The 72,089-nt window shown below is 37.8% G+C and overlaps 1 protein-coding gene and 1 pseudogene across 1 annotated transcript; both read left to right on the forward strand.

The window, feature by feature from the left end:
- Nucleotides 1–19,172: 19,172 nt before the first annotated feature.
- LOC148191063 (putative calcium-transporting ATPase 13, plasma membrane-type pseudogene) lies at nucleotides 19,173–19,607 on the forward strand (annotated as a pseudogene).
- Nucleotides 19,608–21,163: 1,556 nt separating this feature from the next.
- Nucleotides 21,164–22,040, forward strand: LOC148191064 (pectinesterase inhibitor 9-like). Its single transcript, XM_088102627.1, has one exon. The coding sequence runs from the start codon at nucleotides 21,235–21,237 to the stop codon at nucleotides 21,892–21,894; it is 660 nt and encodes a 219-aa protein (XP_087958753.1). The 5' UTR covers nucleotides 21,164–21,234; the 3' UTR covers nucleotides 21,895–22,040.
- Nucleotides 22,041–72,089: the final 50,049 nt, after the last annotated feature.

Raw genomic sequence — 72,089 nt, forward strand, 5'->3', positions numbered from 1 at the left:
CTTTTTTACTTTTCCTTCATTGTACTAATTGTTTTATTCTTATTACGCTCCTAATTTTATTTTCTATTTTAAACTTTTATCTTTATATATAAAAATCACAAAAAATATAATTATAAAAGTAAAAAAAATATAATAAACTGAATATATTTCTCTTTTATTATTTATTTTATGTTTTATACGTTATTTTTCTTTATGTGAATATCATTATTATATTATTTTATTTTAAATACATAGATAAATATAATTTTTATTAAACCCAATGTAAATATAACTATTATTCTTACAATTTTATATAGCAAAAATTAGAAAAAAAACGAAGGGCAAAATAATGGTATGAGTGCTCGTGCGATCGTCCGAATCAGCCTAGCACTCGATACTCTCAAGTCTTTCTAAAAATTAAATAATGGAAAAATTAAATAATGGTATAAGTACTCGTGTGATCGTCCGCATCAGCCTAGTACTTAATACTCTTGATCTAAAAATTAAATAATGGTATAAGTACTCGTGCGATCGTCCGCATCAGCCTAGTACTTAATATCATTAATGTAAAAAATTAAAAAATGGTATGAGTGTTCGTGCGATCGTCCGCATCAGCCTAGCACTCAATACTCTCAAGTCTCCCTAAATAAGTAGATAACGGTATGAGTGCTCGTGTGATCGTTCGCATCGTCCTAGTGCTTAATATCGTTATTTCTCTTTTAAAAAAAAATAATTAAAAATATTTAAATATCATTCTAAAGGTATGAGTACTCGTGTGACCGTCCGCATCGGCCTAGTACTCATTACCTTCTTTTTTCTCAAAAATATAAAAAAATATATATAAAATATTCAAAAGCCAAAAACATCAACACTTTAAAGCAAACAAACAATCTTTTGGCCAGAACTACGTGATCCTTGATTCTCCATCAAAAGTGGAGATACGTAGGAGCAAGGCTAGTCCTTGTCAGGTTCACTTCCCCAACAATCCAAATTTATCCATAATCCATTTCTCAAACAAATTTCTCAAACAATTCCTCAAACAAAATTTTCAAGCAGTTTCTAAAAGAACTACGTAACCCTGATTTCTCATTTTGAATGAGAATACGTAGGAGCAAGGTCAATCCTTGTCGGACCCAAAAAAGCTAAAAAATATATTTTGTTTATTTAGAATTTTATTTTAGGGGATAGTGACTCATTTTGAAAACCACATCATATTCGTGCATTTAGTTAAAGGTATTGCCTTAGGGCAGGCGTTGTAGGGTGCTAACACTTTCCCTACGCGTAACCGACTCCCGAACCCAGAATCTGGTTTTCGCGGACCGTGTCTTATCATTTTATGGTTTTTCCGTAGTTTTCCAGAATAAACTATGGTGGCGACTCCAAAATCTCTTTTCAAAACCCGTTTCTTTTTTTGGATCGTCGTCCCGTCGCGATTCCGGTTGCGACACTTGTGTTAAAAGGAAAAAAAAGGGTTTATAAGCGTTTATTCAACTAGAACTAACAAAAAGAAAACAAAGAGGCAAATACAAGCCTATGAAATCTATTCTACTCTTTTTGTGCTTTTGTCACTTTGAAACTCTTCATTGTTGCCCCATTTATGATCATATCATCCCCCAGGTTGGAGAGGATTCGACCTCGAATTTTGAAAAGGCAAGATTCATGTGACATTGTGATAGTGGAGTGAATGTGTTGAACCATTGTATTGAATGGTGGAAGACTGAGTTACATCTTGTTTGCTTGAGGACAAGCAAAGTTCTAAGTTTAGGGTTGTGATAACGGTTGAAAAACTTTTATTTTTATACTTAATTTTGATATTAAAAACAACTTTTATGACTTAGAAACTAGCTTGGAATCATGCTTTTGATTAAGTTTTGGAAATAAGAGAGTTGGATGGGTTTTATGCTTGGTTTTCCTTGTTTTGGCATGAATTAAGATGAATTAGATGAAAGAAGTTGAAGTAGTAAGGTGCTGGACTCAAGAAAGGAAGTAAAAGTGCACAAAAGAAGAGCCGCAGTCACCACTGAGCGTAACTTACTGCTGAGCGGCATTCTGAAGCACCGTAGTCACCGCTGAGGGTTAAAACTGCCGTTGAGCGTCATTCTAAAGAACCGCACTTATTGTTGAGTGCCAAACTGTCGTTGAGCGCCATTTAATTGGGGTTGGGCCTATTTTATGTAATTTTTAATAAACTATATAAGGGTTTAGTCGACCTAGGGTTGGTATCTTTTGACAGAAAGAGGCAAAATCACACTTTCTTCACCCCTTGGAGGCGGACTTTGGATGCGGAAGCTCCTTTCTTCAAATTCTAGGGTTCTATCTTTCATTCTTTCATTGTTTTTCATCTAGTTTCACCGTGTCTATGGTGAACTAAACCTCCATTGTTGTTGGGGAACCGATATAATCCTTTGAAACTCTCATGTATTGAATTGGTTCTATATTTTATATGCTTTGCTTTATTAATTGTTAGGGTTTTTCTTCTACACTCTATGCATGCTTTGTTTAACTCATTCAATTGCATGATCATTGATGTTATTTATATGGACACATATAGGTAAATCTAGAACTGGGGAAATTCTCCCGGAAGCAATATTACCTAAACATAGGAATAGGAGGATCGGTTGCCTTTAAGCTTCTATGCGAATGTAATGCATGAATAATTGTTAGGGAAACAAGACATTGTAAACTAGTGATTAGGAGTAGGCTTTCTTCACTGAGACATCAGGTTTAAGGTAAATTAGAAAGTGGCATTAACATTAATGAAGAAAGATGAATTCATGAATATATGAGAGTGGATAGGATAAGTCGGAAACCCCAACAACATAATCCAAAACTGTATTTATAGAAAAAAAAGAATGACTGTTGGGAAAGGCCTGATATGGGTGACCCTTGACTTCAATAATAAAAGCCAGACTGCTTAAATGATATATGGAAAAATGCAGTTTGCTGCTAGAAATGAAGAGGTTAACGTCAATTTCTTCAAACTTCCAAAGTGTTTTTTTGGTTTAATTCTTTTTTTCTTTTAATCCAACAATAAACGTCAAATTCCTTTGGGCATCTGATGTATTATTCGTTATTCGAATGTCGCTCCTTTTTTTCTTTTTCTTTTTTAAATTCCCATAGAACGTCGAACTCTAGGGGACTTTGATGTGAAAGGTTTGTGAGCATTAATTTTGTGCTGTTACCAAAGGTTTTGAATTGACTCTATAAATATAATTCTTAACTCTATACAAATACACAATTTGATCATTTTTGAATGATTCATTTTGTAAGTTTTCCTAAAATTGTTTTATCAGATGGTTTAAATGAAAAAATTACAAACATAATTTCTGACAAATAAAACGTCGAACGCAAAGAAGAATCTGACGTTATGTGGGTTGTTTAAAAGAAAAAGAAAAAATAATAAAAAAGGAACTAAATAATAAAACGTCGAAGCCAGTATAAACTAACGTTTTATGGGTTCATTCAAAAGAAAAATGAAAACGTCGAAGATTTGATTTCAATAATAATAGAACCTTTCTTTTTCCCTTGTCTCTGTTCTATCCCACTCTTAGCAACATATGATCATGCTGTCGTTAAATAACTTTTAATCTAGCCATACACTTAAGCTTTATATGTAAATAATTATATATATATACACTACAAAAAACAAGGGCATTACCGAAGGCCAGAATCCCTCGGAAACAGCCAAAAACCGTCGGTAGAAGGTAATTACCGAAGGCTTATCGACGACCAAAGAGCCCTCGGTAAATCCCTTGTCGCTAACATTTACCGAGGGCTTTTGCCCTTCGGTAATTACCGAAGGGCAGCCTTCGGTAATTACCGAAGGGCAAAAGCCCTCGGTAATTTCCGAAGGGCAGCCTTCGGTAATTACCGAAGGGCAAAAGCCCTCGGTAATTTCCGAAGGGCGAACGCCTTCGGTAATTTCCGAAGGGCATAAGCCTTCGGTAATTTCCGAAGGGCGGAAGCCTTCGGTAATTTCCGAAGGGCGGAAGCCTTCGGTAATTTCCGAAGGGCAACGGCCTTCGGTAAGTGCCTAACGTGGGAATTTACCGAAGGGCAAAAGCCTTCGGTAATTTGGAGGGAAATGTAAGGGACAAATGTGTTCTGGCGAAACCAACTACATATAACATACCTGCATAACAGTTTTCAATCACAAACAGACCTGCTAAACAGTTTTCAAGCACATACAGACCTACATAATGTGCATCTGAAAGATGCAATTGGTGATCAATATCCATAGAACATACAGTAATCTATAGAATATCCATTAATCCATAGAACATGTATTTATAGTTAAAACATAAAACAATCAATCTTAATGATGTTCTAACATTCAAAGTCACCAAGTTCATCTAACATCGAAATTATCTAAACTCCAAATGTTCTAATATTCAAATGTTTCTATAACAAGTAATAAGAAGCAGGTGACTAATAATGTACATAGTTATCATCAGAATGATCTTTATCATCCTGGTCCTCTATTGATGGCTGGACTGGTGTGGGTTGGACTGGTGTGGGTTGGACTGATGAGGGTTGTTGGACTGATGTGGGCTGCTGAGGGATAGCAGGTGACGAGGAGGGTTGTGGCTGGGTCGGAGGGATAACTAAATCATCCTGTGAAGTAGCAGGCAACACTCTCATGACCAGGGCCTTAAAGTTTGTAAACTCTGCTCTCAAATCAGTGATTTCCTGGTCACGTTGCTGCAGTGCCTGCGTGAGGCGGAGAACGACCTCGTCAGGAGTAGTGGTGGAAGAAGAAGGTTGGTGCTTCAGAGTACCTCCTCTCGATGCTGTATAGTTTGCAGCAAGTTGTCCTGCACCGTACACTCGTCCCTTTTTCTTCCCATCAACGATGTCGATCCAGCACTGTGTCCTACGGATGTCATCTTCTGCATTACTGGCATCATCTGGTGTAGGAGCTGACTCATGTTCAGATCTAACTTGTGAAAGTCTCGTAGAAAATTCTTCCTGTTGAAAGATTAAAAAAGCAATGTTAGGGAATGATAGAATAACTTAACTGAAAAATTAGTAATAGTAATAATGTTATTTGCTTACATGAGTCTTCCGAGATCTTTCATCAACGAATTGATTAGTGCCCTTCCTTACATGAGTCTGTGCAAAGACCTCATCAACATGGACCGCCCGTCCCAGAGCTTGTGCTTGTAACATAATTTAGAATTATATCAAGTACGTATGAAATAAATACATAACTTATATATGAAAGAAAAAGTTATGTAATGAAATTATACCATACGAATGGCATGCTCATGAATGGTGATCGACCCACCAGTATGCAGGGTGCCACCCCTTTCAGACGCTCTGTTCCTCTGGGCTTTGACACATTTATTGCGAAACTCTACTGTATTCCAATGAGCGAGTAAATAGTTCCAAATTTGTTCACCCATCCAGTAAGGGCGTTGTCCTGCATTTCGGGCATCCCTAAACATCTCTGACAGTCGATGAGATGCTTTCATGTGGAAATTTCTGTGTATCTGACTTTCATGTTCAGGTTTCCACTGCACCTTCATTTGTAACATTAAAGAGAACAAACATTGATTACAGAACATACTCAAATAAGAGGGACAATTAGTTAAATAGATTGTTCACCTGAAAGCGCTCCCAGAATGCCTTTCTATCGTCATCAGGAATTGCTCCTCAAGTAGGCCATGGACTTAGAAACTGTTGCTTAATTGAACGTGTGATGGCTTGGGAAGCAACCCTAGATGGAATAAACCTATAGGATAAAAGTCATTTGAATTACAATAGGGTTTAAACATCAAATTATATCAAGAGATTAAAAACTTACCCTTTACCATACAGCTCAATCCATGGTCGATCATGGAGGGGGGGGTCAAGACCTTCACCATCACCACTTGAATCTTGATCAGTAGATGGTGTGACAGTGTCAAAAGGCGGTATAACAGATGAGGAAGGTATAGAAGTAGGGTCAGGGACAGGAGTGGGGGTTATAACCACAGGGGGAGGAGTGGGGGTTATAACTACAGGAGGAGGAAGAGGGTCTGCTGCAGGGGTAGTAGAAGGGTGTACTGCAGGGGTAGGAGTAGGGTCTACTGCAGGTGTAGGAGGCTGTACTATAGGGTAGGAGGAGGCCCCACAGATGATGTAGTGCCGGCAGCAGTGGTAGGTAGTCTAGCAGGCACCCTAAGTACATACTTTGGTGCCTGCCGTTGCCTCTTTCTAGGCCTTGCTACCCCCTTTCCTTTATCAGGACGTTCTGAACCTTGTCCTGTCGTTACTGCATTGAAATGGTTACAAATAAAGCGAAAAAATAGAAATGATTAACGAAGGATCAATTCTTTTTAAAGTAAGGCTTAATTACCTACGTAGTCCCCATGTTCGGAGGTAATTTGCTGTTTAGTACCCGGTTTTAAAAATGTAGGCATTTGATACCTATGTTTTGAAATTTGTATCAATTGAATCCTACCCACTTAACGCCGTTATAAATCTAACGTTTTTCTGACTGTGTATGTGATTTGTGGACGAGCGTTTGTGGACGAGCGACGAGGACGCTCGTCCAGCGAAGAGGACGCTCGTCCAGCGAGGCAGAAGAGGATGCTCGTCCAGCGAAGCGAACGCCCAGTCAGGCAGAAGAGGACGCTCGTCCAGCGAAGCGAACGCCCAGTCAGGCAGAAGAGGACGCTCGTCCAACGAAGCGAACGCTCGTCCATAACCGCTCGTCCACAAATCACATACACAGTCAGAAAAAACGTTAGATTTATAACGGCGTTAAGTGGGTAGGATTCAATTGATACAAATTTCAAAACATAGGTATCAAATGCCTACATTTTTAAAACCGGGTACTAAACAACAAATTACCTCTGAACATGGGGACTAAGTAGGTAATTAAGCCTTAAAGTAAATGTATAAATTATTGCATACAACTTTTAAGATGGTATTTTAGATAACTCTATTGAAATGACAGTTCAATTTGCTACAATGGATGTCCAACATTCAATCGTCGTCATCATGATCGTCATCTTCATCTTCTTCTTCATCATCGTCTTTATCATCATCATCTTCGTCTTCTTCTTCGTCGTCGTCATCATCATCATCATCTTCTTGTTCGTCTTCTTCTTCTTCTTCTTGTTCTTGTTCTTCATCACCTTGTATTGTTGCTTGTAATTCATCTCCATCACCATCAGGGTCGACCAATGCGGTTATACGTTCAACTTCAATAACTTCTTGTGGTTGTGACATTTGGTCAAGTTGGTAGGCAACATCTTCCTCAACCTTATTTGAGTCAATGCGACCTCTAGGCTTGGTTTGTATTGTTACGGCCCAACCACGCTTGTCAATATTGCGGAATGGTGGATATGGCACATAATAAACCTGTCTGACATTAGTTGGTAGAATGAAAGGATCAAATGGTCCATATCTTAATCTCTGGTTGAGTTCGACAATATTAAAGCGTGGATCGACTCTAGTACCAGCTCTAGAAGGATCAAACCATTCACAATAAAAAAGTACTACTCTGTTTGGAGAAGTAGTGCTGTTGTACTCTAACTCATATTTTATGAATGATGCCATAGAAATCATCATAACAACCCTCTGTTAGGCCCTTCACATACACACCACAATTTGATGTTTTCTTTCCTTTAGACCATTCATGTGTATGGAATTTGTAACCATTGGTGAAGTAAGTGTGCCATTCTTTGACACATCTCATTGGCCAATTCGATAGATGTCTTAACTCTTGAACCGTGGGAGTTAATGCCTGATTAAAAACCTACAAAGGTACTAACAAAATTATAAAAGCAAGAGTCAAATTAACCTTGCTCTAAATGTAGGTAAAAGTACGGACCTGATTTCTAAACCAATGGGGAAACTCTGAGTGTATTCTAGCAGAAGTATTTCCTTCTGCGACTTGCTCAGCCACAACAAATGAGCTGGTACAAATGAAATTCATTAGTGTATAATAATTGAACCGTTTGAAAGACAATGTAAATGGATGATGACATACTCAAGGTACGACTTTACTTCACTGCAATTGATTAAGATATGGACATGAGCAGAGTTGAATTCAGCATCAGTTAACCAATGAGTGAATTCTTTCCCTGCGTGACGGCCTGATTGTCGGAACACTGATAATGCACCTTCACGTGGTTCAACTTGCCATTGCATTTCATTTTTGACATGAGTGGGGGACAACATGAAGTTTTTGAAATAATGTGAACAAAAATACGTTGTCTCTCTGTGCAAGTAAGCTGCACAAATTGAGCCTTCTACTCTAGCTTTATTTTTAACTGAACGTTTGGATTCTCCCATAAACCATTCAAATGGATACATCCACCTGTACTGCACAGGTCCCCCAAGCCAAGCTTCATATGCAAGATGAATTGGAATATGCTCCATTGAATCAAAGAATGCAGGAGGGAATATTCTTTCTAATTTGCAGAGAATAATTGGGATATTTGCATCCATCTTTTTAAGGGAATTATCCTTTAGTGTCGTGCAACACAAATCTTTAAAGAAGTTACTGATCTCTATCAGTGGATTTAACACGTGCATTGGCAAACAACTGAACGCAAGAGGGATTAAAGTCTCCATGAATACATGACAATCATGACTCTTCAACCCTTGAATAGTACCGTTCTGAACATTGGCACATCTGGACAAGTTAGAAGCATATCCATCTGGTATTCTAAGCTCCTTGATCCATCCACACACTATTCTTGCCTCGTCTTTTGAAATGGTGTAATTTGCTTTTGGTTTAAATAATCGGCCGTTACCTTGCGCCTTCAACTCTAAGTCTTTTCGTCCACAATACAAAGGTAAATCTTTTCTTGCTTTCTCATTATCTTTTGTTTTACCTATAACATTCATAATTGTGTTGAAGACATTGTCAAAAAAATTCTTTTCTGTGTGCATGACATCGAGGTTGTGTCTTAGCAAGTTGTCTTTCCAATAGGGAAGTTCCCAGAATATGCTGCTTTTAGTCCAATTATGCCATTCTCCAAACCCTTCTATCCTATTCTGACCAGATTCAGTGACTTTTGGATAGTCTTTCACTCTTCTCCAAACGTGTGATCCAGTGAACTTGGGCGGGGGCATATCCGTTTCAACTTGCCCTTTGCGAAATACCTTTTTGTTTCTTCTAAAGGGGTGATCAATGGGCAAGAACCGTCGATGGCAGTCAAACCAACTACTTTTCCGACCATAACTCAATTGGAATAACTTTGTATGTTCCATGCAATGTGGACAAGCTAATCGACCATGCGTGCTCCAACCAGATAACATGCCATACGCTGGGAAGTCATTAATAGTCCACATCAAGGCTGCCCTCATAAGGAAATTTTGCTTCCTTGAAACGTCATACGTCCAAACACCATTCCATAACTTCTTCAAATCATCAATCAAAGGCTCCAAATAAACATCAATCAATGATTTGGGATTAGATGGACCTGGTATTATACACGATAGAAACATGTAAGGCTTTGTCATACACATCTCAGGTGGTAGATTGTATGGGGTAACTATCACGGGCCAGCATGAATATGGTGATGCAGACGCCTGAATGTACGGGGTAAACCCATCAGAGCATAGACCAAGTCTGACGTTACGTGGTTCGCTAGCAAAGGATGGATGTTTACGATTGAAGTGCTTCCAAGCTTCAACATCAGAAGGATGACTCAAAAATCCCGGAGTTTTGTTACCATCATGCCATGTCATGTGTTGTGATGTTTGCATTGAAGTAAACAATCTTTGTAATCTTGGAATTATAGGCAAGTAGAACATGGACTTTATTGGAATTGGTTTTTTTTGCCTCCGTCCAGCATGCATTGTATGATATCGAGGTGAGCCACAAAACTTGCATTCAACCAACAATGCATCATTTTTGCCACTGTCATTGTCATAGAATAACATACATTCATTAACACAACAATCAATCTTCTTGACATCCAATCCCAACTTTGAAACACATTTTTTGGCTTGGTAATAATTCTTCGGCATGAAATTGTTTGGTGGTGTCAAATCTAACATCAATTTTGTATAGAAGTCCACTGCTTGAATGGGAACGTTCCAATTAGATTTGCCAGCCATGAGTCTAATGCACACTGACAATTTTGACTCAGATGAACCTTCAAATACAGGTAGATTTGCCTTTGTAAGTAAATTGTAAAACCTCTGCGTCGTTTCATTTGGAGGCTCTTCATCGTGACTATCGTCTGCTTCTTCAGCATGGTGACGAAGAGCATTGTCGACCATCTCTTGCATATAGGCAAATTGATCTATCTCAAATGTATGTACAACAGTATTCGAACCTGATGCAAGCCGTTTTACAGCTGTAGTGGAGGTCGAAGGAATTTCTTCACCATGAAATGTATAGACCGTGTAATTAGGCATGAACCCTTTTTGGTAAAGGTGAACTTTGACGACTTCATCTTTCAAAATCCTTGTACATTCGCACTTGATGCATGGACATCGAATCCCTCCATCAAGGGCATAATATTGACATCGTCGGGCCGTCTCCACGAACTCTTCAACTCCGATGACAAAAGATTCCTTCAAACCTCTCCTTCCACTATAACAACGGTCGTACATCCATCCACGATGGTTGGGAAAATGGGCCATGTTCTGTGACAAGCCAAACAAATAAAAACTTAGCCAAAACAGCAACACTTCATGTGACATAAGTAATAAACCTATTACTACTCAAGTCGAACATGGAAGTGAAGAGAAGTCCTCAGTATTGAAATGTCTCAGACATACTAAGGGGTTGTGTATTAAAGTTGGAGGAGACAACTTATTACTACTAAAGTTCTCTTATCTAGAGTACTTCCAAATATTGTGTAGGTTCTAAGTGTTTAGTGTATTTTTACCCTTCTCATTGCTTTGAGAATGTGTGTAGTACCATAGGTTTTTAAATGACTACTTAACTTAATCAAGTTATAGCCTAACAAACGAAAGACAATGTAAATAAACATACCATATAGACATAAACATAATTTAGGCAATCAAATATCTATAAAAGCATGGATATATACTACGATTTGTGGTTTCATGTTTGAAGGAGAAAATGTTTCATACTCTTTCTATGATGATCAAGTTTGATGCTTTGTGCCAATCGTGCCATTAAGAAGCACGTTAAGGGTATTTCTGGAATATGCAGAATTTTTCCAATTAGATTAGATAGTTTTTATCATTTATTTATTATGTATTTCCTTCACAAAATGTTATAATATTGGGGTTAGGGTTAGTTTTCCATAACAGGTGAATTAATAATAAGGTGGCATCCACAGGTGTAGATTTATTGAATTGTATGCTTTATACTGTCATTACTTTTATTGTGGAGAAGTGGGGTTTGTTTGATAGGCAATTTGGTAGGCTTGATGCTCAAGACCCGGATCCAGAGGGTAGAGTTCCAATATGGGAAATAAAAGGCAAGTGTGCAGGAAATAAAAGGCAAGTGTGCAGGGTATAAATTTCCATTTTGCTTGGAGCAAAACATGTTTCAGTTTTTCTTGCTTTCTTCATCTATTGAAGAACCTTTCTTGGAATCCATTTCAGTGCCTACTTCTATTCTACACCTATTTCTATTAGTTTTAAGCTTGTTGGCATGTTAAAATTGACCAATTAAAGTCAGATTTTGGTGTTGTCCCTGTACATTTCTGGTCCAGTTTTTCATCTGCTTTGGTGCTAATTTATGTGTGAAATAGTGGTGTTGTAAAGACTTTGAGCTGCAGTCCATTTTTAGAAACATTTGAGTGATTGGAAGTAGATAGGCTATAAGGGAAGAAATAGTGTTGTGGTTGCTAATGATCAGTGATTGGATTTGGTTAGGTATCAACATTTGAGTGAATTATCAACAAAGGTGGAAGATTTGCACAAACAGATGTGCTTAATCTGATTGAGTTATTACTGAATCAATTGCTTAAACTAGATGGTATAATGGTTGCAGAGGTAAAAGGAATAAGGACACTAAACTTGATGATGTTAATTTTGCAGCAAGACTGCCAAGAATGGAAGGCATTACGCAGGGCCTTTGGGGCAATGTTTGACTATAGCAACCCTCCAAGTGGTGAAATCTACTTTCGATTCTAGGTCAGTGGCAGTGCAGGGATTTATTGGGTTTAGTCCAGGAATGCTATCTCTAGTGATTGGACGGCCAGAGCAACATATGACACCATGGTACAGCTTAATTAGGAACAAAAAACCACTTCAAGATTCCAGGAACAGATTCGAATTCGATAGGCTCTAGTATTCAATTTGTTTCTGTTTAGTTACTGTCATCAATAGGAATGTTTGTGTGTACTGCTGTATGTGTCTCTGTTGTTGGGGACTAAAATAATGGGAATTCATGTACTTTTCCATCTTAGATAACATGAATTTGGATAAAATAAATGTATCATCTCCTTTCTCCTTTATTGGTATCTCATATCTCATCTTTAATTTTCTCTGTTATCTCTTTTTTATTTTGCTCAATTACCAAGAGAAATGAAACAGGCGAGATTAGAATGGAAAAGTAGAAACTCTACTCTTCTTTTGTTGATAAAACTAATTTGTATTAGTAAACAAGGCATAGTAGGAGGCTTACGTTCCATAATGGCTGCTCATAGTGGAAGATTTCACTCACACTCATACACTATAATTTGTTCTTACATGGGATTTCCAACACTTTTTTCTAACCATTATGGGATCACTCAAAGTATGACAAAAAGGTAATGAATTTGGAAATGAAACTTACTTTAGCATGTCAAGAAGAAGATGGAATTTTCTAAGAGTAGCTACTTAAACACAACTTACAAAAACATTGATTCAGTTTAGCCATTACCTTGAGAACTCTTTTGGTTGTATGTAAACATAAAGAGAACTCTTTTTTCTTTACTGACTTCTTTAATCTATATAGTGTATAACTATATCATGATTTTATATATAAATTAGGTATGTCTTATGATTTGGATTATGTATAACTATATTGTCTTACTCAATTCAAAGGGGTTGTCCAGCAAACAATAGATGTCAAAATTGGCAACTCCTATAGTCAATTTTTGAGTTCCACGTTCTTTTTGTAGTTTAAGTTTCTAATTAGTTGGGTTCTAGGTTCTAAGTCTAAAAACTCTTACATATTTGACAATCAAATTCAAACAATTCAAAACAAAGTTTGATAAAACTCAATGTATACAGTATCATAAACTCCATTCAACATAACTTAACATTCAAAGTGGACATTCACAACATTTTATAACAACATCAAATTCATGAAACAAGAATGAAAATAACATATCACATATAATCATGCAATTTCAGTTTAGGTGACCATACCTTCGCCTTTGTTATCCTTTCCTGATCAAGTCTTCTTTGTAGACTCTCTTCCTCCCCTTCTGGCCACAATTGCTTTAAAAACTCACCTAAGACATCAAATAGAAGTGTATTTAAGGTTATTCATTAGATTTTGTTCCATTAATTTAATAACCATAGCAACAGTTTAAGCATTACCTAATAGTATCCAAAAAGGAATAACAATAACCAACTAAAACATCACCAAACAAATTTATCATACTGCACCAGAATTCAACAAACCAAATTCTTTCAATTTTGACAACTTTTGCCCAAAGAAATTAATCAAACAGTAGGTTCCAAAAAAATTATGCACTAGAGAAAGTCCCTAGTTGGGTGGTTCGATACTAAAACACGTATGGAAGAGATTTAAACACACAGCTCAATGTTCAACCAACTTTGTTTGATGATTTTATTTGTGTTTAAACTCTAAAATGAGTTATAAACAGCTTGCAGCTCAAAATCAATACTCCACTTCCATTTTAACTCAAAAAGTGATGGTTTAGAAAGAAAATCTTCATATAAACCAAACTATGACCCAATGAGGTGCATAAGACTTTACTTTTAATTCTTTCTTCCTTTTTTAAGCTTTTCTAAAGTGTGAACAATTAAAAATCAGAATCAATTATCAGTTAGCCAAAGAATGTGTTGAAAAAGATTTCTTTGGTGTAGAGAGAGTAACTGAAGCTCTTCTTCCTCTGCTCCAACTCTGCACTTCACTAAGGATTGTCACATTCTTTCTTTGAGAATGAAGAAAGCATCAATTAATCTCTGCCAAATCAATGAAACCAGAGAAGTTGTTATCACTTCTCTTCCTCTGGTTGCATACATTTTTACTTATGAATACATATGTCTAGTTTCACTAAATCCAAATAAGAAAACAAAGTCCTGTAGACTAGTTGCCTTTCAATATATATATATATATATATATATATATATATATATATATATATATATATATAATTGAAGCTTTCAATTCAGAGTATCATATTCAGCCTATAGAGTTGGCATATTCAGCCTTATAGAAGTGTATATATTTGTATTGTATTATTTGGCATATCCAGGCCTATAAAGTTGGCATATTCAGCCTTATAGAGTTGGCATATTCAGCCTATAGAGTTGGCATATTTAGCCTTATAGAAGCTAATTAGATGTTACAGTAACAAGGGAAATTACATGAATATCTGAGGTCAAAATTGCAGTGTCTTGGACAAAAAAAATTACGAAATTACACTTAAATGAATGGATTTTAATACCCCACCAGTATGTGTCCATCTATCACTCTGATAATCCTAAAAAATTACACTATCAATGTATTTCAATCAAATTTCTGCTATTCTAGTCCTAGAGGCAACAACAATATGCTTAATCGCCCATGTGAAGATGGGGCTGCTGCTTGACGCAAAGGTGATCAAAATTTTTTTATCATAAATAAGTGGGGCATCATCATAAGAGTGAATATTTCTCATGTACGGCGTTACTACACGATGATAAGTGCAACTGGCTGTAGCAAAATAGGAAAATATAAAAATTGCTGTCCCATTCTCAGACTCGTGTTCTTGTTTGATCAGGCCATCTTAAATCATTTTTCTTGTTCAACTATATTGATGAAATCTTGCTCAGGTCGTTTGATTTAAATAAACATATGCTTAGCCCATTTCCTATTCAATAAAGTTCTTTTCTTTAAGATATATACATATATACTATGTGAGAATAAAACGTGAAAAAGGTTAGTGTTCAAAAACTTTCTCAAACAAATTAAATTTGATTTTACTAATTCAGTCATCAAACATGGAGAGGGGAATATTCTCAAGGTAAGAAACTATGATAGAAAAGTGTGTCAACTATATGTCTACATCTAAGTCAGTTCCATCTTTAAGCAGTTAGCAACTATCGAAGCGAGAAGTGATATCTGAGAACACATATTCTCCACAAGGAATTGTGAGACCACCAGTTGGATGCTCATAACCAAATTCATCCTCAGCTTGACTCAACAGATGTTGAAATGAAGGTTGGTTCAAGTATGACTCAACAGACACTGATATACAGTTACCTAAAATGATAAGCAATTTTTGAATTGAGTTTGAATCAACTTGATTTATGTTTATTTGCTTTATTAATATGATCTAGAGCATTTCCTAGGTTACATTTCAGTGCCTACTTCGTTTCTAAACTTTACTTAATTGCCTATTCAATCTTTGGCCATCCAAGTTGTCAATTTGAAGTCTAAAATTTTCTGTTCTCCATAACCAATTATGGTGCAGTTTTTTCTCTGCTTTGGTGCTAATTTCCTGTGATTTTTTAATACTGTGAAGACTTTGTGGTTCAATCCAGTAGCTTCAATGTTACCAAAAGAGTGTTTCTCAATCTGTTTTGAAGTAGCATCAAAATAAGTTTAAATTTTGAATCATCTACGTATATTAGAGGTTGTTTGTACTTTACTGTTGTATATCACATAACCTTTTAATTGTAATCTTTCTTTCTTTGTTGTTTTGTGTACTTGTGTTTACATACATACAGGTTCTGGTCTAGTAAGAAGAAAACTAGGCTCTACATATCACTAATGTAGGACACTGATTGAAAGAGAAAGAAAGATTGACCAAGTGCTGAAAAATCCATTTTGCCTAATCCAGTGCACTAAACAGCAGATAGAACACTCATTTTTATGACCTTGTGTGGCTAACTTGGCCTCATATCTTTGGCAATAAGAGAGAGTGTTATGTGGACAGTTTCTAAACAGATAACAAACCTTTATGATTTGAAAAGCCAAAACTGTTTACATTCATTTTGAGTGTTGAATTCACTTTGATTAGGTGGTCCAAAACCATGCTGATATGATCACATGCATCTTGCTTTACACAAGGAATTTGGACCACAAACTACACCGTAGCAGTAGTGGCCAGTAACATAATTATTTTTTCTTTGAATTTGTTTTTGAGTAATCTTGTTAGCCAAAGCTACAAGCCAAGTGGTCATCTGAACCTAAACCTTCCTTTGTGTTCTATTCAAACAACCAATTTGGAAACACTGTAAACTTTTTTTAATGTTGGACAAACTTGGGAAGTGGAACAAAATTCACTTCAGTTGTTGAAGGCAAATTGCTCTGATTCTAGTCAAGTTGCTTTGATGTAGAAGACATTACTAAACTGAAATGGATAGTCTAAACCTACACATTCTATGATCTTACAAACATGGTAAGATGTCTCATGGCTAATTCTCACAGATTAGAACGAATGGAAGAGGCCATTGTACATGCTTTATTTTTTCAACTTCATCATGCACAAATTGAAGTACCAAAACATATCTCTTACAAATATGGCAATCAGTTTCAAACCATTCACAACAAAGTTTGACAAACCTCAATGTTTACAATATCATAAAACTTCAATCAATATAACTTAACATTCAAACTCATGCAATTTCAATCATGCAATTTCAGTTTAGGTCCCCATACCTTTGCCTTTGCTTTCCTTTCCTAGTTAAGTCTTCTCCGTAGACTCTCGTCCTCCCTTTCTGGCCACAATTCAAACTCCTTTAAAAGCTCACCCTAACACATCAAATGGAATTTCGTCTGAAAACTCCTTTAAATGTACATACATAATTGAATCCAATTTTAGGAAAGTACAGTCATTCCAAATAGCCTAACAATTTAACATATATGATATTTTCCTAATGAAATTCCTAACAAAAACCAGTAGTGTTGCTCTGTACCTTGGTTTTCCATAACACATTATGGAAAATTTACAATCAAATAAAATCACATGCAACCCATCCTCACATTGCCACAATGACACCTACTCTTTCCTTTTCAGAAACTCATCTGCTTCAAATAATCTAGTATATTTTAATATTGATTCAAGAATATTACTTTTTAATGATCATTAGACAAATTATTACAACTACAAAAAGCATATGGAAGTGATTTAAACAGAGAAAGTAGAGAAGTGTGTTAAGGATGAAAGAGTAATTTGAGAAAGATGGAGTTGTGCCACTAATTAGCTAACACTAAATTCTCAAACAGAGCCTGTGCCACTAAAACAACCCTGCTTTAGTATAATGACAATGCTTAACACCCCTCCATCCTTTTATTTTTTGACCTTTTCTGGAACCTTTTTAATCATTTCACATTTACTTTGTTGAAAAGTTAAAGCACTCTCTCAACCATATAAAAACAAAGCATGCAAATTAACACATGAGCTAAGGCAGCTGGATTTGGTTTTGGACATGTCACTGATATCATTTCTCATCATTACGGCAAGAACAATGATTACTGCCAACACTTCCCAAAACATTAAAATTACACAAACAAAACTCTAAATTATGGAGACCTCAAAATAGAACAACCAAAGCATAAATAAAACAAGAGTAATTCATGATAGGGGTGAGTGGGTAAGGAAGGATGCTGATGTTGGTTTTGGACCCAATCCAAACCATCATTAATTATCTTGGGACGACCTACTCCATAATCATTTTCCAGACCCTAAACTCAAAGCCCCCATTATTGTTCCTCTCCTCTTCTCTCCCATTACAACCACTTTTATTCCCACTCTACCCTCCCCATACACGTTTTTCCTTGTTTTCTTCTGTCTTAAACCAGATTACTTTCTTACCAAATTGCCATGTATTTGTTTTTGTTCAATTGGACATTATGTTCAAGAGTGATATCTAAACATACTTGTATGTAATCTAGAATAAATATATATGTACCAATCATGTCAAACTATAGTTGGTGGCAAATGTCAATCCTGACCAACATTTCAGTGTTCAAAGAAGAAATAACGTACCTTAAAAAAATAGAAAAGCAAAATGAAAGGTAGAGGGGCACGTCCCCCCCCCACACTCTCTCTCTTTTTCTTATTTATTTATGTATTTATTTTCATCCTTTATGTGTATGTGTGACTCTTTGTTCTTCCTCTCCGTTGTGTGTTTTTTCCTCTATAAATTAACACCCTTTGTTCCCTTTGTCCCTCACTTCCACACACTAAACTCACCCTTTTCACACTGCTACTCCTTCCACAATCCAGACTCTGCTTCCTCCACCACCGAAACCACCCTCCTTCAACAACACTTTTAAACCATTCAATCAATATCAAACTTCATTTGCAATAAACACTTTTAAATAATTAAAAATAACATAAGCTTTACAGCCATACAATTGAAATAATTAGGTTTAATAGGTTCGGAGGTCCCTATATTTGCGGGTTCGTTTCATTTGGGTCCTCCAATTTTAGAAGTGATCAATTAGGTCCCTAATTTAACAAAATTGAGTCAATAATACCCTTTCCGTTAAATGCAAGGGAATCTGAATGCAAATTAAAAATTGCAGAAATTGCCACGTATTAAGCTCAAACTCTGCCACCTGCAAATAAAATGATGCCTTAGCATGCCACCTGTTTAATTTGCATTCAGATTCCCTTGCATTTAACGGAAAGGGTATTATTGACTCAATTTTGTTAAATTAGAGACCTAATTGATCACTTCTAAAATTGAAGGACCCAAGTGAAACGAACCCGCAAATATAGGGACCTCCGAACCTATTAAACCAAATAATTATTGACAAATAAAAAGTACAGAATCAATTATCTTAGTTAGTAACCACTTTGCTTTTTTAAATACTTTTAAAAGAAAATAATTTTATTCATTTTATAACACTCTTGATTCTGAAATACTTTACAATCTTAGTACATGAGGAAAGAATGGATAAGATTAACAGAATCAGGGTCAATGTTTAAAGCAGAAGGGTAATGTGGTGTCAATCACAGGTGATGCCACAAATGACGCACCTGCTCTAAAACATGTAGATATTGGACTTTCCAAGGGAATAGAAGGCACTGAAGTGGAAAAGGAGAGCTTTGGCTTTAGCCACCGAGGAACCTACTGATGATCTCATGAAGATGCCAACTGTAGGTAGAGTTGAGCCACTGATAACTACACTTATGTGGAGGAACCTGATTTCACATGCATTGTACCAGGTTATGGTACAACTGGTTTTAGAATTGAGGGGAAGATCAATCATTCATGTTACTGACAAGGTGAAGAACACAATTATCTTAAATTCTTTTGTCCTTTGCCAAGTGTTCAATGAGTTAAATGCAAGGGAACTGGAGAACAATAACATATTTAAGGGAGTTGGTAAGAATAGGTTGTTCATTGTAATTGTGAGCCTAACTGTCGTTCTTCAGCTAGTGAAGGTTGAGTTTCTGAAAAAGATACCCAATACTGAGAGATTGACTTGGGAGCAATGGGGTGTTTGTGTTAGCATTCGAGCTTTGTCTTGGACAATTGGTGTGCTGGTGAAGTGTAACCCACTTGTTCACAAGAAAAATTAGTACAAACCACTAAGTTATAATCTTCACCTACTCAATCTTCATTGGTTGCTTTTATTTTCCCTAAACTACGGCTAAGGTTATTTGAACCTTGTCACTGGCAGGCCAATGCCTTGCCCCTCATTTCAATTACAAAATAAAAAACTTTCTCGAACAAACAACATCACACAGTGCTGCCACAAGAACATCAAACAGATTGAAGAACAATTAAACTCAGAATGAATTTTTAAACGCACAACTTACCTCAACCAAGATAGCCCTAGACGATGGCAACCTTTGTAGAGCACGACAGTGATAGAAGCCCACAGTGGCCCCTCCAAGTCCGTCGACCAAGTTCCTTTAACTTCAGAGCACACCGTGGTGAGGTCGCCAAAACACCGTCGTCAAGTAGCAACACCAACCACCACCCTCGACCAGCCCCCTTGGAACAACTAATTTCGTCAACCACCACCCTCCTTACCGTCACTATCCTAACGTCGACACACCAATTGCAGCAACAAACGGGTTAATATGCAGTTCTGAGGTGAGAGAGAAAAATTTGGGGGAGAGGTTCTGCGGAAACAAAAATTGGGAGAATAGAGGGAAATCCCAAATTTTCATTTCATTAGGTCGATCAATATACCGACGGCCTATGGAGCCTTCGGTAAACTTAAAAAGCCTTACCACTTACATGACCGTCGGTACATCCTTCGGTAAGTCAACTTTACCGAAGGCCACAGAGGCCGTCGGTATTATTCCTTCGGAAAATAACGCTTTTCCTGTAGTGATATATATATAAGAAATTAAAATTATAATTGGAGTATTCTTTTTATTACGTTTCTCACTGGCTGTTGCTGGAAGACATTGCAACCTCCCACTTGCATGCAAAGTCAAGAACCAATAATTAATCTCTGAATATTTATATTTATAACTTGTCTCTCATGTAGTGTTCCAAAAGCAACATTATGTGAGTTTTAGTTTTCACTTCAACTCGAGGGAACATAGAGCCACTAGAATCGCCTTAAAACATTCATGCTGTACCTTCATTCACCTGCATGCACAATCATCAAAGTCTCATCATATCACGTTATATACCATTTTTATTTTACTTCTCACCACTTCATCACAATCCTTACAATCCACGCTCTGAAAAGTCTAACCCTATTATATGTGTAACTAGGTTTTACTCCAACAACCTACTTTATTGGAAACAGGCATATGTGTGTCTATATATATATATATATATATATATATATATATATATATATATATATATATATATATATATATATATATATATATATATATATATATATCTTTGATATGAATCTTATCATAAGATATGTAGTATAAATGTTGTGTTCCAATGATATTTGTTCACAAATTTTTAAATCCCTATGATTTAAATTTGACCGACCAGCTTTATATATAATTCTATTATATATTTGTTCTTACTGCAACTCATTGCATTGTAAAGGACAAAATAACGTAAAGAAGGGAAAGAATGAATAGGTGTGCATGTGATGTGATGTGAAGAACTTTCTATATAAGCACCACACTCCATTGCCATTTTCATCAACCAAAAATCTCTTAGACCTTTGAAATCTCTCTTCCATTAACCAAAATCTTTACTTTGAGACCCAACTTTGACATGGCAGAACTCAACCACACATTGCTTGTCATTTTCCTCTCTCTCTTCTTCTCATTTCTTTCCACCCCAGTTGAGCCATCACCTTTGACAAGGCACAGAAACCCTAAGGCAATGACCTACATAGAGTCCTCTTGCAAAGGCACCCTCTACCCTAATCTCTGCATCCGTTGTCTTTCCCAATATGCCAAATCCCCCTTAAATGGCCCACAACACTTGGCACAATATGCCCTGTCAGTGAGCCTCTCTAGGGCACTGCACACAAAAGGGTACCTTTTGCAAGTGGCAAAGGAGCTTCAAGCCATCAAGAGCAACAAAAAAGAGTACCTAACAGTGCAAGACTGTGTGAACCAAATCACTGATAGTGTGGAACAAATTAGCCAAGCAATGAAAGAACTGCGTAGCTTCAACAAACAGGATTCAAGCATGAATAATAACATGTTGTGGCACATAAGCAATGTTGAAACATGGGTGAGCACAGCTTTGACAGATGCTAGTAGTTGTGTGTACTCATTTCCTGGGAATAGAATGAGTAAGAGAGTTGCTGCTATTAAGCTTAAGGCCAAGAATGTTGCAGAAGTTACAAGTAATGCTCTTTTCTTGTTTCATAGATATGCATCTACATACCAGAAAGCAGCAACTAAAATCAGCAAGAAGCCCTAGCTAATGATGAAAGGCTATTACCCTCCACTGTTTGTTCATGTACATGTTTTTTCTTTGGATGGGTTATCATCCTTTTTAAATTTTATGTAATTAATCTACACTTAACATATATTGTTTAAGTTGGAGAAATGATACAACTAGTTGAAGTGCTCTAAATATTTTCATATTTATAAATTTTTTGGCTGATAAAAAAAACATGATAATTCATTTTTGGAATAATATGTTCATTAAAAAAATAATTTTTTATATTTGTAAAGAAAAAGAATAGTATGAAAGATAAAATTTTGAATGTAAAAATTTGTTAGGTATATTAAATTTAACCTATACATATTTGGTAGTTGGTAAGATGAAGTGAAAAAACTGTACATATTCATGGAGGTTTGTAATTTGGTGGGTTAACTTCTCTTTTTATAATATATTAAAAGTAAAAGGTTTAAACACTTTAGTTGTCCTTATTTATGTGGATTTTATCTAATTTGATCCCCGACTTATTAGAATCCCCAATTGAGTCCTTAAAAGTGTTAATTTAAGTCAATTGAGCTCCTGCCGTTAAATTTAGTTAACATATTAAGTTTTTGCACAAATGGGAGGGTGATGTGTCAATTTTTAAGACTGAAACTAAAGTTTTTAGAGAGGCCAAAAACATATTTTTCTAAACTTGAAAAAAAAATCAATTCTAATCTAAATGGTCTCTTCGTACCCAATTCTTCATCTTCTCCAAAGAACCACGAGTGTTGCTCACAATAACTCTCGCTTATATCACAATGCCAAAAACTACAAATCTGCTGATTATAAGCCACTCGTGCTCGAAGTTGTGGTTGACACCGAGAAAACAAGACTAGGCTCTTTTTCAAGTTGAGAAAAAATATGGATTTTTGAAAAGGGATTTAGGGTTCAATAAAACTGAATTTGGGATTCAATTTGGGATTAAAAATCTGAGAGGAATTTGAGATTTAAAGTATTGGGATTCAATTTGGAAGATGAGCGAAGTCGCAATTTCGGGTTTCTGGTGCTAAGAGATTTGGGGCTTTCTGTGTTTCTGGTTCGACTTCTTCGACCTGGTTCGTCGCCGGCGAAGGACGAAGCTTTTGGTTTATTCCTTCAGCGGCGGTCTTTGGTCTTCGTCCTTCTTCCTCTTCCCTCGATCTGGTTCGACGACGGCAAGATGCGTAAAGCCGCGACTCTGTTTTGCGATTTAGTTGGGCTGACGGCTTGCTTGCGTTCGTCGCCTACGATGGAGCCGCGTCGCTTTCTTTGTTCTGTCATGGACAAGACTCTTTCATTCTCTGGTGCAGTGGCTGATGGTGGCAGACCTGGTCACGACAAGGGTTGTTCGCGAATGACGGCGACCCTAGCGCGGCTGACGACGAGGGTTTCTTCTATTTGCGTCAATGGCTTGAGGGTAGTGACCGAGGCCCAATCGGTGGCGTGAGGATTTGCGTTGGTGGTGGGGGGACGAGCATCGCTGGCACTACTAAGGAGGTGATGGAGTGTGATGAACTCTAGTGACTATATGAAAAATTGGAAAAAATAATTAGAGAGGTTCACAAGCACATTACTCTGACATCAGCATGCCACGTTTCAAAAAATTACACATCAACCTCCCACCTGTACAAAAACTTAACCCCGTTAACTAAATTTAACGGCAGAGGCTCAATTGACTCAAATTAACACTTTTAAAAACTCAATTGAGGATTCTAATAAGTCAGAAATCAAATTGGAAAAAACTCACATCAATAGAGACAACTAAAGGGTTTAAACCAAAGTAAAAAATGAATATATTTTGTAGCAGTAAATGGTAAATTTAAATTAAAAATAAACTCTGTAGTTAGAAGAAATAATTACTGTCAAATATAATAAGAATATCTACGAATGAATAAAACTAAATAAAAGTACAAGTTATGTGGGTTAATATATGGGTTAACTTCGTCAGACTGATGGGTTTTAATAACTAATTTTCCCACTCTCCATGCAAATTAATTTATGTATAACTCAATTTTAACTCATTGATTCTTAAAAATGGCTATGGAAAACCCAAACAATCCTAAATATTATTTTACTTTCAAAATTCTACATTAATCAAATTGTGTAATCATTCCCTTATAGTTTCTTCCCCCAATATAATATTAATTAATTTTTTGATTCTAATCATTAGTAAAGCTGAATGGAATTGCACTGAGGTACAAATGATCACTTGAATATTTAATCTAAAATGAAAACAATATATTTATCCCAAAACGAAAATTAGAAAAAGAAAATAACATACTGTCTAATAAAATGAAAAAGAGCATCATATACGCATAATGAAGATTGTAAAATGGAAAATAGAACATTTTCTAAACAATAAGAACGAGGTAAATGACCCTTCAAATTAGTTATCTCCAAATCAATGAGTATATATAAATTATGATTATTTAAAACCTAATTCTATTTTTTTTATGTAAATGTTGAAAATCAAAGTCATGTGTGGAAATAAATCTTAAATTGTAAATATTAAGTATCTTGGATACTAATTAGCTTATCATTTTTCTATTTAAATTTATTTCCAACGAAGATAAGTTATAAAAATTAAATTAACTTGTTACATAATTTGTGAGGACTACCAATAATTTCTCGTAGAATATTTCATCAAATTAAGCTTAACTGGCTTTTAACATAATAATCCTTAATATCTGTTTTGAAATATTTCTATAATATATATTTGTACTTCAATTTCCAGTGATCACTATCTGGCCTTCATTAGAGTTTCTAAAGTGAATAGTTAGTATTTAAGGAATAAAGTTATTCGCTACTAAACATGCATGAAAAGTTAAATTTATTATATTGCTAATCTTCCATGTAATAAAGTAACAGTAAATTATTTTCAACCTTAATTGATCCATAATGTTTTAATTGGACAAAAATAGGATCTTCAGTTGCAAATTCATGTTTAATTGAAAATCAAAGCCTAAACACTACAAAAATAATATATTACAGTAGGGGTTAAATTTTGGGGGTTTTGAAAACCTCAGGTACTTCCCAACGGTTTTATTCAAAACCGCAGTTAAGTTTTCAATTATTTTTTTTAATAAATCTTTACTTTTAACAAGATAGAGAGATGAAAGACATAGAGAGAACAACTTAAATCAATAATCAAAGTAAACAATTGCATTAACTGAACGTAACCTCAGAATCCGTCATGGAATTACAGCAGAATAGCCCTAGATGCTTAGCTCTCCATGAATGGAGTTGAATACAAGATGAAAGAAAAGTGAGAGGAGTATGAGAGAATGAATGAATTAAGTGAAGTCCTTGGGTCTCTTTATATAGGCTTGATCGGGCTTGGACTCTGAGTATTCAGTTGATAGAATCTTTTATCTCATATCTTCCAAATAACTAAAAGATTTAAATAATTATAACATTATTTGGAAGATATTTTCAGTTGATATTCCCAAATTAAATTAATTCAACAACTGAATTTTATCTTTTAGCTTTTCCAAATTTCCAAAATTGCACAAATGCCCTGAAATTTCCTCTATCTGCACTTTAGCCCCTTCTGAGTTTCTGAAATTGCAAGAAAGCCCCTCAGTTGATCAGACTTTGACCGGAGAAGGCTTATTGACCAGTTTTGACCAGAGGAGGACGCACCCAATGGGAGCTCGCCACGTGGCTGCCCTCTTCCTTCCCCAATTAGGGTTTCAGATTGGGGAAAGGGCTTTCCCCCTTTTCGTCGTTTGGCTGCGCCGCGTTTCTCTGTTTGGATTTTCTGAGTGCAGGTGGTGGCCGTCTTGGATGCTGGCTTGGAGGAGATGCTCGCGGACGATGGAAGCGTTGTGTTGGTGTTTGATGGTTGCGTCAATGGAGGAGATAGCAGCGGCTAGCTCACGCGATGGTGGGGTATGACGGTGGCGATGGTTTCCTGACTAGAGAGATCGCGTTTCCGTGGTGGTGATGGCGAGACCGAGGCGATGCTGTGGAGATGGTGAGAAGCGTGAATCGTGGTGTGTTGAGGATGATAGCCTCTCGCGGATGGCGGCTTCGCAATGAAGAAGGAGATGACGGTGATAACAGTTGAAAAACTGTTATTTTCATGATTAAAATTGACACTAAAAGCAACCTTCACACTTAGAAATTAGCTTGAAATCATGTTTTTTTGTATATTTTTAGAAATAAGAGAGTTGGACAGGTTTATGCTTGATTTCAGTGTTTTTGTGCAGGTTTGAAGGTGAATTTGGTAAAAGAAGTGAAGAAGGAGAGAGATGAAATCAGAAAAGACAATAAAAAGTGCAAAAGGAGAAGCCGAAGTCACCGCTCAACGGCAGTTTACCGCTGAGCGGCACTCAGGAGTTTGCGGGAGGTCCGCTGAGGGGCAAAATGGCCGCTGAGGGGAGAAAACAAGTCACGCACTCACCGCTGAGCGGTACTCTGGAAGTCACGGGAGATCCGCTGAGGGGCAAAATGGCCGCTGAGGGGAGAAAACAAGTCACGCAATCACCGCTGAGCGGTAGTTTACCGCTGAGCGGCACTTTAATGGGCTTGGACTTGACTTTTTGTAATTTACGAATGATACATAAGCTTTAGGGTTTCCTAGGGTTAGGTATCTCTGGCTGGAACGAGGCAAACACTGTCGCTACCACCCCTTTGAAGGAGGATCTTGGATGCTGAGGCTTCCGCTTCACCTTTTTAGGGTTTATTCTTTCATTCTTTCATTGTAATTCATCTAGGTTCACCATGAATATGGTGAACTAACCTCTTTATGTTTGTTGGGGAATCAATGTAGTCTTGTGAAACTCTCATATATGGAATCTGTTTTTACATCTTTTAATTAAGACTTATGCTTTCTTTCATCATTAGTTAGGGTTTTTCCTCTTTGTTTAATGCTTGCATGGTTTAACTCATTCGATGCATGATTATTGGTTTTGTCGATACGGGAACGTACGGGGAAGTCTAGATCCGGGGAATTTCTCCCAATTTTATATTGGTTGTCGTTAAGCTCCTGAACTTATGAACTAATCATTAGGAATGCTAGGAATTGTATGAACTCGTGATTAGGGAGAAGCCTTCTGGAAAGGTACATTAGAGAGTGGCATTAACAATGGTGATTTGATCGTTGAATTCCTAAAATATATGAGAGTGGATAAGATGAAATTGAACCCCAACAACATATCCATATATAAATTTCATTGAAAGTGTTTATCTTTTGCTTCTTGCCATTGATCACAATTCATGCATACATGTTTATTTTCTGTCTTGCATTTTAAACCCCAATTAATTCGTTTGTAAGTCTTAGTTAATTAAGAAATCACATAACTAAACTAGGCCGTGAGTCCTTTGGGAAGAACGATACTTGGTCTTACCAAGTTTTATTACTTGAACGATTCGGTCATACTTGCCGATTGAAAACAAGTTTGTGACATCATAATTTGGTGTTCATAAATTTGTCCATCAAGTTTTTGGCGCCGTTGCCGGGGACTCGTGGTTTAACTGGTTAATTTGTGTGATTATTAATTATCTTTGACTTATTTTTTTATTTTATTTTTAAATTTCGAATTTTTATTTTATTTTATTTTTTCTGTTTTCTGTCTTTATTTTCTGAATCTTGTATTTTCTTTTATATCTTTTTGTGCTAACCAAATCTTCTAGGGTTTTGTGTTCTTGTGTATGCAGGAGGCAATTCGAACTAGGAGCAAGAAAACAACAGAACCGTTGCTTGAAGGATTAGAAGACAGTAGACGGAGGAGAAGAATCAGAACATCTAGAGAACTTTTCCCTCCTCCGGAAACTCTGTTGCAACCATCACCACAAGGTTCTGACAATAGCACAGAAAATATGGAGAATAATCATATCAGAAGAACTCTTGCTGATTACACCAATGTAGCTGGACCTCAACATTTTAACAGCATAGCTAGACCTAGAGTCAATGCAGCCAATATGGAGGTCAAACCAGCATTGATCCAACTGGTGAAGAGTAATCAATTCAATGGGTTATCTCATGAAAGCCCATATGAGCACCTGACTACATTTAATGAAATTTGCAACACAGTGAAAATCAATGGGGTGCCAGATGAAGCAATCAAACTTAGTTTGTTTCCTTTCTCATTGGGAGGCAATGCTAAGCTTTGGTTGAACTCTTTTCCAGAAGGAAGTTTCACAGAGTGGGAAGCAGTGGTAACAAAGTTTTTGAACAAGTACTTTCCACAATCAAAGGTGACAAAAGGCAAGCAAGAGATATCTTCATTTAAGCAGGGCATGGAAGAATCACTGGGGCATGCATGGGATAGATACAAAAGTCTGCTAAGAAAAACACCCACGCATGGCTTTGAAGAACAAGAAGTAGTCTTAACTTTCCTTGGAGGGCTTGGTTCACAAACCAAGATGATGCTTGATGCCTCAGCAGGAGGCAATATTAAATGGAAAACTCCAGAGGAAGCTATAGAAATTATTGACAACATGGCTACTAGTGATAATGAGCTCAACAGCGAAAGAGGAGTTCCTATGCAACAAAAAGGGGTTCTCCAATTACAGACACATGATGCCTTGCTAGCTCAAAATAAAATTCTAACTCAACAGCTTGAGACTCTGACTAAAACTCTTGCACAATTACCTAAAGAGTTGAAAACTGCTGCACAGGTGCAAACTCAGTTGTGCGAATTATGTGGGGGTGATCATATCAATGGTCAATGTGCTTTTCCAGTGGAGGCCTTGGAGGATGTTAATTTCATGGCTAATCAATTTCCATACCGTCAAGGGAATTACAATCAAGGGTGGAAACCACATCCAAGCATTGGTCAAGGACAAACTGGGCAAGCAAATCAATATAATAAGCAGCAGCAACCAACCTTTTGGCAACAGTTATCTATGCTTAATGAAAAATCAACAAGGTTGGAAGAAACTCTTCAGCAATTCATACAGAAAACCGAATCTTCTCAAAAGAGCACTGAAGCTGCTATAAAGAATTTGGAGATTCAAATGGGTCAGATTACCAAGCAATTGGAAGAAAGGCCAAATAGAAATTTTGGGGCTAATACTGAGGTTAACCCTAGAGAAGAGTGTAAAGTGGTAAAGAGTGTGAATGAAGAGATAATTGAGTTAGAAGAAGGAGAAACAGAAGAAAGAAGAGAAATAGAGAGCAAAAACAATTTTCCTTTTCCAATAAATCAAGAGAAACAAATGGATTTCACAGAATTATTCAGAATGGTGGATAATAAAGCACCTTGGGAACAGATTTTACAGAAAATTGCAGTTTACACAAAATATGATGAAGAAATTTCTACAAAGAAGAGACGTAGAGATGATGAGGCAAAAGAGTGTATAACTGTTAAGAAAGAGTCATTCCCTCCTAAAGCGTCAGATCCAGGTAGTTTTTCTATCCCTTGTACTATAGGGAAGAAAAAGGTAAAGAAAGCTCTCCTTGATTTAGGTTCAAGTGTTAACTTGATACCTTATTCTTTACTGGAGCAAATCGGCAAAGTTAAAATGAAACATGCAAAGATTAAAATAGTAATGGCCGATGGATCTTCAAAGGAGCCATGTGGGATTGTAGAGGACATTATAGTTTGTGTTGGCAAACTTCAGTTCTTGGCAGATTTTGTGGTGATGAAGATGGAGACTGAGAAGATACCTATCATACTTGGAAGACCGTTTATGAAAACGGCCAGGGCTATCATAGATGTAAATGAAGGTATAGTGGTGCTCCAGGATAGAGAGGAGAGAGTGGTGGTAGATGTTTTCAAAGATGAGATGCAAGCAAAGGAGGAAGAAGCTAGTTATAAAGCTGCATTTCAAGATGCACCCATGACTAGCCGTAAAGATGAAAATCTTGAGGTTTCAGGTAACCATTGTTTGTTGTTTCAGGTACCCAAGGTAGAAGAGATTGGAAGAGGAGAAGAAATTCCTAGAGACTGGAAGAAAAGAAGACTCCAACTTGGCACACCTGTTAGAATCAAGAACAAGTTGTGGGTTGTGAAGGGCTTTAAAGAGAAGGAGATGATAGAGATAGAGTCTCCATGTTCTAGAAGAACCAAAACAGTTCAAAGGAAACAGTTGAGGAATTGGTGGAATAACAACATCAATTACAAAGAAGATGGAACTTGAACTTTATTGGGTCAAGCTAATGACGTTAAAAGAGCGCTTGCTGGGAGGCAACCCAGTGAATTTAAAAACTTTTGATTTGGTTTTGTAATTTGTAATTTGTGAACATTATTTTTGTAATTATTTTGTTGGAGATAGCATCTACTGAAGGATGCTAGGTGGTTAAGTATCTACTGAAGGATACAATGGCTGTAACACCTACTGATGGGTGTTGGTGGATTATAGGTCAGGCTCGTGACGTTAAACAAGCGCTACCTGGGAGGCAACCCAGTTGATTGAATATTTTTGTTTGTTTGTTTTAGTTAGGGTTTGCATAAGCATTTTGAACATTGAATTGCAGGGAGCCAGTGAGGGGCATGTCTAGGAGGCACGTAGGTTAAGAAAAGAAGGAGAAGAGCACTTCACGAAAGTGCCGCTGAGCGGTACTTTACCGTTGAGCGGTACTCTCGCAGAATAGGGTTTTAGTTCCCCTTAGCGGGACCCGATCCCATTAGGGTATTTTTAAACCCTAAGCTGCGCATTCTCTCACACTTTCAGACTTTTCTTTGCACAAACACTCCCACATACCTTCTCCAAGGTTTTCCACATCTTTTCACTCTTCCCTCTTAAGAAAATTTCTCTTCCACTCACTTTTTCACTAGTGTGCAATTAAAGTTTGGGGTTGGGAGAGAGCATTCTAGCTTGGAAGCATTCTCATTGCATCTAGTATCTCCACCCAAGTAAGTAAAATGCATTTTGTTCATTCTAGGGTTTTTGATTTTGAATATGATTGTCAAAGCATGAAGATTTAGGGGTTTTGATTTCTTTGCATGATTTGATGATATATTTGATGTTTGAACCGATTAAACTGCATGATTATGAACTGGAAAACTGAAAATTGCATTTGGGTGGAGTTAGGAAAGCTTAAAACAGGTTTTTCAAAAATCTGCAGAGTTACCGCTGAGGGGTAAACTGCCGCTGAGCGGCACTCTGCCAGATTTGATTTTTCTGGTTTTGTGTGATATGGAATGTGGTACTGGTGGCGCTGAGGGGAAATTCTGGCCCTCAGCGGTGGTTTAGCTTCGAAAGGAGTTGTGTTCTGTGTTTTACTAATGATTAACATCATGTTCTGTGGTTTGGTTTTGTGTTTTGAATGTAGGAATGGCATCCTCATCCGGAAAAAGATTGAAAACCATGGCAAACAAGAGAAAGGAAAAGGAACCAGAGCAACCCCACTCTAGTAGGTTCCTCTCTAGGAAACATGAGAAGCACTTTAAAGTGGTTCAGGACAGGAGACTTCTGATGGAGAGAAAGGTTGGAATGATACCTAACTTTGCTCCTCAATTTGGAGAGCAAGTGTTAGGGAATGATTGGGGAAAGCTAGCCACTTATCCTGCACCTGCCAATATAGCTGTGGTTAAGGAATTTTACACCAATGCAAAGAAGATTGGTGATTATCCAGCTGAGAATTATTTGGGCTATGTCAGAGGCCATGCTATCAGGTATGATCCTGATTCAATTAATAACTTTCTGGACACTGTATGGGATGGTGAGCAGTGCCAGTTTGCTCTTTGCATGGAGGAAGGTGCTGATTATGAGGATGTGGAGAGAGTACTGTGTATACCTGGAGGACACTTCCAAAGGAATAGATCTGGCTCAGTGGTTAACATTAGGAGGACGGATTTGACTCCTCTTGCAAAGTATTGGATGGCGCTTTCTCATGCCAACATTCAGCCATGCTCACATGTGTTAGATATTACTCTCAGCAGGGCATTTTTCATTTATTGTGCTATCAGAAATTTGAATGTTAATATTGGGCAGGTGATAGCTGATGAGATTAGTGTGTGCGCTAATACTTCAAACAATAAAGCACCACTAGGACATCCTTCTTTGATCACGCACCTTTGCAAGATAGCTGGGGTGGACACTTCTGCTCCACCTTTTGAGAGGCCAAGAAAAGCTATTGATGAGGCCTACTATAGACAGTACTGTGGAGGTGATGATGCAGCTCAGCCAGTTCCACCACGCCGTGCTCGTAGAGAGAGAGGGCCAGCACAGAGCCAGACATCTGCTGAGACACATGAAGCAGAGCCATTCCAGATGAGGGACATGTATATGTCTCTTATAGGGGCTCAGTTGCAGTCCATTCACAGAGGGCAGGTGGCCACTGCTGAGATGATTGTGGGGATGTATGATACACCTCCAGCCCACAGGTGGACTATGGATGAATTCCATAATGTGGTAGCTTGGCCAGAGGAGCCAGTGCATGGAGGAGGAGCTGGAGCAGCTGAAGCTTCAGCTAGAGAGATGGAAGAAGATGAAGCTGATGATGATGATGCATTTGAAGATGATGCAGATGAGGAGGAAGAGGAAGATACAGAGGACAGCTCAGATTGATGAGGAGCTGAGATAGCATTTACTGATGAATGCTATCATGTGCTTATACTTTGTGGTTTAAGTTTTCTGAACTTATTTGTTTTCTGTTTTTAGATTAGGGATGATGTACTCTATTTGAAACCTGATTTCTTGTGATGGTTTGCTATTAACTGTGATGTTGTGATAAGTAATTCTGAATGATGCTTATGATTAACTGATGTTGAGATGATGTGCACATTAAAATGCTTAAACAGGTAATTCACAAGCTTTGTGAACAAATGCATGATATTATGATTGTGATTGTGAAATTAAGCAGGATGTGTATGTCAAATGTGAATGAGCTTATATGTGAGATTTTGAGCTCCAGAGTTGTTATTGTTGAATGCTATTACTTTGAAAGCATGAATGATTTTGCCCAGGTTTTCTATGATTGAATCAATTGCTTGTTTTGCATCATGTGATCAAGGCCATTTGTTGAAAACCTTTTTATTGGCCAAATTCATAAAATCAGCCCACTAAAAGAGAACACTGTGTGTTCTATCTTTTGAACCCTTAGCCTTGAATATACATTGAAAACCCTTGATTGAAAATCTTTACCTTGAGTTAAGTAGAAGATCTTGTGTGGTATTGTTAAATATTCAAGTTTGGGGTTGTTGGGAAAAACATGAAAAGCATTGAGCTAGGAGCTAAAAAGTAAGAATGTGCAAAGAAAAAGAAAAGAAAAAGAAGTAAAGCTCAATGCAAAGGCAAAAGAAAGTTGGGAATGAATAAGATGATTGTGTTGTTATGATTCTCTTAACTCAAGGATTTTGTAATCCAGAAAAACCAATTTTCTTGTTAGCCCAGCCACATTATAAGCCATTGAAAAGTCCTTGTGATGATGCATGCTTGTGAATATTTTTGATTGTGGTAAAATGAAAGGCAAAGCTAATTCATGTAACATTGTGATAGTAGAGTGAATGAGTGATCATCTTTTATACACTTGAGTGTGAGTGAAATACTTGACTTAGTGAGGAAATATCACATGAAAACATGAACATCCATGCTTAATTGATTGATCATTCATGAAAATAGCATTTGTTGGAATTTAAATGACTTTGTGAACACTAAAGCATGTGCACATCTTGATTGAACTCTTGGTCATAAGTTTGAGTGAAGTTTTTGCTTATCTTGAAAAGAAGATTTTTGAATAAAGTGAATCATCATAATTTGGTGTTCATAATTTGGCCGGGGGCTTCGCAATGAAGAAGGAGATGACGGCGAGGGAGAAACTGCCATGGTTGAGGCGCTGTGATGGCCGGATTAAAGGGTTCCGAAAGCGGAGGCCATGGTGGTTGATGGTGGTTGCTGTGCGACGGCATTGGAGATGGTGGCGCGATTTGGTTCCGAGAAGGGAGAAGATGAACAGAGGTCGCGACGTGGTGGTGATGGCGGCACGACAGTGTCGTTAGGCTTGCGGCAGCGGCACTGGCAACTAGGGTTTCTGTGGAGAAGGTGGAAGATGATGCTCATGGGTTAGGGCTGACGTGGCGGCACATGGTTGGATAGATCTGTGTGGGGAGGATTTGGACACATGGCATGATCTGGTGGAGTCTAGCTTAGGAGGGGTATGGGTAGGGAAATTTAGGAGGTGTATTTAGAATAGGGTTACTGTTTGGCTTAGTATTGGGCCTGTTTAATAGAAGAGGGGTGTATGTAAGGAAATTGGGAGGTGCCAGGGTAAAAGTTGCCTGTTTGGCCCATTTGTACATTATTTTCCAAATAAAATCTGATTATGGGCCTTTAATTGCCATTTGGACCAACAGAACTTATAATTTTAGCTGCACAAATAAACGTAAGAACATCCAAGAATATTTTATGCACTAAAACTCACTTTTTTCGTCTCTTTAATTCCCAAACCCAACAATTCCAATCATCACAAATTCACTTAAAATCAATCATTTAAGCACAATTATTCTATCAAAAATTTGAATTTTAAAGCATAAATGTGGGCATAAATATGCACTCATCACACCCCCACACTTATCCTTTTGCACTCCTAGGCAAAATTGATTAATTTCAAGACTTTGTTCTGAATCATTTTATTTCATATTTGCATTTGGATCAAAAGAATGAGCGTCACCAGATATAGATCAATAATTTAGGCATTACTTTGTCATGGACATGCAAATGGAATCACTTTATTCTTCACACATGAGTTAAACTTTTCGAATTTCCAAGAAAATCAAATATGAAAGACAACACTTAAGTCAAAATGAATATATTTCTTCCCAACTCTCTCAAGTGTTTTTGGCTTGTGTTTACACTCAAAATACCCATGTAAGTAGACACCATTGATATTTAGCAAGATTCTAACATTCACACACTTCAGAAAACATGCAATTATTGATCATATGCAGGCTTTTTAAAGGTTGTATTGAGGCCAAGGCAAAGGTAGGAAATTTTCTTGGGATTCTAAGCTTTTGAAATTGACATAAAAAGAGTAATGATATTTGATTTCAAAAACAAATCTATTTCTTGCTCTTTTAAGGAAGATTTACTTTTCTTTCTTCTTCTTTTCCTTTTTTTTTAAACTTCAATTTTTCATCTTCCTTTTTACCCTTTTTATTGTTTTGTGGGTGAGATACTCACCCACACACTTATTCATCACTTTACTTCTAACAGAATCCATTACTCCTTCTTCTGTCCTAAGGTAAGGAACATATGATTTTTCTTCTTTTTGTTTCATTTGACAATGACTGGGAACAAGAAAAAAAAAATAGGCTTAAGGCTCAAAGAGGGTTCCAATGGATTAATGTTAGAACAAGTTTATTTGGCCAAGTAGCTAAAACAAGCAATGCCTCAATCATATCAAATCATGCATATTCACCTCAGTTGCACAACACAGAATCAAGCTAACTATTAGAGTATCAACAAAACATGCGCAAATCACTCAAGAAAAATAGGTATAACACATGGTGGTCCATCCTTAACATTAAGCTCAAAACTCACATGGTTCAAATTTCTTTCACAAAATATTTAATCAAGAAATTCTCAATTCAACTCAATCAGCAAATCATAGAAGCAATCCACTCATATCAACATGACTCATTTTTTTTCCTCTTGAATTCATGATCATTCCAGTTACTGATTCAAACTCTCAAATCCAATGCAAATATTTATTAAAAACAAACAAAATAGACAAACAAAATAGGGAACAAAATTAATTGTTTCCCCACACCCCCACACTTAAACTATGCATTGTCCTAAATGTATGCCTTATATATAAAATGCAAAGAAAAAGTATGAGGGAACTTACCTCCTTCATGGTGGAAGGAATGCTAGTAGGACTTCATTGGAAAAGTCATCCTGGATAGGAATGTTATCTTTTCCCTTTTCAATCCTACTAAGATGGTCAACTACTACATTATGTGACCCACTTCTGTCTTGAATAGGAGTCAACTTGTCCTTCTCGTTCTTGACCATTGTGATTCTATATTTCTCGGGAACCACATGTATAGGGCCCACCCAAGTGCTGTCAGAATTTGAATATATAAGACCTGTTTGTAGCAACTTGGTGTCCTTTTTCTTTACAACCCCCATCAGTTGAGGATTCAGTCTTCCTTGAGGTTGTCTCACTGCTTTAGCATCCTCCTCCAAATGTATTCTATGCATGCAAAAAGAAGGGCTAATACCAGGAATATTTGCTAAAGTCCAGCCTATTGCTTTCTTGTGGTCTCTGATAACCTGTAATAGCTGTTTTTCCTACTCATCAGTAAGCAATGCAGATATAATAACAGGAAGTTTCCCATCCCTCTAAAGATAAGCATATTTCAAATGGGATAGTAAAGGTTTCAACTCCAAAATGGGTGGATGCACCACAGATGGCAAAATTTTACTGCCTAAGGTAATCTCAGCCACCTCAACATCACACTCGAACGCCACTGAGGTATCATCTATTAATATCGCGTCCTCAATATCACCTGCTTTACAGTTTCCTTTTTCGTCCAAAATTAGGGACGACATATTTGAAAAAGAAAAATTGTTTACAACATCACTTGATAAATCAATACAAAACAAAGAATGATCTTTAATCTGGTGCTTCCCAGCTTCCAACACGTTGAACCGCACCTTCTCGTCTCCTATCCCCATTGTCAATGATCCTGCATGCACATCTATCTTGGTTCGTGCTGTTGATGACAAATTTATGAACACCGAAAAACGGTGCCACAAACTTGTTGAACAATCGGCAAGTGTGACCGAATCGTTTCAAGTAATAAACTCGGTAAGACCAAGTATCGTTCTCCCAAAGGACTCACGGCCTAGTTTAGTTATGTGATTCGTTGATTATTTAAGACTTAAGAACGAAATAAGTGAAGTTTAATATGCAAAACAGAAAATAAACATGTATGCATGAATGTGATCAATGGCTAAAACAAAATACAAACACTTCAATGGAATATATGGATGAGTATGTTGTTGGGGTTATCAATTTCATCTTATCCACTCTCATATACTTTAGGAATTCAACATTCTTTTCATCATTGTTATTGCCACTCTCTAAATTACCTTGCAAGAAGGCCTATCCCTAATTACGAGTTCATACGATTCCTAGCATTCCTAATAATTAGTTCTTTTAGTGCAGGAGCTTAACGGCAGCCAATATACTATTGGGAGAAATTCCCCGGATCTAGACTTCCCCGTACGTTCCCGTATCGACAAAATCAATAATCATGCATTTAATGAGTTAAACAAAGCAAGCATTGAGCAAAGAGGAAAAACCCTAACTAATGATGAAAGAAAGCATGTGTCTCAAATAAGATGTTTAAACACTAATTCCATATATGAGAGTTTCACAAGACTACATTGATTCCCCAACAACAATACAAGGTTTAGTTCACCATATTCATGGTGAAACTAGATGAATAAGAATGAAAGAATGAAAGATAAAACCCTAGAAAGGTGAAGAGGTAGCCTGAGCATCCAAGATCCTCCTTCAAAGGGGTGGAAGAGAGAGTGTTTGCTTCGTTTCTGCCAAAGATACAAACCCTAAGACGTCCTGAAGCTTATATACTATTCTAAAATTACAGAAAATTTAGGCCCAAGCCCATAAGTGTGCCGCTCAGCGGTAAAGTACGCTCAGTGGTAAGTGCGTGAGTTGGTTTCTTCCCCTCAGCGGCCATTTTGCCCCTCAGCGGATCCTCCTTCTGAGCGGCAGTTGCGGCTTCTCCTTTTGCACTTTTTGATGTCTTTTCTGATTTCATCTCTCTCCTTCTTCACTTCTTTCACTAAATTCACCTTAAAACCTGCAAAAAAACACTGAAATCAAGCATAAACCTGTCCAGCTCTCTTATTTCTGAAAATATGAATAAAAGCATGATTTCAAGCTAGTTTCTAAGTGTTAAAGGTTGCTTTTAGTATCAATTTCAAGCATGAAAATAACAGTTTTTCAACTGTTATCACAACCCCAAACTTAGAACTTTGCTTGTCCTCAAGCAAACAAGATGTAACTCAATCTTCTACAAATTCATATGATGGTTCACTCATTCAAAAATTTCTTTTCAAGATAAGCAAAGACTTCAATCAAACTTTTGACCAAGATTTCAATCAAGATGTGCACATGCTTTAGTGTTCACAAAGTCAGTTAATATCAAACAAATGCTATTTTTCATGAATGATCAATCAATTAAGCATGGATGTTCATGTGCTCATGGAATACTTCCTCATCAGGTAAAGTGTTTCACTCACACACAAGTGTATAAGAGGTAATCACTCATTCACTCCACTATCACAATGTCACATGAATCAACTTTGCCTTTCATTTAACCACAATCAAAACATTTACAAGCATGCATCATCACAAGGACTTTTCAATGGCTTATAACGTGGCTAGGCTAACAAGAAAATTGGTTTTTCTGGATCACAAAATCCTTGAGTTAAGAGAATCATAACAACACAATTATTCTTATTTTTCCCAACTTGTCTTTACATTGAGCTTTGCTTTTTCTTTTCTTTTCACATTCTTATTCTTAACTTTTAGCTCAATGCTTTTCCTTTTTCTTTTTCATGCTTTCCCAACAACCCCAAACTTGAACATTTAACAATACCACAAAAGATTTTCTACTTAACTCAAGGTAAAGCTTTTAAACAAGGGTTTTCAATTTATGTTCAAGGCTAAAGGTTCAAAGGATAGAACACAAAGTGTTCTCTTTTAGTGGGCTAACTTCATGAATTTGGCCAATAAAAAGGGTTCCAACAAACGGCCTTGATCATATGATGCAAAACAAGCAATTGATTCAATCATAGAAAACCTGGGCAAAATCATTCATGCTTTCAAAGTAATAGCATTCAATCAATAAAAACTCTGGAGCTCAAAACCTCACAAATAGGCTCATTCACATTTGACATACACATCCTGCTTAATCTCACAATCACAATCATAATATCCTGCATTTGTTCACAAAGCTTGTGAATCACCTGTATTAGCATTTAATGTGCACATCTATCTCAACATCAATCAATCAATAATCATCATCAAGCATTACTTATCACACAATCACAGTCAATAGCAAACCATCATAACAAACCAGGTTTCCAATAGAGTACTGTCGCAACCGGAATCGCGACGGGACGACGATCCAAATAAGAAACGTGTTTTGAAAAGAGATTTGGAGTCGCCACCATAGTTTATTATGGAAAACTATGGAAAAACCTCAAAACGATAAAGCACGGTCCACGAAAACCATATTCTGGGTTCGGGAGTCGGTTACGTGTAGGGAAGGTGTTAGCACCCTACAACGCCTGCCCTAAGGCAGTACCTTTAACTAAATGCGCGAATATGATGTGGTTTTCAAAATGTTTAACTATCCTGTAAAATAAAATTATAAATAAACAAAATATATTTTTTAGTTTTTTGGGCCCGACAAGGATTGACCTTGCTCCTACGTATTCTCATTCAAAATGAGAAATCAGGGTTACGTAGTTCTAGCTAAAAGATTGTTTGTTGTTTGGAAAAGCATATGTTTTTAATTTTTGGAGATTTTTATGTTTTTAATATTTTCGAGAAGGTAATGAGTACTAGGCTGACGCGAACGGTCGCACGAGTACTCATACCTTTAAAATGATATTTAAGTATTTTTAATTATTTTTGAAAAGAGAGATAACGATATTAAGCACTAGGACGATGCGAACGATCACACGAGCACTCATACTGTTATCTGCTTATTTAGGAAGACTTGAGAGCATTGAGTGCTAGGCTGATGCGGACGATCGCACGAGCACTCATACCCTCGTTTGATATTACGTAAATAAGAGAGAAAAGTATTGAACACTAGGACGATGCGAACGATCACACGAGTGTTCAATCTTTAAACGTATTTTTGAAATTTTATTTAAGAAAAGAAGAAAAAGGTTTTTAGCACAAGGACGACGCGAGCGGTCACACGTGTGCTTAAACCTTTAAAACATATTTTTGTAAATTTATTTAAGGAAGAAGAAGAGGTTTTTAGCACAAGGACGACGCGAGCGGTCACACGTGTGCTTAAACCTTTAAAACATATTTTTGTAAATTTATTTAAGAAAAGAAGAAAAGGTTTTTAGCACAAGGACGACGCGAGCGGTCACACGTGCGCTTAAACCTTTAAAACATTTCTTGTAAATTTATTTAAGGAAGAAGAAGAGGTTTTTAGCACAAGGACGACGCGAGCGGTCACACGTGTGCTTAAACCTTTAAAACGTATTTTTGAAATAATTTTTATAAGAAAAAGAAAAGATTTTCAGCACAAGGCCTACGCGAGCGGTCGCACGTGTGCTTAAACCCTTTCAAAATATTTTTATTTCATTTTTAATTAATTAAGAGTAGATAATGATAGAAAAATAGAAAGTAGGGGAGTTACTAAATAGAAATAAAGGGTAAAAATAAAGATAATATGGAAAGCTTAATGATGAAATAAAATAAATAAAAAAAAAAATAAAAATATATATATATATATATATATATATATATATATATATATATATAATGGTGTTTAAATAAAAGATGGGAGTGTCTAAATGAGAAAATGGGGTGCCCAAACCATTTTTCTTTTATAAAAAGATTGGGCCTAAACCCAAGCTAAAAGGGGTGTGTAAGTGAGAACAGGGACTGTGCGAAGTAGAAAGGAATTTTTGTTTACTTGGGCCAAGCCCAGCACTGGCCCGAGGATGGTATGGGGGTGCGAAATATGAATAAAAGGGGAGTGCAGAACAAATTTTTTTTATTTTTCATGGGCTTGGCCCACCGGGGTGGTTTCCTAACCCAGAATTCTCTAGGGGTTCAAGTGACATCTCCCATTTTTGCCAGCAGCGTCCGAGACCCAGGCTTCTCCTCCCCACCACTCGAACCCAGATCCAAAGGGAAATGAGAGAGATCTAGGGTCTTCTTCGAAGAAGGTAACCCAGGGGGGTTTGCCTCCACTGCGCGCGCACGCACCACCACCGCCACCGATCAGTCGCCGCGAGTCACCGCGCAAGACGTCGCCAGCACCGCTGCTTGACGCCGAAAGTATCCCCAGCCATGACGCCATGACACTCGGACCGCCGCTGGCCACGGCTTCGGATCCCTCGCCCTCTTACGAGCTCATCTTCTTCTCCGTGTAACGCTCCCTTCGAACCCCACATCTTCCTCTGCCTTTATCCCCGATTTCCTTCGAGTCATCAACACCCATCATCATTATCCTCAACCACCGAACCATCCCCTCCGCCGCTGCTACTGGCACAAGAAGACCAGGCGTCGCCATCACCGTTGTCGCCAAGACCAAACGCCACCAACCTACGCCGGAAGAAACCACGCCCTTCACGGCGGCTCAAAATACTTGTTCCCTCTACTTGCACGAGCTAGATTCCAACTCCGAGAGCTCACAACTCTCACCGCTGCTCCCATCGATCTTGGCGGCAGATCTGACTTGATCTTAGCCCTAATGACACCACCGTCTTCTATCCCTGCGTGTCTCTATACTATGTTTTGTGTTTGTTTGGTTGGGAATGGGGATGGTGATAGCCGTGAGTGTGAATACAGCTATGGTGATGGAGGGAACGAGGGAGGAGGGGATGAGTCAGTGAAGATGAAACCATTGTTCGGTTATTTTATTTCTGTTATATGATTTTCTGGTGAGTAACCATTCTACATTCAAATTCATTTGATGGTTGGAGATGGAAAGAGGCATAGTTTCATGGTCTGACTCAGTTTGTGGTTACCGTATTTGATTCTCTGCTTTTTGGGTGAAGGGATACAGCAAAGCCATGTTTATGGTGTTGGAGTGGTGAACTCGCTAGAGATAGCCGAGAGCTCGAACCGCTGTGGCCAGACCACTTCGTAACATAGTGATGAGGTGAGCTCCAACGGGTCAGGTTATTCAGAGGTTAAGCGGCGTTGGCAGAGAAAGAGCAAAGGCTCGAAGTACATGGGTTGAAGATGATGGGAGAGAATGAAGAAAGTGAAGTGTGCTTTTGTTGATGATGCAGATGCAAATAGAAGCTGGAGCAAAAGCTCTACGAGTAGCAGTCTATTCGGTCAGAAACCGAAGGAAGACAATGGGCCGACTCAACTCGCATTAAGGTGAGGCGAGCGTGAATAAGGGGTGATATTGGGGGGAAGTGAATGAAACAGTGAATGAAACAATAACCGAAAATTTGTACATCAGTAATGGCTATGGATGTAGCTAATATAAGTTAGGGATACTTACCTTCAATGAACGAGTAGCCCCCTCCTTCCTCTACTGTGGACTTGCTTCCACCTTTCCTCCGCTCTTCCAACCCTTGCACTCTCGTCTCCTTTTTTGTGAATAATCTCCCCCTCAGCAATGGATGATCCCCGAAGATCCCAGGCCCCTTTGCTTTTCTGTGCTTTTTTCTTCCGCCCAAAACCGAATCATAACCACCTTCCCTCTGTTTTCTCTGTCCCCTCTCCACCAAAATTCTCCTCCCTTTTTTTTTCTTCCAAAAATCTTTGGAAAAAAATTCTCCTTAACCACCTTGTCCCCCCACTCCAGACATGCATCCCATACATCATTTCCCCACGTTTTTTTTTTATTTTCTTATTTCAATTTTATTTTATTTTTTTATTTTATTATTATTTTTTTTTACTTTATTTTTAATTTTAATTTTATTTTTCAATTATTTTGACTAATTAACTCTATTAAAACAAAATGAATATAAAAAAAAATAAAATAGAAATTAAATTAAAAGCAAAGATCTAAATACAGTGAAATAGAATAAAACAAAAGATAAAAAATGAAATAAAATGAAAATAATAGAAAACCAAATAAAAACACATTTTTTTACAACCCGGACAAAATTGAGTGTTGACAGCTGCCCCTCTTTACTTAGATATTACTAAATAATATGAAAATTTAATCTTTTCGTATTATTTAAGTAAAGCTAAGTAAAGATAAAAACACAAATTTTGTCCGGGTTTCAATCATGACAGAAAACGAACAAAATAATTCAAATCACGATACCAAACGACCAATGTCAAGTAAAGTATCAGTAACAAAAACTAAAACTTGGATTTGTCCATTGCCTCGCAGAGGGCCAAACTCACAGAACAGAAATTTAAATCCGACCATTGCCATGCAGAGGGTCGATAACAGAAAATTAAAACCTGGATTTGACCATTGCCTCGCAGAGGGCCAAACTCACAGAACAGAAATTTAAATCCGACCATTGCCATGCAGAGGGTCGATAACAGAAAATTAAAACCTGGATTTGACCATTGCCTCGCAGAGGGCCAAACTCACAGAACAGAAATTTAAATCCGACCATTGCCATGCAGAGGGTCGATAACAGAAAATTAAAACCTGGATTTGACCATTGCCTCGCAGAGGGCCAAACTCACAGAACAAAAATTTAAATCTGACCATTGCCATGCAGAGGGTCGATAACAGAAAATTAAAACCTGGATTTGACCATTGCCTCGCAGAGGGCCAAACTCACAGAACGGAAATTTAAATCCGACCATTGCCATGCAGAGGGTCGATAACAGAAAATTAAAACCTGGATTTGACCATTGCCTCGCAGAGGGCCAAACTCACAGAACGGAAATTTAAATCCGACCATTGCCATGCAGAGGGTCGATAACAGAAAATTAAAACCTGGATTTGACCATTGCCTCGCAGAGGGCCAAACTCACAGAACAGAAATTTAAATCTGACCATTGCCATGCAGAGGGTCGATAACAGAAAATTAAAACCTGGATTTGACCATTGCCTCGCAGAGGGCCAAACTCACAGAACAAAAATTTAAATCTGACCGTTGCCATGCAGAGGGTCGATAACAGAGGAGAAAAACTTGAATTCGACCATTGCCACGCAGAGGGTCAACAATACAGAGCAACGAGCTGAAATTGACCATTGCCGAGCAGATGGCCAGTAATACAACAACGAGATGGGATTAGACCATTGCTTAGCAGAGGGCCATAAAGTGAAAACTGGATTCGACCAATGCCTTGCAGAGGGCCAATATCGTAGGAGAAAAACTTGAATTCGACCATTGCGAAGCAGAGGGTCGGTATTACAGAAGAAAACTTGGATTTGAAACTTTCTGAAATGTTGGTAAACACTTAGCAAAACATCGAATAAACTTAAAAGCAAATGTTGTATTAACCTTTTCACAACTTCTCTTGTGCCTAAAGGATTTTTTCAAACAAAATACCTTGCTTATTATGAAATGTATGATGTAATGTCATGAGGGTGCATGAATGAATAAACACATGAGACCTTTTTTTTTTTTTTTTTTTTTTTTTTTTTTTTTTTTTTTTTTTTTTTTTTTTTTGCCACTCTCTCTTAATTAGACTGCCCATGTTTGAAACTCATTGTCAACATTGTCATCAAACCTAATGTACGTTCAAAACGTAATCATAAAATGTCAGGAGACAGTGAGCCCTCTAATGAGAAAGAGAAGGGTGTAACCATGAGTTCAAGTTCTCTTTATCGCTTCCTGCAGTCCAATTTGGCCTGAACCCGAGAAGGTGAGGGAAAAATAGGGACGAGAAGTAGATAGCTGAATGATTGTATGTGGAGCTAACATTTGTGTTCTCCTCATCTGGGGAGATATGGTTAACATAGAAACATGTAGGGCCCACAAGACTGCCCCAATTTTGTTGTGCACAATAAGTACGATTTGGGGAGGTGAAAAGGTTTGGGTAGGAAGGATTGCCCCAGTTGAGGATTCCTTCTTGACATGACGATTGACGGGGAGACTTTACATTGTATTTTCACTTTCATTTTCAATGTCCTTTCTTTTCTTCAAGTGATGTTATCAGTCACCACATCATTCCTTCCCAGAGTTAAGTTCGTAAGAAAGACCAGGACGAACAATCTTCAGTCGGCGTGGACTTTAATCGGCTTGTAACGTGGCTAAAAGGCAAACGGGTTATGAAAGAAATGGATAATGAAGGCCCAAATAAGTGTTTGACGGTTAAAGTTTTTAAACAAGAATCATTTGCAAGGTGCCCAGTCAACTGTCTTTAGAGATTTGAACTTCAGGCATCCTTTATTGTTGTTTTTTTTTCTTTCTTTCCTTTTGGATCAATCTTTTTGTTGCCCCTGCTGTGGTCCTTTATGATACTTTCCTTTTCATTTTTGGTTTTTTTTTTTTTTTTTTTTTTTTTTTTAGAGATTTCCTCCTCAACTTTGGATGCTTATGATGTATGTTTTTGAGTTGACGTCGATATGCTAATGATTCTTGTCTAGGGTAATGAAAAATGATTACGACTTACGGCTCAAAGTGGGTGCAATTGATTAAACCTCTTTTATCATTTGGATAAAGAAAACGGCCACACGTCATCCTGAAGCTTGCTTGACTTGCTTTCCACAACCTTAACCATGAGACGAAATTTTGTAGCAATTGACACATCGGTTTGTTTTTTTTTCTTTCTTTTTGCTCCCCGATCACGGATCATTGAGCATGGGCACAATGATGACAACTGCCCCAGTGTTATATCCACGACAATCTTTTGTTTTGAAGGGAAATGAAAAGGTTAGGGGTTCACGCCATAAGAAAGCGGATGCTTTAACGAGAAATGAACACAGGTTACCCCCAAAACTCTGAATTAGGAGAAGACTCTGCATCTTTGCCATTTCCAGTTATTGTGTTTTTTTTTTTTTTTTTTTTTTTTTTTTTTTTTTTTTTTTTTTTGAACGTACTATGCCCTAGACAACTTAATTGACAATGAATTCAACATGTGCATTTTTATTCTCTCCTTTTTTAATCTTTCACGACATCCCTCAGGAACGAGCTGGTGCCAACCGAATATACCCGTGATGCTTTTACTCATGTGTGCTTGATTATCATTACCTTTATTTTCCTTTATTTACCTAAAAGCTCAGCGCGACATGCAGTATTTCAAGAAGCGTGCAAACAAAAATTATGAATGAAACCATGCAGTATTTATTGAATGAAATAACACAGAGTACAACAAACTAGATTATCACGCTGAGCACAAAAACTAAACGTCAACCCGTAAGTCATGAATCCTAAAGCCCCGGGTGAAGCTATAGGATTACTTAAAACTATTACATTTTACTCAAATTAAGCATCACGGGTAAACTCGGAGTTCCAATTGTTGAGTGGTGCACCTGGGGAGCCGGCCCGCACGAAACTTGAGCATTCAAGCTATCTTCATCCTCCATGGCTGTTATATGGCCCGTGTTCATCCTCGATGGCATTCGTCGAGGCACTCTCATGCCCAGAAAGTGGGTTAGTCTCAATGCTGGGTTTATCTTCTTGAAACTTTAACCACCCAGAGTCGATTAGAGTCTGTACTTTGTGTTTAAAAGCCAGACATCTCTCAGTTGAGTGACCAACACCTCCCCCATGGTAACTACATTTGGCCTCTGCATCATAACCCCTGGGATACGGAGGTTGCATGGGCTTCATTGGACAAATAGCAACCAAACCCCTTTGGACGAGTTGGGGTAACAATTCTGTGTAAGTTGTAGGGATATGGGTGAAATTAACAAATTGGTTCCTTCTTGGGTAAGTATTTTGGCCCGCATTCTGATTTGGACCTGCAATTGCCCCAGCTCTCCAAGTATCAATTGGGGGAAATGGCGGTTGATAATACCCTTGTTGTTGTTGAGGCCTGGCCTGATGAGCAAATGCCGTATTAGCTGTAAGAGGGAGTTGCCCCAAGTATGGTCGGAAGCTATGAGCGGGAGCTTGACCTCTCCATACAGGCATTGCCGATGCCGCATGCACATCCCCTTCCTTCTTCTTTCCCGCATTGAAATTGGTTTTTTTGTAATTTGCAGTTGCGGGCGAATTGTATGCAATTTTCCCACTTTTAACCCCAATTTCTATCCTTTCGCCTATTATAATAATATCAGCGAAATTGGCAGACACGTTCCCGACCATGTGCTCGTAAAATGGTGGCTGGAGAGTGTTCACAAACATTGCCACCATTTCTCTATCATACAAAGGTGGTTCGACTTGTGCAGCTAACTCTCTCCACCGTTGGGCATATTCTTTGAAAGTTTCGTTGTCCTTCTTTGACATATTTTGCAGCTGTAAACGATCTGGTGCAACATGGGTATTGTATATGTATTGTTTCACAAAAGCATCAGCCAAGTCCGCCCAACAACGAATTCGAGCCGGCTCCAAATGGTTATACCAATTTAATGCCACTCCAGCCAAACTATCTTGAAAAACATGGATGAGCAGCTGCTCATCATAAGCATATGCAGCCATCTTTCTGCAAAACATGGTCAGATGGCTCTTTGGGCATGTATTTCCCTTATACTTCTCAAAATCTGGTGCCTTGAACTTATGTGGGATTTTGACGCCAGGAACCAAGCTCAATCTAGAAACATCCCCAAATCCATAACTTTCATACCCCTCCACAGCCCTCAATCTTGCCTCTAGGCTCTCCAGTTTATCTTTCGCCCCATCAACGTTACTAATTACCCCCTGAAACGGTATGTGGTGCAGCCCTGTAGAAAAGCCCTCTCCGGTAATCACAGGCGGCACCGGAGTTACCGTATTCCATCAGACATGCTTGCATGCATTCCTTCATTTACCATGGGTGCGGACATTACAACAGGACCCTGAATACTGATTGGCGGTACGTTGGCAGTGGTAGGGAAAGAGAATGAAGTCTGCTCCCCTTCTGTGTATTCTCCCACAGGTGGGGTGTAACCTGGAGGTAATCCATACATTGGGAACGGAACAGATTGGCTCCCAGAACTGAACACCGGAGGGTAATATTGAGCACTTCCCTCAACTTGCGCAGACGTCGCCCCTCCCGTAGTCTTCAGGGCTTCGAGAGCCGCCAAAATTGGGCCATCTGATCCTTCAACTGGTTGACATCGGCCTTAATAGATTCGTGTGACTGCTCCCAATTCTCCATGACCTTGAGTTAGCTCTGGTCCTGTACGGATGTCGTGGAAAATTTGCCGTTGTTTTCTCACTTGTACTGCTGATTATTATTTTTTTTAAATTAAATTAGATAAGGATGAAAAATGCAAAACAAAGAAAACATGATGCATGCTAGTGATAAGTGGAAATCACAGGATAACGATGACAATACTGATGGAAAATTAACACAAGCCGATACCAACAAACATCCCTTATCTTTCATTTAAAGGAAATTTGATCCATTACATAGTCTAAGGAACAAAACACATAATTCCGATGTACATCAATCCCGCGCCCGGGCAATGAAAGATTTCATCTCTCCCACCAACCATTTACAATGATTAATAAACAATTCTATTTCCGCTGGTGAGTTACAAAAATGAGTGCTTGCTTCAGCATTCGACACCATCCTGGGGATGTCTTCAATTGCCCCGTTTGCCAAAGCAGCCAACTGAGAGAATCTTTCCTTCCATGCTTTACAGCCATTTCTTGCTCGGCGATGTGCTCTTCCATTCGCTTTATCAAGGCCTGATGCCTTTCTTCAAAATCTATCGACCTCCATCGCTCCTCCTGTTCCTCGATATATTCCTCCATTTTTTTATCAGAGTTCGATGCTCTTCCTCTGCTTCTGTTAGCTTCCAACGCTCCCTATTCATATCCGCCTCAAACGACATGGCCATCTCTTTCATCTCATGCCCCGCTTTTTCTATCTGAATCTGCGCTTCTCTTAATCTCTTCAGGGCTTCTCGTTTATCTCTTTTGGCTTCTTCGTAGAGGTGCTTCCACTCCTTTCCCTCTTCTAAAGCCACCTTCTTCTCATTTACCCTCATGGATAATTCCTTACTCGCGGCAGCTAGATCCTGTTTCACTCGAAATGTGTAATCCCTCTCAGCCTTCTGGCTTTTGACAAGGTTTTCATAAGCCCGCGACTTTTCTTCATTATCATTTTTCATATCCACAAGATCATTACGCGCCCTTTGTAATTCGTTTCCAACCTAGCATTCCTTATTTTCAATTTCTCCATCTCAGCCTTCTTAATTGTTGCACCTCTTCACTTTCTGGAGCTTGGATGGTCCTTCACTAGCTGATTGATCCTTGATTGGTTTGAAAGGCAGCTTGACTACTTTCACTCTCTCCAGAATCCAGGTGTGATAACTAACACTGCTGTCCAACTCCATCCCTCAAGTCCTTCCTGCTCGAACAACATTTTCCCAGGCGCTTTTAACCTTTCTTAACAGTTCGATGAAATGCCCGTCTTCGTAATAAATGAATAGGGTAGCAAGGTAATCTGATGAAGGTGCCCCTTTCATAGGATGCCCAAATTGTCTTTGCACCAAAAGAGGATTGTAATTATACAGTACCGGGCACCTATGAGAGGCACATTAGGAAAACTACCACAATGCTGATAGCCAGTTTATTTCCGAGCCAAGGAAGGCGCCATTTTATACTTCTTTCGCTCAAGCCGGCAAGGAATCGGGCCCAATCGTTTCCTCCTTTACCTTTAAGCCCTTGGTGTGACAAATTCTCCGATAGACTCTTGACGTCGACCATCTCTTTAAACACGCGCGTTGTCATCCATGTATACAACGCCGGTAAGCAACAAAGAATCTTCTTTCCCTTTCTCTCATGGCAAAAACTTAAAGTCCCATAAACATCTGCAAGAACTGCTGTTACAGGATTCTCTGATCTGGTTTTACTCGCCACGAAGACGTCTATCGCGGTGTAATCCACAAATTCTTCTATTTTGGGAAACAAGACAATGCCATATATGGTGAGGGCTAATACATCCATGAAAGTTTCCCAATCCTCTTTATCAGCCAGATGATGTAAATACTGCTCTAGATATCCCTGTGATAACCCATGCACTTGATTCCTCATCATCATCCTGTCTTCAAGCTCCTTGGGATGTAATTTCATGATGGTAGCAATAGTGGGTATAGAGGCATGATGCTCTAAATGTTGATAGGGAGTGGTGCCCTCCAATGGCAAACCCAAGATATGCTCGAACTCCTCTATGGTTGGCGCCAACTGAAAGTCTTGAAATGTGAAACATCGAAGCGGAGAATCATAATATTGTGCCAAGGCTGTGATAGCGGGTATTTGTACTTCAACCTCCATTAAATTCAACAAATTTCCATATCTTCTCTGAAAGGTTTCTCTCTTTATAGTCTTAAGCCTTTTGCCCAAGTTTATCAGCCCGGTCAAGTTTCCAACATGAGTCCTTAGACTATACTTCTTTCTTAAATCGGAAGAGTCGGTGTGCTGTGTAGCATCGGATCTTGTGTTAACATCCATCTCGTATGAAGTCAAGTAGGTACCTGTGATTTCCCTTAAAATTAACATGTTACTAAATGATGTATGAATATGATGCATGATAATAAAATAACATGACAAAACAAAACACATGCATGGTATGAAATGTAATATCATAAAAAAACGAACAGCGTGAGGGTTACAGAAGCATATATTCCTCCCATCGTGCCCTACCAAAGGTTCACTGCTTTGAGTTCAAGGTCAAGTATATGCAATCTCACAAGGATGGTTCCCTGAACCTAAAGGTCAAAGGTCACTAGAGCTATGGCCCCCTTCATAGCATTTCCACAACAGTCGAGTAATCAACTAGGTGTGAAAACACATATGAAGAGAACAGACTCTAGCTGGAGTTCTCACGATAGCCAAACAGGAAGTACATCCCAGAGTGACACCGCTACACAACTCCTCTAATTCTAAGCTACGCTCAGACCCGGGTATAGGGCCCCACTCATGATATGCCAAAAGTGTGTGTGAAGGGAGGAAATTATGCACACCCAAACCCTCACCTGCAAAACAACCAAAAAATTCCCAGGCAGATATAAACATATTGTCTACCCTAGGGTTCAATATTCCACAGTTATTGCAGTTATTCTAAATATCCAGCATAGATAGAGAAAAGGGAAAGAAAAAAACACAAAGCAAAACCACACCAAATTCGCGCATTTAATTAAATGGCTCGACTCTCTAAGCGTCCCCAGTGGAGTCGCCATCTGTCGCAACCGGAATCGCGACGGGACGACGATCCAAATAAGAAACGTGTTTTGAAAAGAGATTTGGAGTCGCCACCATAGTTTATTATGGAAAACTATGGAAAAACCTCAAAACGATAAAGCACGGTCCACGAAAACCATATTCTGGGTTCGGGAGTCGGTTACGTGTAGGGAAGGTGTTAGCACCCTACAACGCCTGCCCTAAGGCAGTACCTTTAACTAAATGCGCGAATATGATGTGGTTTTCAAAATGTTTAACTATCCTGTAAAATAAAATTATAAATAAACAAAATATATTTTTTAGTTTTTTGGGCCCGACAAGGATTGACCTTGCTCCTACGTATTCTCATTCAAAATGAGAAATCAGGGTTACGTAGTTCTAGCAAAGATTGTTTGTTGTTTGGAAAAGCAGATGTTTTTAATTTTGGAGATTTTTATGTTTTTAATATTTTCGAGAAGGTAATGAGTACTAGGCCGACGCGAACGGTCGCACGAGTACTCATACCTTTAAAATGATATTTAAATATTTTTAATTATTTTTGAAAAGAGAGATAACGATATTAAGCACTAGGACGATGCGAACGATCACACGAGCACTCATACTGTTATCTGCTTATTTAGGAAGACTTGAGAGCATTGAGTGCTAGGCTGATGCGGACGATCGCACGAGCACTCATACCCTCGTTTGATATTACGTAAATAAGAGAGAAAAGTATTGAACACTAGGACGATGCGAACGATCACACGAGTGTTCAATCTTTAAACGTATTTTTGAAATTTTATTTAAGAAAAGAAGAAAAAGGTTTTTAGCACAAGGACGACGCGAGCGGTCACACGTGTGCTTAAACCTTTAAAACATATTTTTGTAAATTTATTTAAGGAAGAAGAAGAGGTTTTTAGCACAAGGACGACGCGAGCGGTCACACGTGTGCTTAAACCTTTAAAACATTTTTGTAAATTTATTTAAGAAAAGAAGAAAAGGTTTTTAGCACAAGGACGACGCGAGCGGTCACACGTGCGCTTAAACCTTTAAAAATTTTTGTAAATTTATTTAAGAAGAAGAAGAGGTTTTTAGCACAAGGACGACGCGAGCGGTCACACGTGTGCTTAAACCTTTAAAACGTATTTTTGAAATAATTTTTATAAGAAAAGAAAAGATTTTCAGCACAAGGCCTACGCGAGCGGTCGCACGTGTGCTTAAACCCTTTCAAAATATTTTTATTTCATTTTTAATTAATTAAGAGTAGATAATGATAGAAAAATAGAAAGTAGGGGAGTTACTAAATAGAAATAAAGGGTAAAAATAAAGATAATATGGAAAGCTTAATGATGAAATAAAATAAATAAAAAAAAAATAAAAAAAATATATATATATATATATATATATTATATATATAATATATATATATATATATATATATATATATATATATATAATGGTGTTTAAATAAAAGATGGGAGTGTCTAAATGAGAAAATGGGGTGCCCAAACCATTTTTCTTTTATAAAAAGATTGGGCCTAAACCCAAGCTAAAAGGGGTGTGTAAGTGAGAACAGGGACTGTGCGAAGTAGAAAGGAATTTTGTTTACTTGGGCCAGCCCAGCACTGGCCCGAGGATGGTATGGGGGTGCGAAATATGAATAAAAGGGGAGTGCAGAACAAATTTTTTTTTATTTTTCATGGGCTTGGCCCACCGGGGTGGTTCCTAACCCAGAATTCTCTAGGGGTTCAAGTGACATCTCCCATTTTTGCCAGCAGCGTCCGAGACCCAGGCTTCTCCTCCCCACCACTCGAACCCAGATCCAAAGGGAAATGAGAGAGATCTAGGGTCTTCTCGAAGAAGGTAACCCAGGGGGGTTTGCCTCCACTGCGCGCGCACGCACCACCACCGCCACGATCAGTCGCCGCGAGTCACCGCGCAAGACGTCGCCAGCACCGCTGCTTGACGCCGAAAGTATCCCCAGCCATGACGCCATGACACTCGGACCGCCGCTGGCCACGGCTTCGGATCCTCGCCCTCTTACGAGCTCATCTTCTTCTCCGTGTAACGCTCCCTTCGAACCCCACATCTTCCTCTGCCTTTATCCCCGATTTCCTTCGAGTCATCAACACCCATCATCATTATCCTCAACCACCGAACCATCCCCTCCGCCGCTGCTACTGGCACAAGAAGACCAGGCGTCGCCATCACCGTTGTCGCCAAGACCAAACGCCACCAACCTACCGCCGGAAGAAACCACCCTTCACGGCGGCTCAAAATACTTGTTCCCTCTACTTGCACGAGCTAGATTCCAACTCCGAGAGCTCACAACTCTCACCGCTGCTCCCATCGATCTTGGCGGCAGATCTGACTTGATCTTAGCCCTAATGACACCACCGTCTATCCCTGCGTGTCTCTATACTATGTTTTGTGTTTGTTTGGTTGGGAATGGGGATGGTGATAGCCGTGAGTGTGAATACAGCTATGGGATGGAGGGAACGAGGGAGGAGGGATGAGTCAGTGAAGATGAAACCATTGTTCGGTTATTTTATTTCTGTTATATGATTTTCTGGTGAGTAACATTCTACATTCAAATTCATTTGATGGTTGGAGATGGAAAGAGGCATAGTTTCATGGTCTGACTCAGTTTGTGGTTACCGTATTTGATTCTCTGCTTTTTGGGTGAAGGGATACAGCAAAGCCATGTTTATGGTGTTGGAGTGGTGAACTCGCTAGAGATAGCCGAGAGCTCGAACCGCTGTGGCCAGACCATTCGTAACATAGTGATGAGGTGAGCTCCAACGGGTCAGGTTATTCAGAGGTAAGCGGCGTTGGCAGAGAAAGAGCAAAGGCTCGAAGTACATGGGTTGAAGATGATGGGAGAGAATGAAGAAAGTGAAGTGTGCTTTGTTGTGATGCAGATGCAAAGAGAAGCTGGAGCAAAAGCTCTACGAGTAGCAGTCTATTCGGTCAGAAAACCGAAGGAAGACAATGGGCCGACTCAACTCGCATTAAGGTGAGGCGAGCGTGAATAAGGGGTGATATTGGGGGGAAGTGAATGAAACAGTGAATGAAACAATAACCGAAAATTTGTACATCAGTAATGGCTATGGATGTAGCTAATATAAGTTAGGATACTTACCTTCAATGAACGAGTAGCCCCCTCCTTCCTCTACTGTGGACTTGCTTCCACCTTTCCTCCGCTCTTCCAACCCTTGCACTCTCGTCTCCTTTTTTGTGAATAATCTCCCCCTCAGCAATGGATGATCCCCGAAGATCCCAGGCCCCTTTGCTTTTCTGTGCTTTTTTCTTCCGCCCAAAACCGAATCATAACCACCTTCCCTCTGTTTTCTCTGTCCCCTCTCCACCAAAATTCTCCTCCCTTTTTTTTTCTTCCAAAAATCTTTGGAAAAAAATTCTCCTTAACCACCTTGTCCCCCCCCACTCCAGACATGCATCCCATACATCATTTCCCACGTTTTTTTTTTTATTTTCTTATTTCAATTTTATTTTTTTTTATTTTATTATTATTTTTTTTACTTTATTTTTAATTTTAATTTTTATTTTTCAATTATTTTGACTAATTAACTCTATTAAAAACAAAATGAATAAAAAAAATAAAATAGAAATTAAATTAAAAGCAAAGATCTAAATACAGTGAAATAGAATAAAAACAAAAGATAAAAATGAAATAAAATGAAAATAATAGAAAACCAAATAAAAACACATTTTTTTACAACCCGGACAAAATTGAGTGTTGACAAGTACATCAACCTTAATCTAAAACAAAAATAAATACGTACAAAACACTGTGTTGCCTCCGAGTAAGCGCTTGTTTAACGTCACGAGCCTGACCCAAACTTTCAAGGATCAACCAACAGCATCATTATGGACAATTGTTGCACCTCTCCCCCTAGATAGGGCTTGAGACGTTGACCATTCACCACCCAACTTTTCTGTGGATCATCAGCAGCTGGATTAAATATTTCAATTGCTCCATGCGGATGCACTTCTTTTATCACAAATGGTCCTGACCATTTTGACTTCAGCTTCCCAGGAAATATCTTCAATCTTGAATTGAACAATAGTAATTGTTGTCCTGGATTGAAAACTCTATTCACCAACTTCCTATCATGATAAAATTTGATCTTGTCTTTGTAAGCCTTGGATGAATCATATGCATGTAATCGCATTTCTTCAAGCTCCAAAATCTGCCTTCTGCGTGTGCATTGAGTTTCATAAGGATCAAAATTCAAGAATTTCAAAGCCCATAACGCTCTATGCTCCAATTCTACTGGCAAATGACATGCTTTCCCATAGACTAATTGAAATGGTGATAATCCCATAGACGTCTTCATTGTCGTCCTATAAGCCCAAAGAGCATCATCCAATTTGAGAGACCAATCCTTTCTTGATGAAGTCACTGTTTTTTCCAGGATCCTTTTTATCTCCCTGTTAGACACCTCAGCTTGTCCATTGGTTTGTGGATGATAAGGTGCAACTACCTTATGTTTCACTCCATAGTGTTTGAGTACTTTTTCTAGCTGATAATTGCAAAAATGAGATCCTCCATCACTAATCAACACTCTTGGAGTGCCAAAACGTGAGAATATCTGCTTCTTCAAGAATTTAATTACCGTGCTAGCATCATTTTTAGGACAAGCTAATGCTTCCACCCATTTACTCACATAATCCACTGCTACCAGAATATATTCATTGTTGAAAGATGGAGGAAAGGGTCCAACAAAGTCAATACCCCAGCAATCAAAAACCTCAACCTCTAAAATGCCTTTGTAATGGCATCTCATGACGTTTAGTGATCGTCCCTGCTCTTTGACATTTATCACAATTTCTGGCATGATTATGGGCATCTCTAAATAAAGTTGGCCAAAAAATCCTGATTGAAAGTTGGCCAAAAAATCCTGATTGAAGGACTTTTGCTGCTGTTCTTTCTCCATTAAAATGTCCTCCATAAGGTGAATCATGATGATGGACAAATTTGTAAGCACCAAAATATGATGTCACAAACTTGTTTCACAATCGGCAAGTATGACCGAATCGTTCAAGTAATAAAACTTGGTAAGACCAAGTATCGTTCTTCCCAAAGGACTCACGGCCTAGTTTAGTTATGTGGTTTCTTGATTAACTAAGACTTACAAACGAAATATTTGAGTTTAAAATGCAAGACAGAAAATAAACATGTATGCATGAATTTTGATCAATGGCAAAGACAAAAGATAAACACTTTCAATGGAATATATGAATGAATATGTTGTTGGGGGTCAATTTCATCTCATCCACTCTCATATATTTTAGGAATTCAACATTCAAATCATCATTGTTAATGCCACTCTCTAATGTACCATTCTAGATGGCTTCTCCCTAATCAAATAGTTCATACAATTCCTAGCATTCCTAATGATTAGTTCATGAGTGCAGGAGCTTAAGGCAACCAATATAATATTGTCAGTATAATATTGGGAGAAATTCCCCGGATCTAGATTTCCCCGTACGTGTCCGTATCAACAAAACCAATAATCATGCATTAGAATGAGTTAAACAATGCAAGCATTGAGCAAAGAGGAAAAACCCTAACTAATGATGAAAGAAAGCATATGTCTTAATTCAAAGATGTACTCAACAAATCCATATATGAGAGCTTCAAGAGATTACATTGATTCCCCAACAAACATACAAGGTTTAGTTCACCATATTCATGGTGAACCTAGATGAATAACAATGAAAGTATGAAAGAATAAACCCAATAAAGGTGAAGAGGTAGCCTGAGCATCCAAGATCCTCCTTCAAAGGGGTGAAAGAGAGAGTGTTTGCCTCGTTTCTGCCAAAGATCCTAACTAAAGGACGTGCAAGCCCTTATATACTAATCTAGAGTTACAAAAGATTACAAAAGCCCAAGCCCAAAAAGTGCCGCTCAGCGCCATTTACCGCTCAGCGGTGGTTACGCGTCTTCTTTCTTCCCCTCAGCGGCCATTTGCCCCTCAGCGGTTCCAACGCACCTCTTGAGTGCCGCTCAGCGGTAGTTTGCCGCTGAGCGGTGCCTTCGACTTCTCCTTTTTGCACTCTTTCTTGTCTTTTCTAATGTCCTCTCTCTTATTCTTCACTTCTTTCACCAAATTCACCTCAAAACCTGCACAAAAACACTTAAATCAAGCATAAACCTGTCCAGCTCTCTTATTTCTGAAAATATAAACAAAATGCATGATTTCAAGCTAGTTTCTAAGTCTAAAGGTTGCTTTTAGTATCACTTTAAGCATGAAAATAACAGTTTTTCAACTGTTATCACAACCCCAAACTTAGAACTTTGCTTGTCCTCAAGCAAACAAAATGTAACTCCATCTCCAACCAATTCATATGATGGTTCACTCATTCAAAATCCTCTTTTCAAGATAAGTAATAACTTCACTCAAACTTATGACCAAGAGTTAATTCAAGATGTGCACATGCTTTAGTGTTCACAAAGTCATTTAAATTCCAACAAATGCTATTTTTCATGAATGATCAATCAATTAAGCATGGATGTTCATGTGCTTATGGAATATTTCCTCACTAGGTAAAGTGTTTCACTCAACACACAAGTGTATAAGAGGTAAAGTGTTTCACTCATTCACTCCACTATCACAATGTCACATGAATCAACTTTGCCTTTCATTTAACCACAATCAAATACATTCACAAGCATGCATCATCACAAGGACTTTTCAATGGCTTATAATGTGGCTGGGCTAACAAGAAAATTGGTTTTTCTGGATCACAAAATCCTTGAGTTAAGAGAATCATAACAACACAATCTTCTTATTCATTCCCAACTTTCTTTTGCCTTTGCTTTTGCATTTGCATTGAGCTTTGCTTCTTTTTCTTTTCTTTTCTTTGCATATTCTTACTTTTTAGCTCTTAGCTCAATGCTTTTTCCTTTTTCATGTTTTCCCCAATAACCCCAAACTTGAACATTTAACAATACCACACAAGATCTTCTACTTAACTCAAGGTAAAGATTTTCAATCAAGGGTGTTCAGTGTATATTTAAGGCTAAGGGTTCAAAGGATAGAACACAACGTGTTCTCTTTTAGAAGGCTAACTTTATGAATTTGGCCAATAAAAAGGGTTTCAAAAAACACGGCCTTTGATCATATGATGCAAAACAAGCAATTTATTCAATCATAGAAAACCTGGGCAAAGTCATTCATGCTTTCAAAGTAATAGCATTCAACAATAACAACTCTGGAGCTCAAAACCTCACATATAAGCTCATTCACATTTGACATGCACATCCTGCTTAATTTCACAATCACAATCATGATATTATGCATTTGTTCACAAAGCTTGTGAATCACCTGTATAAGCATTTTAATGTGCACATCATCTCAACATCAATCAATCAATAAGCATCATCAATCATTACTTATCACACAATCACAGTTAATAGCAAACCATCATAAGGAACCAGGTGTTCAATAGAGTACATCAAACCCTAATCTAAAAACAAAAACAAATAAGTTCAGAAAACTTAAACCACAAAAGCATAATCATATGATAGCATTCATCAGTAAATGCTATCTCAGCTCCTCATCAGTCCGAGCTCTCTGTATCTTCCTCTTCCTCTTCATCATCATCTTCATCAAATGCATCCTCCTCCTCTGCTTCATCTTCCTCCATATCTCTGGCTGAAGCTTCAGCTGCTCCAGCTCCTCCATATACTGGTTCTTCTGGCCAAGCTACCACATTATGGAATTCATCCATAGTCCACCTGTGTGCTGGAGGGGTATCATACATCCCCACTATCATCTCAGCCGTGGCCACCTGCCCTCTGTGGATGGACTGCAACTGAGCACCTATAAGAGACATATACATGTCCCTCATCTGGAATGGTTCTGCCTCATGAGTATCAGCAGAAGTCCTGCTCTGTGCTGGCCTTCTCTCTCTACGAGCCTGGCGTGGTGGCACTGGCTGGGCTGCCTCCTCACCTCCACAGTACTGTCTGTAATAGGCCTCATCTATAGCTTTTCGTGGCCTCTCAAATGGTGGAACAGAAGTATCCACCCCAGCTAGCTTGCAAAGGTGAGTGATCAAAGAAGGATGTCCCAGTGGTGCTTTGTTGTTTGAGGTGTTAGCACACACACTAATCTCATCAGCTATCACCTGCCCAATATTAACATTCAAGTTTCTGATAGCACAATAGATGAATAGTGCCCTGCTGAGAGTGATATCTGACACATGTGAGCATGGCTGAATGTTGGCATGAGAAAATGCCATCCAATACTTTGCAAGAGGAGTCAAGTCTGTCCTCCTAATGTTAACCACTGCTCCAGATCTATTCCTTTGAAAGTGTCCTCCAGGTATGCACAATACTCTCTCAACATCCTCAAAGTCAGCACCTTCCTCCATGCTAAGAGCAAACTGGCATTGCTCACCAGCCCACACAGTATCCAGGAAGTTATTGATGGAGTCAGGATCATACCTGATAGCATGGCCTCTAACATAGCCCAAATAATTCTCAGCTGGATAATCACCAATCTTCTTTGCATTGGTGTAGAATTCCTTCACCACAGCTATGTTGGCAGGTGCTGGATAAGTGGCTAGCTTTCCCCAATCATTCCCTAACACTTGCTCTCCAAATTGAGGAGCGAAAGTTAGGTATCATTCCAACCTTTCTCTCCATTAGAAGTCTCCTGTCCTGAACCACCCTAAAGTGCTTCTCATGTTTCCTAGAGAGGAACCTGCCATTATGGGGCTGCTCTGGTTCCTTTTCCTTTCTCTTGGTTGCCATGGTTTTCAATCTCTTTCCTGAAGAGGATGCCATTCCTGCATTCAAACATAAATCCAAAACCACAGAACATGATGTTAATCATTAGTAAACACAAAACAAAACTCCTTTTGAAGCTAAACCACCGCTGAGGGCCAGAATTTCCCCTCAGCGCCACCAGTGCCACATTCAAACACGCAACAAACCAGAAAAAGCAAATCTGGCAGAGTGCCGCTCAGCGGTAAATGCCGCTCAGCGGTGATCTGCAGATTTTTGCAAATCTCTGTTTTAAACTGTCCTAACTCCACCCAAATGCAATTTTCAGTTTTCCAGTTCATAATCAAGCAGTTTAATCGGTTCAAACATCAAATATATCATCAAATCATGCATAGAAATCAAAACCCCTAAATATTCATGCTTTGACAATCACAGTCAATTTCAAGAACCCTAGAATGAACAAAATGCATTTTACTTACTTGGGTGGAGATGCTAGATGATATGAGAATGCTTCCAAACTAGAATGCTCTCTTCCAACCCCAAACTTTGATAGCACACTAGTGTAAAAGTGAGTGGAAGAGAAATTTTCTAAAGAGGGAAGAGTAAAAAGATGTGGGAAACCTAAGAGGAGATATGTGGGAGTCTTAGTGCAGAGAAGAGCTTGAAAGAATGTAAAAACGCGCAGCTTAGGGTTTAAAATTACCCCAATGGGCTCGGGTTCCGCTAAGGGGAACTTAAGCCCATCTGCGATAGTACCGCTCAGCGGTAATTGCCGCTCAGCGGCACTTTCTTGATGTGCCCTTCTCCTTCTTTTCTTGACCTACGTGCCTTCCTAGCATACCCCTCATAGGTTCCCTGCAATTCAATGTTAAAAATGCTTATGCAAATCCTAAAAATAAACAAACATAAAACAATCAATCAACTGGGTTGCCTCCCAGGTAGCGCTTGTTTAACGTCACGAGCCTGACCCAAAATCCACCAACACCCATCAGTAGGTGTTTCAAACTTACCAGCACCCATCAGTAGGTGCAAAATCTTCTCACCAACACCCATCAGTAGGTGTTACAAACTTAGTATCCTTCAGTAGATACTTAATCACCTAGCATCCTTCAGTAGATGCTAGATCCAACAAAAATAATTACAGAATAATATCCACAATTTAAAAGTTACAAAACCAAATCAAAAGTTTTTAAATCCACTGGGTTGCCTCCCAGCAAGCGCTCTTTTAACGTCATTAGCTTGACCCAGTAAAGCTCATGTTCCTTCTTCTTTTTCTTCTTTCTACTGAACTTCTTCAGAAATTTGATCAAACCAGGAACCTGTTGCAATGTCTCAATCATAGGAACTTTAATCTCCAATTTCTTGAAGATTTCCATAAAGCACTTAAATTTCTTTTCCTTCCTATGATTCTTCTTTAGATGAGGATGTGATTTTTCATGTGATTTCTTCTTCTTTCCTCTCATCTTCTTTTTCTTCCTTTTTCTCTCCCTAAATTTTCTCTTTTTCTCTTCTTTTATTTTTTTCTTCCTTTCTCTTTTTCTCCTCAACTTCTTTATCTTCACACAAATTTTCTTTCTCTCTTTTCTCTCAACCAATTCTTTTTCTTTTTCTTCATCTTTATCTTTCTCACTCAACTCTTCTTTCTCTTTTCTCTCTACCCTTTCCTCATCTCCCTCTAATTTTTCCTCATCAAGAATCTTGTCACTTTCAGTGATAATGACTTGCCCTTCCTCCTTAAGGTTAACATCAGTATTAACATCATCATTTAATATCTGACTAATGTGACGAAGTTGCATCTCCATTCTTTTACATGATTCTTCAATGCTTTTCTGAGTAGAGTCGGAATTTTTCAAAAATCGTTGAAGGGTGTCCTCCAACCTATCCAAACTTCCTGATAGAAAGGGTTGTTGCTGCCATTGTTGTTGTGGTTGGTTCTCAAATTGTCCAGCAGCTTGCCAAAATTGGCTTTGATCCATGCTTGAGTGAGGTTCCCACCATTGGTTGAGATTACTTTGGTAGAATTGAGTGCCCCTATAATTAAACTCTTGACCAAATTGCATTCTGCAGACATTAGGCACAAAACCCTAAAAACAATTGTTAGTACAAAAAGATAGAGAAAAGAAAATAAAGATTGAAAAGATATAAGAAGATAAGAGATTTAGAAGATAGAATCAAATAAAATAAAATAAAACCTAATCTAAAAAATAAAATCTAATCTAAAAGATAAAATAAAATAAAATCTAACCTAACCTAAAAGATAGAATAAGAATAAAATAAAATCTAACCTAAAAAGATAAAAAGATAAAATCTAATAAAATAAAATAAAATCTAATCTAAAAAAAAATAAAAATAAAATCTAACCTAAAAAAAATCTAATCTAATCTAACCTAAAATAAAATCAAATCAAATAAAAACCGAAAAATAAAAAACAGAAAATAAAAATAGAAAACAGAAAAACAGAAAACAGAAAAATAAAATAAAATCAAATAAAATACAAACTGAAAAATATAAACAGAAAAATAAAATAAAATTAAAAAAATTCGAAATTTAAATTAAAAATAAAAAAATAAGTCAAAGATAATCAATAATCACACAAATTAACCAGTTAAACCACGAGTCCCCGGCAACGGCGCCAAAAACTTGATGGACAAATTTGTAAGCACCAAAATATGATGTCACAAACTTGTTTCACAATCGGCAAGTATGACCGAATCGTTCAAGTAATAAAACTTGGTAAGACCAAGTATCGTTCTTCCCAAAGGACTCACGGCCTAGTTTAGTTATGTGGTTTCTTGATTAACTAAGACTTACAAACGAAATATTTGAGTTTAAAATGCAAGACAGAAAATAAACATGTATGCATGAATTTTGATCAATGGCAAAGACAAAAGATAAACACTTTCAATGGAATATATGAATGAATATGTTGTTGGGGGTCAATTTCATCTCATCCACTCTCATATATTTTAGGAATTCAACATTCAAATCATCATTGTTAATGCCACTCTCTAATGTACCATTCTAGATGGCTTCTCCCTAATCAAATAGTTCATACAATTCCTAGCATTCCTAATGATTAGTTCATGAGTGCAGGAGCTTAAAGGCAACCAATAGAATATTGTCAGTATAATATTGGGAGAAATTCCCCGGATCTAGACTTCCCCGTACGTGTCCGTATCGACAAAACCAATAATCATGCATTAGAATGAGTTAAACAATGCAAGCATTGAGCAAAGAGGAAAAACCCTAACTAATGATGAAAGAAAGCATATGTCTTAATTCAAAGATGTACTCAACAGATTCCATATATGAGAGCTTCAAGAGATTACATTGATTCCCCAACAAACATACAAGGTTTAGTTCACCATATTCATGGTGAACCTAGATGAATAACAATGAAAGTATGAAAGAATAAACCCAATAAAGTGGAAGAGGTAGCCTGAGCATCCAAGATCCTCCTTCAAAGGGGTGAAAGAGAGAGTGTTTGCCTCGTTTCTGCCAAAGATCTCTAACTAAAGGACGTGCAAGCCCTTATATACTAATCTAGAGTTACAAAAGATTACAAAAGCCCAAGCCCAAAAAGTGCCGCTCAGCGCCATTTACCGCTCAGCGGTGATTACGCGTCTTCTTTCTTCCCCTCAGCGGCCATTTGCCCCTCAGCGGTTCCAACGCCACCTCTTGAGTGCCGCTCAGCGGTAGTTTGCCGCTGAGCGGTGCCTTCGACTTCTCTTTTTGCACTCTTTCTTGTCTTTTCTAATGTCCTCTCTCTCATTCTTCACTTCTTTCACCAAATTCACCTCAAAACCTGCACAAAAACACTCAAATCAAGCATAAACCTGTCCAGCTCTCTTATTTCTGAAAATATAAACAAAATGCATGATTTCAAGCTAGTTTCTAAGTCTAAAGGTTGCTTTTAGTATCACTTTTAAGCATGAAAATAACAGTTTTTCAACTGTTATCACATGACAATGCCAGAGAATTCCTTCTGCTTCTTCATTTGTCACACATCTCCTCAGAAGATTATCTGCTCCAATCTTGAACAAATAAGGATCATCCCGAACAAACTGCTTGGCATCATGCAAAAAAATTTTTCTTTGTTGCCAAGTTAAGTCTTCTGTCATGACCCTTGCAGCTTTGAAATTAGCTATATCAGCAAACCAGGGCCTCTGCTGAATATACATGAGTGTTTCATCTGAAAAAGATTCCTAGATTTCGGATTCCTTGCTAGTGACCTCATTGTTAACTAACCGTGACAAATGATCAGCAATCAAGTTCTCACTTCCTTTCTTATCACGAATTTCTACATCAAATTCTTGCAACAATAGTACCCATCTAATCAGACGTGGCTTAGAATCTGGCTTTGTCAACAAATATTTGATAGCTGCATGATCTGTATAGACAGTCACCTTAGATCCAATAAGATAAGGTCGAAATTTCTCTAAAGCATACACAATAGCCAGGAATTCTTTTTCTGTGGTAGCATAATTCAGTTGAGCATCATTCAGAACCTTGCTAGCATAATAAATTGGATGAAACTTTTGTTCTTTTCGCTGGCCAAGAACAACTCCTATTGCATAATCACTTGCATCACACATTAATTCAAAATTTTGATTCCAATCTGGCGCTACAATTACTGGAGCTGACACTAATTTATTCTTCAATGTGTCAAAAGCTTTCAAACAGTCTTCATTCATCACAAAAGGAGCATCCTTCATCAAAAGATTACTCAATGGTTTAGCAATTTTTGAGAAATCTTTGATGAATGTTCTATAAAACCCAGCATGACCGAGAAAACTCCTAATCCCTCTTGCATTTGTTGGTGGAGGCAGTTTCTCAATGACTTCTACTTTAGCTTTATCTACCTCAATTTCTTTAGCAGAGATTTTATGCCCCAGCACAATTCCTTCGGTTACCATGAAATGACATTTCTCCCAATTAAAAAAAAGATTTGTCTGAATACATCTTTTGAGAACAGTGTTCAAATTAGCCAAACATCTTTGGAAAGAATTTCCAAAAACTGAGAAATCATCCATGAACACTTCAATACATTTTTCTAAGAGATCTGCAAAAATTGCCTGCATACACCTTTGAAATGTGGCTGGAGCATTACATAATCCAAATGGCATCTTTCTATATGCAAAGATACCAAAAGGACAAGTAAAAGTCGTCTTCTCTTGGTCTTTTGGATCTACCACAATTTGATTGTATCCAGAATATCCATCTAGAAAACAATAGAAAGCTTGACCTGATAATCTTTCTAACATCTGGTCCATGAAAGGAAGAGGAAAATGATCCTTTCTAGTAGCTTTATTCACCTTCCTGTAATCAATGCACATACGCCAGCCAATAACTGTACGAGTAGGAATAAGTTCATTTTTATCATTATGAATTACTGTCATCCCACCTTTCTTTGGAACCACCTGTACTAGACTCACCCATTCACTATCAGAGATTGGATAAATGATACCAGCTTCTAGCAGTTTCAACACTTCTTTTCTAACCACTTCCTTCATAACAGGATTTAACCTTCTCTGTGGTTGAGCACTTGGTTTATAATCTTCTTCCATAAAAATCTTGTGCATGCAATAAGTTGGGCTAATACCTTTAAGATCTGATATTGACCACCCAATTGCTTCTTTGTTGGCTTTCAAAATTTCTACCAACTGCTCTTCTTCTTGTAGAGATAAAGAGTTATTGATGATGACTGGCTTTGTTCCATCTTCTTCTAGAAAAACATATTTTAGATGTGATGGCAATCTTTTTAATTCTGGCATCTTTGCTTTGACTTCTTCTTCCTTATAAATTATTTCAAAGATTGGATCTTCCACTGGATTCTTTTTCAATGTTTCCAAGTCCATAAGACATTCATCAATTAATTTCTCTTCTTCTTCATCTAAATCTTCACAAGCATCAATGAGAGTTTTCTCTAATGGAGAAATATTTCGCACCATCCTTTCTTGCACCATACAAACTTCATTAAGTTCATCAAATTGAAAACATGCTTTGTCATCATTTGGATATGTCATGGCCTTGGATACGTCAAAAGTGACTTCTTCATCATCAACTCTCAATTTAAGCTTACCATTTTCTACATCAATTAAAACTCTAGCAGTCTTCATAAAAGGTCTCCCAAGAATAAGAGGAACATCACTATTTCCTTCCATCTTCATCACAATAAAATCCAATACGAATACAAATTTATCAACCTTCACTAGAACATCTTCAACCACTCCATATGGATATTTAAGAGACCTGTCCGCCAGTTGAAGAGCCATTATGGTTGGTTTGATTTCCAAACCCTGAATTGTTCTGCACATGGATAGCGGCATTAAATTAATGCTAGCTCCTAAATCAATCAATGCTCTTCCAACTTTCAAATCTCCTATGGTGCATGGAATAGTGAAGCTTCCTGGATCTTTAAGTTTAGGAGGTAGTTTATGTATGATTGCACTGCAGTTACCCTGTACATTGATAGTTTCCTTTTCAATGTACTTGTTTTTCTTTGTAAGAAGTTCCTTCAAAAACTTTGCATATGCTGGCATCTGTTGCAATGCTTCAGAGAATGGTACAGTGATCTCCAGCTTCTTAAACAACTCCATGAATCTTTCCAACTGCTTTTCTTTCTCCTTCCTTGAATAACTCTTTGGATAAGGAAGTGGCTTTTCACCCTCTTTTTCTTTTTGTCTCTCCTCTCTCTCTTCTCTCTCTTTTTTCTCTCCTCTCATCTTCTTCTTTTTTCTTTTTCTCTCTCTCAACCCTTTCTTTCCACTCACATGTTTCTTTTTCACTCTCACTCTCTTTTTCTTTTTTTCTCTCCTCTAACACTTTACCACTTCTGGTCACAACAGTTTTACACTCCTTTCTGAGATTATCATGTTTCATCTTGTCAACTATTCGCTCAACATAGATCTCCATATTTTTAAATGCAGCATCCACATTCTGATAATAAGATGCATTCATCTTCAAGAATCTTTGGAAAGTCTCGTCAAGTTTTGTTGTCTTCTCAGATGGAGTAGATTGCATTTGCCATTTTTGTTGTTGCCCTTGAACCATTGAGACGTGTTGTATTTCTTGTGGTATTTGAGAAAGCTTCATAATTACTTCTTCCAACTGTTGAGAGATAATTCTATTTTGAATAAGCAAAGCATCATTTGATTGTAACAACTCCTTCTGACTAAGATATCCTCTTTCAATATTAAGTTCGTTGTCACTAGTAGCCATATTTTCAATAATTTTTGTTGCTTCCTCTGGAGTTTTTCATTTAATGTTTCCTCCTGCTGAGGCATCAAGCATCATCTTGGTTTGTGAACCAAGACCTCCAAGGAAGGTAAGGACTACTTCCACTTCATCGAATCCATGCGTGGGTGTTTTCCGTAGCAAGCTTTTGTATCTATCCCATGCATGACCCAGTGATTCTTCCATGCACTGCCTGAATGAAGAAATCTCTTGCTTGCCTTCGTTCACCTTTGATTGTGGGAAGTATTTATTTAGAAACTTGGTTACCACTGCTTCCCACTCTGTGAAACTTCCCTCTGGAAAAGAATTTAACCAAAGCTTAGCATTGCCTCCTAATGAGAAAGGAAACAAGCTAAGTTTGATCGCTTCATCTGGCACCCCATTGATTTTCACTGTGTTGCAGATCTCATTAAATGTAGTGAGGTGCTCATATGGGCTTTCATGAGATAACCCATTGAATTGATTGCTCTTCACCAGTTGGATTAATGCTGGTTTGACCTCCATGTTAGCTGCATTGACTCTAGGTCTAGCTATACTGTTAAAGTGCTGAGGTCCAGCTGTATTGGTGTAATCAGCAAGAGTTCTTCTGATATTATTTGGTTAGCACAAAAAGATATAGGAGAAGATATAAGATTCAGAGAATAAAATAAAATAAAATGAAATAAAACAAAATAAAAACAGAAAAAATAAAAACAGAAAAATAAAAACAGAAATTCAATATTAAAGTCAAAGATAATCAATAATCACACAAATTAACCAGTTAAACCACGAGTCCCCGGCAACGGCGCCAAAAACTTGATGACAAATTTATGAACACCGAAAAACGGCGCCACAAACTTGTTGAACAATCGGTAAGTGTGACCGAATCGTTTCAAGTAATAAACTCGGTAAGACCAAGTATCGTTCTCCCAAAGGACTCACGGCCTAGTTTAGTTATGTGATTCGTTGATTATTTAAGACTTAAGAATGAAATAAGTGAAGTTTAATATGCAAAACAGAAAATAAACATGTATGCATGAATGTGATCAATGGCTAAAACAAAATACAAACACTTCAATGGAATATATGGATGCGTATGTTGTTGGGGTTATCAATTTCATCTTATCCACTCTCATATACTTTAGGAATTCAACATTTTTTTCATCATTTTTAATGCCACTCTCTAAATTACCTTGCAAGAAGGCCTATCCCTAATTACGAGTTCATACGATTCCTAGCATTCCTAATAATTAGTTCTTTTAGTGCAGGAGCTTAACAGCAACCAATATACTATTGGGAGAAATTCCCCGGATCTAGACTTCCCCGTACGTTCCCGTATCGACAAAATCAATAATCATGCATTGAATGAGTTAAACAAAGCAAGCATTGAGCAAAGAGGAAAAACCCTAACTAATGATGAAAGAAAGCATGTATCTCAAACAAGATGTTTAAACACTAATTCCATATATGAGAGTTTCAAAAGACTACATTCATTCCCCAACAACAATACAAGGTTTAGTTCACCATATTCATGGTGAAACTAGATGAATAAGAATGAAAGAATGAAAGATAAAACCCTACAAAGGTGAAGAGGTAGCCTGAGCATCCAAGATCCTCCTTCAAAGGGGTGGAAGAGAGAGTGTTTGCTTTGTTTCTGCCAAAGATACAAACCCTAGGACGTCCTAAACCTTATATACTATTCTAAAATTACAGAAAATTTAGGCTCAAGCCCATAAGTCTGCCGCTCAGCGGTAAAGTACCACTCAGCGGTAAAGTACCACTCAGCGGTAAGTGCGTGAGTTGGTTTCTTCCCCTCAGTGGCCATTTTGCCCCTCAGCGGATCCCCCGTGAGCTTCTGAGTGCCGCTCAGCGGTAAACTGCCGCTCAGCGGTAAACTGCCGCTCAACGGTAAACTGCCGCTGAGCGGCAGTTGCGGCTTCTCCTTTTGCACTTTTTGATGTCTTTTCTGATTTCATCTCTCTCCTTCTTCACTTCTTTCACTAAACTCACCTTAAAACCTGCAAAAAACACTGAAATCAAGCATAAACCTGTCCAGCTCTCTTATTTCTGAAAATATGAATAAAAGCATGATTTCAAGCTAGTTTCTAAGTGTTAAAGGTTGCTTTTAGTATCAATTTCAAGCATGAAAATAATAGTTTTTCAACTGTTATCAGCTGTCATCATGAAAGGTCTTCCCAAGATAATAGTTGTTGGACTGATTCCTTCATCATCCTTCATGTCCAAGATATAGAAATCTGCAGGAAAAATTAACTTGTCTACTTGGACAAGGACGTCCTCAAGCACATCTGCAGGGTTAAATGTGCTATGGTTGGCCAGTTGAATGACCACACCAGCAGTCTTAAGAGGTCCCAAAGATATGGAAGTAAACACTGATAAAGGCATTACATTTATGGAAGCCCCTAAATCTAGCATGGCATTGTCAAACTTTGAATTTCCAATAACACATGGAACAGAAAACATACCTGGATCTTTGCATTTTCGCGGTATTTCAATATGCTTCTTAATCAAGCTTGACACATTTCTTCCCAAATTCACAACCTCATTATCCCTAAAACGCCTTCTATTTGTACAAATTTCTTTCAAAAACTTGGCGTATTTAGGGATTTGTTGAACAACATCTAGCAAGGGAATATTGATCTCCACCTTTTTTAAAGTATTTAAGATCTCTTGATCTAATTCCTCCATTTTTTTGTTTCTCGGCTTCAACCGATTTGGATATGGAGGAGGTGGAGAATAAGAAGAAGAAGAAGTTTTAGAAGAAGAGTTAGAGGATACTAACCTGGATTTATCAGTGGTAGTCTTAGGTGATGGTTCACTTGATCCTCCATTGTCATCAATTTGCGCTCCTTCTTTCTCCTTATCTTCATCCTCTTGGGCTCCTTCAAGGCCTTCTACTTGCTTATCCGTTCTCAAAGTAATAGCACTTACATTTTGCGGGTTGATCACTGTTTGTGCAAGTAGTTTATTTGACTCCTTAGCCTCTAATTTTTCCACCCTTTGAGTCAACTCTACAATTGATTTCTTGATTTCTGAATTTTGCTCAAGTATTATTTTCATGAAATCTTGCATTGACATTTCAGGCTGAGATTGCTGCCTTTGTTGAGGTGGAACATAAGGTTGCATGTTCTGCTGATATCTATTGGAGGACAAATCATGATAATTCTGGTATGGTCTATTTCCTCCAATCATGTTTACAGCAAAAGCTTGAGATGGGTTTTCCACAGTGGTTTCCACCAAGCTAGGACATTCATCAGTATAATGGTTAGTTGAAATGCAAATTCCACACTTCTTAGCAATTTGTGGAGTTGAGGTTTTAAATAAACTTGCAATCTCGTCGAGTTTGCTTTCTAGCTTATTCAATCTTTCATCTATCCTCTTTCCATCAACTACACCATTATCAATTTCATGCACTCCCTTCAACAAAGTCATTGAATTTTCTCTTGTTCCATACTGTTGATTGTCTACTGCCTTCCGTTCTATTAGATCTATACCATCTTCTGGTGACCTGTCTAAGAAAGATCCTCCGCTTGCAGCATCTGCCCATGACCTATCAGTAGGACTTAAGCCTTCATAAAAGCTTAGAATAAAATCTTCCATTTGGAGTTAAGGGCATGAAGAACATAGTTTCTTGAATCTTTCCCAATATTCACTAAGATTCTCTTTATCTCTCTATCTTATATCTTGAATTTCCCTGCGGATAGCTGATAATCTGGATGCAGGAAAATACTTCTCAAGAAAGAGTCTTTCAATAGTTTCCCAATTTCTAATCCGTGCAGAGAGATAATACCACCAATCTTGACCTGCGCCTTGAAGAGTAAAAGGAAAAGCTCTCATTTTAAGGCTCTCTATTGTGATCCTGGGAGATCTAAAGTTTTCACACAACATGTGAAATTGTCTCAAGTGCTTGTGTGGATTCTCCCTTGATAACCCATTGAACTTTGGTAAGGCATTTAACAGGTCAGGTCATAGCTCCCACTCCTCATTAGGATATTCAATGTTACTTCGGATAGCTGTATTGTGGGAGGTGGCTAATTGTCTGATGGTTCTTTGTGCCATATTGTTTGGGTTAGGATCAGGTAAAGGATTGGATGGTATGTTTGTGATTGGAGATAATGAAGGTGGAATGACTTCAGATGTAGGAAGTGTTCCCTCAGTAGAACACCCGAATTTCAAACTTCTTCGCAGCTTACGCAAATTCCTTTCAACTTCCGGGTTAATTTGATAAAATTCTCCCGGGTTAGCTCTGGTCATGCACTACGCAATCTGCTGGAAGTTGTTTCTCTGTTACTTCTCTTTTTCTTTTGTTCTTGCTTTAGAGAAAGATTTCAAATAAGAGATAAGAGAGACTTGTTGGATCCACTCCCAGGAAAGAGAGGTGCGTCACAATGGACAACTTAAGTACGAAGTCTTTCCTAGCCAGAGTGTATTCAAACTAGCCTTAAGTATTTCTCAAAAGAAATTCTTAATAAAAACAAGAACAAAGATTTTTCCTAAAACAAGAATGACTAAAGGCTACAAAATAACTGAAATTAAATTAAATGTATGTGCGTTAAAAAAAAATAAAGATAAAAACAAAAAAATAAAAAAAATAAAAAATAAAAAATAAAAAAATAATAATAAAATAAAATAAGAATCAAAATATTTAAAATACTAACCGTATTCCCCGGCAACGACGCCAAATTTGATACGCTGTCGTTGAAGCTATCAAATTAGTACTACTTTTCAAGGCAACTTCAGTATTGCCAAGTAGTATTCAAGAAGGTAGATAGGGCTAAAGTAACCCTGAGTCGTCTCCCAACGAACACGAAATTGTTTTTGAATATCTGACTCTTACAAATGTTATGCAATGCTTATGGATAAAAGTAATGTTTGGAGAATGTTTAAAGAACAAATAAGAAACTTAAAAACAGTTACGATGAAATAGGGTAATTCCACTACTTTTCCAAGATAGATTCATCATCGGTTATTCACGGATAATTGTTCAATTGATTATTGTTTAAGTTTCAAATTAATTAAAGTACATTCTTAATTAATTCGAGGGCGATCATGCATTTAACCAAAGTAAATTCTCAATCAAATGCAAAACCTTTCTAGATTATTCACAATAAATTCAACCAAAGTACATTCTCAATCAAATTCTATTGTGTTTAATCATGTCTATTCTTAACTCTCTAAACCAAATTAAAAGCTAATCAATCAAAGTAAATTCTCAATTGATTATAGTTGAAATTATTACTAATCAATCAAAGTACATTCTCAATTGATAGTAAAAACCATTTAATCATATGAAAGTTCCTAAATTAAATCAAAGTACATTCTCAATTTAAACCTAGAAACCCTAAAACTCATATAATCAATATGCATGTAGATTCAAATACATTATGATGCAAAAATATTTACTTTT

The sequence above is a fragment of the Vigna umbellata genome, chromosome 11 (assembly GCF_029865625.1).
Source record: "Vigna umbellata cultivar VRB3 chromosome 11, Vumbellata_1.0, whole genome shotgun sequence".
Classification (NCBI taxonomy): Eukaryota; Viridiplantae; Streptophyta; class Magnoliopsida; order Fabales; family Fabaceae; genus Vigna; species Vigna umbellata.

What these genes read in the sequence shown, in the direction of transcription:
- LOC148191064 (XM_088102627.1), top strand. Translation starts at nt 21,235, where the DNA reads ATGGCAGAACTCAACCACACATTGCTTGTCATTTTCCTCTCTCTCTTC.